Below are 70,610 nucleotides of genomic sequence, written 5' to 3'. Positions count from 1 at the left end.
TAAAAGGAACAGACAGACCTTCTCTGCTTTGTCAGTGAAATTAGACATGGGCCAGGGGACTTAATGAGCCTCAGGCAGCCAGTGACTCATTGCATTGTTTATTCATTTCCTTCACACACCTCAGCTGAGGCTTTTAGTGTTACAGTTGGTGAAGCTGGCCCAGAGAGGGGGAGCTGATTGTCTCTCTGGCTCCAGCGCCCTCGGGTGGGGCAGCTTACTCTTGTCTTAGGGTTAAGTTGTATTTGTAAGAGCCTATAGGCTCCTTGTTTTATTGCTTCACTGGTGTTTATATAAAAACAACAATTTCAAGAGAGGTCAGAGGTTGAATTAATCCTAGAATAAGGAAAAGTATTATAAACCACAGAGCGGGGTGTAGACAAGTATCCAGTCTGACAGGAAACTACACAAAGCTCTGTGTGTGTGTGTGTGTGAGAGAGAGAGAGACCATCTGGCTACTGAACTGTTTGGGCTTTGTGCTAGAGCCTTGATTACAGAGCCCAGGACCTGGCATCTGGCCTTGACTTGATGCACCTAGAGATCTTCACAACAGTGAAGTGGCTTTTTAAGCAACTCCAATGTACAAGGTTCGAGAGGACACCAGATAGTCTGTAGTTCAAAACAAACAACACTTAGTGACTAGAACACAGACATTGGCATTTTTATCCCATAGGTAGACCACCGGCATAAGAAGCCAGATCTTTGCTCAGAGATCTGTGTACTTGAATGTACAACAAAATGGCATCATGGCAATACACTCACCCTGCCTGTCGGATGCCATTCTGGAGGAGCTGGGGGTGCTCAGAATCAGGACTTCTTGTGACTGCAGGCTAAGGAGTCACAGGTGTGGCCGAAAGCTGCAGGAATTTGTCAGCTGTTCTCCCGGTTCTGAATAGATTCTTGTCGACAGCTAGTGTGGCTTTTAGAGCTGTGTCTCAGGTCCAGTGTGGCTCCTCTGCTGTGTATGACACCAGGACTTTACCTGAGCGTGTTCAAGACTGAGTAAGTGACCCTAAATCACCTTTCCCTTTCTACTGTGAAGGGCAGCGGAGGCCCCTTGGGTGTTACTTTTGGGGTCTTTCAGTGCTCCTTTGCACTGTCTAGAGCTAGTGGTTCTCAACATTCCCAGTGCTGCAACCCTTTAATAGAACAGTTTCTCATGTGGTGGTGACCCCCAACCATTACATTGTTCTCATTGCTACTTCATAACTATGATTTTGCTACTGCTACGAATTGTAACGTAAATATCTGATGTTTCCAATGGTCTTGGGTGGCCCTTAGGAAAGGGGCACGCAACCCCAGAGGGGTCACGACCCACAGGTTGAGAACCACTGGTAGGAGCCGCTGCTGCTAGGGTTAGAGACCTAAGTTCCATGTGCACAGTTATGTCGAGAGTCCTGCTTGTGGCCATTCAGGCCCTCCTTAAGTGTCTTCAGTGAGTTACCCCTGGAATTGATGTCTCACTTGAGCGTCCCCAGGACAGAGCTGTGCAACTTCTGGAGCTCCGGGGCTGTCCTGAATGCACATAGTGAGATTTCTGTTGGGCACTAGGACCAGAGAGAGCTGTGGTTCCCTGAGCAACCAGTTGGTGTTTAACTAAAGGATTCTGGGAATCACTTAACTCATGCTATCTTCCAAGCCTGTAGGAACTGCTCACGGTCAAAGTCATGGAGCATCTTTGTCCTTTGCCTAGGATTTTATGATCTATGTGCTGCATATCAATTTAGTTCTTCTTATCTTCTTCCCTTCCCACCTCTCCATTGTAGTGGTAGATTTGTTTGTTCATTTGTTTGTTTTTATTTGTTTGTTTGTTTTGATGTCAGATAATTCACCTACCACAAAATTCGCCTTTTGAAGTGTCTAGTGTAGTGAGTTTTATTATATTTGCAAGATTGCGTGACCTATTTCCACCGTCTAGCCTTATTTTCTGTCTCTATGGGTTTGCATGGTTTTGGAGTGTGTGTGTGTGTGTGTGTGTGTGTGTGTGTGTGTGTACCACAGGTTGATGTTGGGGGTATTCTTCAGCTCAGTAATTCACCACATTATTTTCTGAGGTAGAGCCTCTCAATATACCTAGGGTTTCCTATTCAGCTAGGCCGGCCAGTACATCCGTCCTCCAGGCTCTTCCTCCCCAGTGCTGGCATTACAGGTATGCATTACAGCATCCGGCCTTTCACATGCATACTGGGGATCTGAACTCAGGTCCTCATGCTTGAGGTGAAATCATTTGACTGACTGAAACATCTCCCCAGTCCCTGATCTGAGAATTTCACGTAAACGGAACCAAATAATATGCGGCTTTTAACGCCCAGTTTATCTTGCTCAGCATATGTTTTCAAGTTTCCTCCATGTTATAGCACGAATCTACAGCCCTCATTTTTTTTTTTTTTTTAACTTTTGGAAATAGGGTCTCGTGTAGCCCAGGTTGGCCTCAAACTCACTACGTAGCCAAGGATGATTTGATCTTGCTGCCCTTACTTCACAGCTGTTGAGCTTGTAGGAACGCAGCTCCACACTTGGCCTCCCTCCCTCCTCCCTCCCCCCTCCCTTCTCTGAACAAGTTCTCCCTGTGTAGCCCAGGCCGCGTTTGCAGTCACGGCTATGCTCCTGCCTTAAGTCCTCAGTGTTGTCATCAAAGGCACGTGTTTAGCTTTTCTGAGACCCTGGGCTCACTAAGTGTTCTCTCTTGTTGTACTGTGCATATCTTGATAGGCTACTGCAAAAGCCTCTTTTGGAATGAGGCAGAATATAAATAAAAATAAACCCCCAACACTCCCAAACCATCTGTTTAATAATCTGTACAAGAATCCTGCCAGGATTCTATACTGAGCCACTTGGACTACAGTTTCCAGAAATATCTTCTGTCTCTCTGTAAAAATCAGAGCATTTGCTCACCCAGTGTCCTCACCAGAGCATTTGCTTGGCTAGTGTCCTCCTGAGCTGCCTTTCCGCCTGACCTGGTCTTTCCCAAGTGTGGTGTGTGATTCATCCGAACCCAGCCCCTGGGCTCAGCTAACAGCCCCAAGCTCGCTCTCTCTCTCTCTCTCTCTCTCTCTCTCTCTCTCTCTCTCACACACACAGACACACACACACACACACACACACACACACACACACCGCCTTCTCTTCTGTCTCATAGTGTTCCTTCATTTTAACATCAACATCGTGTATGCACATGGTTAAAAATATATCAGCACAGAAGAGCTCACAAAGTCAGTCCTGCCCACCCTGCCCACCCTCTCTGTTTCCCAACTGCTCCCAGTCCTCAGGGCTTACTCTAGTCGGGACCCCTTGAGGGGCGTCAAATGACTTTTTCCCAGGGGTCGCCTAAGACCATCAGAAAACACAGATATTTACATTAATGATTTATAACAGGAGCAAAACTATAGTTATGAAGTAGAAGTGAAAATAATTTTATGGCTGGGGTCACCACAACATGAGGAACTGTATTAAAGAGTCACAGCATTAGGAAGATTAACAACCTCTGCTCTAGGGACAAAGCATGTCCATGCTGCCGTTCCCTGGATTCTCATGTTTAAGTATCCTGCTTTGATTTGTGACTATGAAAACTGAAGGTTGAGCTCACATGTATCATCCAAACAGCAGCCTCATTCCCAATGTGACTACATAGCTGTCTTTATTTAGTCCCTCTAAATAAAATTAAAACAAATCTGTTAATTATCTTTTTAAAAAGATTTATTTTTTTAGTATACAGAAGATCTCATTACAGATGGTTGTGAGCCACCATGTGGTTGCTGGGAATTGAACTCAGGACCTCTGGAAGAACAGTCAGTGCTCTTAACCACTGAGCCATTTCTCCAGCCCCAATCTGTTAATTATCTTTATCGCTTCAAGCAACACACTTGAACCTCTCTCTCTCTCTCTCTCTGAGACAGGGTCTAATAGCCCAAGCTGGCCTCAAATTCACTGTGTAGCTGAGGATGACCTTAAACTTGCGATTCTCCTGCCTCTACCCTTTAAGTTCTGGGATTACAGATGTGCACTATCACTCCTAAAGGATATATATATATATATAGAGAGAGAGAGAGAGAGAGAGAGAGAGAGAGAGAGAGAGAGAGTGTGTGTGTGTGTGTGTGTGTGTGAGAGAGAGAGAGAGAGAGAGAGAGAGAGAGAGAGAGAGAGAGAGAGAAAGGGAGAACTTTTGGGAGTTAGTTCTCAGTTTTGGGGTTCCTAGACCCCACTGAGATCTGTCCAGGCTATCAGGCATGGATGGCAAGTTCCTACACCTATGGGGCCATCTTACCTACCCAGTACTTTATTTTAAAAATAATATTTGTATTTTAATTGTCCAACCATAATCAGGTCTTCCATGCTTTGCTAATGGATTGGTTCTAGAAGATTAAATCCAGTATATGGTTTACACTTTTGTGAATATATATGTAAATATTGGGTATTGCAGAGCCACCTAATAGCCTATTATCCATTTCCTTAATGTTTCATAGTTTCAAACCGTCATTCTTTCCTGTCCCTTTCTCTTCTTTTTTAGTACGTACCTCAGCCATTTCCTCAATGTTTTAGCGTAATTTTATTTCTAATAACAGACTACTAGGCTGGTGAGTTATAAAACAGAAGCAACTGCTTTGGCTCATAGTTCTGGCTCAAGGTCAGGGCTGCATCTGTGGTCCCTATTGGCAGAGTCCTCAGGTAGCTTGGTATAGAATGTGGTAAGACAGAGCAAGCGACCAGGCTTTTATGAGGGACTTTATCTCCAGATGTCTTGTTAACCTGTTAATCCCCGTGGAGGTCTGAATGAGAACAGCCCCCATAGGCTCATATATATTTTAGTCACCAGGGAGTGGAGCTGTTGATAGAATTAGCAAGATTAGGAGGCGTGGCCTTGTTGGAGGCAGTGTGTCACTAGCGGTGGGCTTTGACTTTTCAAAAGCCCAAGCCAGTTTTGCTCTCAGCCTGCGAATCAGGATGTGGCTCTCAGCTACTGCTCCAGCATGCGCCTGCACATCGGCATGCTCCCTGCCATGATAATGGACTAACCACTGAAACCGTAAGCCAACCTCCAATCAAATGTTTTCTTTCATGAGGGTTGCCTTGCTGATGGTGTCTGTGACTAAGATAATCTCTTAATCCATTGTTCAATGATTGGATTAATCCCCCTCAAGAACTAAGCCCTAACTACTTCTGAAAGGCCCCACCTAGTCAAGCCCAACTCTGAGAGAGCCCCTCTTTCCTGACCTGTCTGTCACAACACACACACACACACACACACACACACACACACACACACACACACACTTCCGCTTGCCTTTAGGCTCAGTGCTTTTTTTTTTTTGCCCTGTGCTTTGGCTGAGACACCCCCACTCTGTGACGTCCTCTTTTCTCTGCTCTTCACCTTGTTCTTTTCTTGCCCTACCGTCTTCAGGGTAGACAGTCTGTCTCAGACTGTTGCTCTACCCTCAGATATAAGTGGTAATTTTTAAAATTTAATTTGTATTTCTGACCATCCACACCACATGGTCCCTGGCTGGCCTCAAAATCTCCATCCTCCTGGCTCAGCTGATGGCAGGTGTGTGTCGCCATACCCAGCTGGAATGGTAATTTGGACAGCTGAATGCTTTGGTCTAAAACAGCTGCTTTCATAACATGCTAACAGCATTGTTCTGGCCTTTTCTAATGAGAATCCTGAGGCCAAGTTGCTGATTTTTTTTTATGTGTCCCTGAGTATTTTGCCTGCATGTATGTCTGTACATCATGTGCATGCAATGCCTGAGGAGGCCAGAAGAGAATATAGATGCCCTGGAACTGGAGTTACAGATAGTTGTGAGTCACCATGTGGGTGCGGGGAACTGAACCTGGGTCTTCTGAAAGAGGAGTCAGTGCGCTTAACCCGAGAACCGCCCCTCCAGCCCCTCCTAAGTTACTATTTAGAAGCACAGTATTTGGCTAAGTATATTATTTTTAAACAATTTGTGTGTTAATCTACATACACTCTGAGCTCAGATAACTATTTTAATAAAGGTTGAATATGCCTTAGAGGTAATGCTCGGAACCTGAAGAGTTTCAAGTTTAAGCTTTTTTAGACTTTGGAATATCAACTCACATGTCTAAGGAGATGTCTTGTGGATGAGGTCAGAGCTTACTTATGTTTAATGTACACTTTACACACACAGTGGCTGCTGCTGCTGTTGTTTCTCCTCCTCATCTTTCTACTATCGACATTATTATTATTAATCATCATCATCATCATCATCATCATCATCATCATCATCTTTTGGATACGCTGTGTAAGCATGCGTGTGGAGGTCAGAGGTCAAGACTGCATGCCATCCTCTGTTGTTCCTAGTCTTTTTTGAGGCATGTCTCTCCTTGAACCTGTAGCTAACTGACTCAGCTAGGCTGACTTCCCAGGTATGTACCACTATGCTGGCCTTCTACATGGGTGCTAGGGGTCCAAATTCAGGCCTCCAAGGTTTTTATTTTTTATTTATTTATTTATTTTTTTATCTGAGACAGGGTTTCTCTGTGTAGCTTTGCACCTTTCCTGGAACTCACTTGGTAGCCCAGGCTGGCCTAGAACTCACAGAGATCCTCCTGCCTCTGCCTCCCGAGTGCTGGGATTAAAGGCGTGCGCCACCACTCCCGGCTCAGGCCTCCAACTTTTATGAACTGATAAATCTCTCCATTGCCCTTTATATATATATTTTAAAGTTTTATTTGTTTATTTTATGTATATATGTACCTGAGTATATGTATGCGTACCCTGTGCATGCAGTACCCCAATATTATCAGCTTTCCTGGACCTAGAGTTACAGGTGGCTGTGAGCCATCTGATGTGAGTACTGGGAACTAAATCTGTCTCCTCTGGGAGGAGGAGCAAGTGCTCTTAACCACTGAGCCATCTTTCCAGTCCCTGTACACTTGTTTTGTTTTGTTTTCAAGACAGAGTTTCTCTGTGTAGTTTTGGAGCCTGTCCTGGATCTCACTCTGTAGCCCAGGCTAACCTTGAACTCACAGAGATCTGACTGGCTCTGCCTCCCGAGTGCTGGGATTAAAGGCGTGCGCCACCACTGCCTGGCCCTGTACACTTTTGGAACTGAGAATTTCATACACACATATAATGTGTTTTGATCAAATCCACTGGTATTACCTCCCATCAATTCTTTCACTACTCCCTCACCCTTCCCTGCCAACTACTCCATGCACTCTCTCTCTCTCTCTCTCTCTCTCTCTCTCTCTCCCCTCCTCTTTCTCTTTAACCCGCTAAGTTCACTTAATGCTGTTTTTATGTACATAGGTGTAGGACCACCTACAAGAATGTTTATAAGAGAGTGTGAAAGCAAAGCACCCAAGTGTTTACTGGCAGCATTTAATTAGGGGGATTTTGCGCATGAGTAATAGCCATTTTTGTTTTCTTTGCCCGCCCCCCCACAACCGTTTTTTAGACGAAGGCTCATGTATCCCAGGTTTTTCTTGTATTTCTTATGTGAAAGATTGCTCTCCTGATCTTCATCCCTCTGCCACACCTTAAGGTGTGACCAAGGGCTGTGCCACCATGTCAACTTGTGTGACGGCGGGGGTCAAACCCAAGTCTTCATGCTCAGTAGCCGCTCACTCTTCCAGGTGAGCTGCAGGCTTCTGTTTTGCTCCATTTTTTTTTTTTAAAGGACGAACATATATTGCTTCTAACAGTCAGCAGGTAATGATAATACCCCCTCGGCCTGTCCTGCTAACAGGGCCTCTACCACGTGCAGTGGGAGCCCCTGCTTGCCTCTCTGCCCTCCCTTTCCTGTCTCCTAGGCTCTCCACAAGGGAGGTCTTACAATTCTTGGGGCCTTGGAGATTCTCCCTGGTTCTGCACAAAATGCGCTCAGCCTTAGGGTCTGGCTCAAATGTTACCACCCTCTAACAGAGTCAGTGTCTCCCTGTGACAGGGCAGCCACCTGCTTCCTGCTGGTCTGGATTCCTCTGGTGTGCGGACCAGGTAGTGTGAGTCACTGGCCTGCCAGAGGTAGGCCAGGCCCTGGCTCAGAATGAGGATGAGCGTTCCCACAGTGGGCGTGTGGCCAGGCCCCACGGCGTCCTCCGTCTCCTGGCAGATGGGTGAGTTCATCGGAGTGGAGCTAGCTCAAAAGCCCTCACATCACTCCCATGGCTCCTTTCTGCTGGTGTCTCGGGTGCAGTCCTGGTGATCTGCCCTATATGGCTGCAGTCTGCATTCACCGACCACTCTACCTAGTGGCCGAGGGGAATGAACCTAAGACCTTTTTGTATGGGAAGCATGTCCTGTACCGCGAGTTACCCCACTCCTCCCTATAAACATTGATTTAACAAAGAAAGCCTTTTCCTCTTTCTTTTCCTTCTTTCTTCCTCTCTCCAGGGTTTCTTGTAGCCTAGGCTGACCTTGAACTCCTAATCCTCATGATTCCACCTCCCAAGTACTAGGATTACACGTACTTACACCTAGCTGCCTGTCTCCCTCCCTCCCCATTTTCTCCTCCCTTCCCCTCTCCTGCCTTCTCTCCTTCTTCCACCCATCCCTCCTTCCCACCCTCTTTTTTTTCTGAGCATGAATAGCAGGTCCTTTCACACTCCACTGAGCCTCACCCAAGCCCTTCACAGCATCTTTAAGCAGACGGTATCCTCATACCTCCAGTGGGTACCACTCTTCTCCCTGTGGCCTGTGCTGAGGGGAAGGGGCTCTTGAAGAATGGCTGGCCTGCCTGAGAGCAGGGGTGTACGGCCTTCTGGAAGACTAAGTCGTGTTTGCCCCAGAGACTTCCATATACCTCCCAGGAACCTCCCCAGCCACTAACTCAGTGGGTAATAGAACAGACGAGAAGGCCTGAGTGGGGCCCCAGCCCAACAGCGCTCCTCTGAGGAGGAAGGTGACTGTTACTGTCCCCTGGACTCGGGCAGGACAGAGCTGGCCAAGAATTCCATTCCTTCTCTAGTTTCTCAGGTGCAAAGATCCAGGGATTCACAATCTGCCCAGTCTGTCCCCTTACCATGAGCCACCCTAAGCACTGGGAGCTGAGCCTAAGGAAGGAGAAGCCTGGCTTAAGAGACACTGGTGCTAATACCTGCTAAGGCAGCCTGTGCTGCCTTTTCCTGACTCTTAGTCACAGGGAGATTTACCAAGAGAAGGCTCAGCCTGAGAACTTGATTCTTAGCACTGTCACCATCACGGGCAGCCAGGGCTAACCTGAGAGGTGGGGAGGGCACAAGCAGAAACTCAAGACTATTGCCGACTCCCCTACATTCAAACTCTTTCCATTAGTAGGCAGTCACGACTAATATTTACCGATTCCATGATATGTGTCAAGCATGTCTTGAGTGCTTTGTCTGGGTTAGGAAGTGGATATATTTATTATATTTTACACACAGGAGACTGAGGTACAGAGAGGCAGACTTAAGTGGCCCAGGGTGGTCACTTAGCAAGGTGTCCAGTGAGGATATGAGCCCTATGCCCTTAACCCGTGAAGTTGTCCAGCCAGGGTTATGGTGTCTGCTTCAGAGTCCTGCAAACATAACCTGACACTTGACCCTCTGCTCCAGTGGCACCTAGGTCATGATTCTGGGACCTGACTACTCACTCCATACCCAGCTCTCAACTCCCCAACAGGATAAGGTGGGCATGAACCATATGGAGCCCACTGGGATCCCTCAGGTGGTGTTTCCTGAAACACGGGAGAAGGCCCTCTAGTTCACTCAGAGACCACTGCGCGCCTACTTTGCAGAGTGCCACAGTGATGGTGATGAGTGGCAAGCTTATCTCCTAGAGGTGTGAAGGACTGGGGCCCAGTGAGGTACAGTCATCCAAAACCTCAGAGTGTCCAAGCAGGACTCGAACACAGAGCTCTCATGTCATACGCTGGCTTTTTAATAAATCCACAGGTGCATGCTTCACTGGGGTGCTGTAGCTTTGGGGTCTATGGAGATAGTCGTTCCTCAGGACCCCAAAACTATTCCATTCCCACTTCCTGTCCTCAAGCTTCCTTTGTGTTGGGATTGTAGGGGAGAAATCTTAAAGGAGAATCACCCCCCCCATCCCCCCAGGTGGGCCCCAGGGCTGTCTATTCCTTTCACACCCTCAGACACTGTGAAGCAGGAAGCGCTTGCACACTTGGTTCTGAGGAATCTGTCCCCAGGCCCCAAAGCCCTCCCTCATGGCAGGGGTCGGTCAGTACAACAGAAGTCTCCCCACGAGCGAGCGAGCGAGCGGCCCTTTCGTCTTGATCTTTACTGTACGGGTGTCTCTCTTGGGGGTGGGGGTGTGCTGAAATGGTCAGTCCCATTTTTCTACTGAGAATGTCTGAATTAGGGGTTGTGCTGGTGTACCAAAAGCAACTCGGAGAGGAAAGGGTTTATTTCATCTTAGGTCACGCGCCAGCACTGAGGGAAGAAGTCAGGGCAGGAGCCAAGGCAGAACCCATAAGAAAACTCACTGGCTTGCTCAGTTTGCTTTCTTATACATCCCAAGACAACCTGCCCGGGCTGGATCCTCCCATGTCAATCAATCTCCTGGAAGTCCATCTGGTGTGAGGGGGGCATTTCTTCAGTTGAGATTTCCTGTTTCAAGATATGCCTAGGTTTGTGTCAAATTGACAAAACAAAAACAAAAACAAAAAACCCACTGGCCTGGAGGACCAATGGGTGCCCTCCGGACCTGGGTCACCCTCTCTAGGCGAAGGTCCTGAAGGCTAGCAGCGATCTGGGGTTCTTATGTTCTCTGACCAGGCTGTGCTTCCTGGCCGAGGTCCTAAAGCAGAGCCCCAAAGTGGTTTCTTAACCTGTGATGCAACCACTTCAGAATCATCCCTGTGAATTAAGTGCATTGCTGAGACCTCTGCCCTCACCCAGGGCAAGGGGACAGAGCCCAGAAGTCTTGCATGCTGTGGCAGCACCAAATTATGTCTTATGCACTGGAACTTTGAATAACTTTGCTTAGGACATGTACTTTGAAGTGTCATAGACTTGGGTTCTAATCCCGGCTCTGCCACAAAGTTAGTTAAGTGGTCTGAGTCAACTCTTAACCTCTGTGGGACTCTATTTCCACATCTATATGAAATACATACTTCCCAGATTTTTTGGTCTTGCTGTGAGCTAATCCTCACAGAGGGACTAATCTCTCTCTCTGTCTCTCTCTGTCTCTCTCTGTCTCTCTCTGTCTGTCTCTGTCTCTGTCTGTCTCTGTCTCTGTCTCTCTGTCTCTCTGTCTCTCTGTCTCTCTCTGTCTCTCTCTCTCTCTCTCTCTCTCTCTCTCTCTCACACACACACACACACACACACACACACACACCCTGATAAAGAGAGGCACAGACATAAATACTTTCTCTGGGGGGAACAGCTGTGAGTCAGTTAACAGCATTCATCTCCCGGCAAACACTGATCTCCAAAACAATTCTGAGTTCCCATTTCCTCTGGGATGGATTCAGTGGAGTTTTTGAAGGTGACCAGGTCCTTTCCCATCCTCAGGTGGGAGCCAGCTCGGGTTAGGGGTCAGGAACTGTGAATAAAATACAAAGCAATTCTGGCTCTCCTGATGTCCCCAGCTGTGCGTCTATCTGCCACCAACTCCCTGCCAGATCTCCTCCACTTCCCATTCCCAAGCCCCCCATGGGCTTCAGGCCCAGCCTGGGAGACCTCTTGGGCAAACCCTCAGCCTGTCAAGATCCTTGGAACCATCAACTTCGAAGCTGGCCTCCAGGGATTCCGGAGTCTCCATTGTTATCCTTCTAGACTCCTGTAGCCCAGCCAACCCAAAGAAATGGTCGAGCTTTTGAGAGCCTCAGCATTCATAATGGGCCACTCCTCTCCGGAAATGTTCCCCAACTCCGCTGAGAGCCTGCCAGGAGACTTGGTGTCGGCTGCTCTTGGCACACACAATAGACTGGGGTCAGAACGATGTCGAGGAGAGAAAACATCCGCCTGTCGCCTGCCCATAGGCTACCGTCCCCCTGGGATACCCCTCACCCTTCAGCCAACTTTGGGCTCCCAGAGGAGGGAGGGGTGCGCCTTGAGGCTAGAGGCCAGCTGTGGCAACCAGAAGGGGCAGCGCAGGCTGGATGCACAGCTAAACTTTCCCAGCTTGACAGCACTCTGAGCAGATGTGTGAGTCAGATTAGAAGTCAAAGCTGCTTAGCCTGTCTCCCCTGCCAGCCATGGGAGCACTGCTCACAGCCCCAGCACTGGACAGGATTAAAACCTAAGCCGTACACAGAACAGTCCCAAGTACATGACTGAGGCAATCAGGGCTCAGCAGGTGGGCTTGCTTAATTCACCATGTACAGGGAGCTAGTGCGCCAGATGTTTCCAGTCACCGAAAGGAGTCATTCCATCTGCCTTCTCCGCCCTTGGAAAGGTTTTGAAGCAAAACTGGGCTACTGTGCATGAAATGCATCAGTACTTAAAAGGAGTTACTTGATCCTCAAGCAGTATTACCACCCTAACCAAGGCCTCAGGGGGGAAAGGCTCTCCTGAGGAAGAGCACAGCCAAGTAGAGCGCATGCCCTCTTCAGCACAGGTAGATCAGTCCAAGAGAACACCAACAGGTGCTGAAACCCTGGGGACCCGGGCAGGCCACACTAGATATAGAATTTCGAGATCATCTGGCATCGAGGACTAGCAATGCTATTTGTCCCCTAAGTTCTGCGATGTTTAAATTGTGTGTTTTGGGGTGGCCTTTGTAACAGGGAGTGAGTCCCATGGCCCTTGGTGTCAGCATTGCTGGAGGATGTAACACCAAGGAGGGCTTCCTGGTGGAGAGGAGTTGGAGACGCGCAGGAAAGAGAGAGAGAGAGAGAGAGCTCGCGAGACACTGAAGCGCTCACTTAGGCAGCACATAGAAGGGAACGAGACAGGGAAGATTAACACGGCCCCATGCAAGGGTGACACACAGACTCATGAAGTGTTCTACGGTTTCTTCTAATTTTCTGCCTGTGCATATTTTTGTGGAAGTGAGCATAAGCAGATGTCATGAAACTAAAAGTGCCCATGAAGGGTTGGAGCGGGAGGCTTTAACATAGTTCCTCATGTGGTGGTGACCCGCCCCCAACCATGAAACTATTCCGTTGCTACTCCATAACTGTAATTTTGCTGCTACTGTTATGAATCATAAAATGTAAACATCTGTGTTTTCTGATGGCCTGAGGCGACCCCTGTGGAAGGGTCAGTCGACCCCCAAAGGGGTCGCAACCACTGGTTGAGAACCACTGTTTGAGAGAGTGTCGATATGACAACACCAGTCTCAGCAAATAATGTGACCCGCCTGGGTGCAGTGGCCCAGGTCACAGTGCCAGCTACTTGACATGCACAGGCAAAATTCAGAGCCTGGACGACATAGAGCTTGTCTCTAAAATAAATAAATGGCCCAACCCAGGTTCTTCCCCAAAGAAGAAGCCAATAGCTACACCTCTCTATCCATCCCACCTCCAATCCTAAGAAGCCCCAGATGTATCAACCCTTTCAGCACCCATGTCCACTTCCCAGTGATGTCGGCCCATGACTTAGTAGGTGTGGGCTACACAGCTAGAACCAGGCAAAGGACACCTGCCCCTGCTTCCTGCTGGACTGGAAACTCCACACACAGGCCTCCTCTTCCCCCAGCAGCTCCCTAGTCCCTGATTCTCTATCACCACTCCCCGTTGCATGCCAGGCTGTCCTTAGTACCACAGGTAAATGTCACTCTGACTTTGCCTACTCTCAAGAGCTCTGTCGCCTGTGGCTTTAGGATGTGGTTTTTGCCTCTTCTTATGAGGTTTCAGTCCTTGAGGGATGAGGAATTGCCCACTAGTCAGTGTTCTACAAGTTCCTGGCCCGTATATAGCTCATTGATAGGATCATTGGTAAGCATGTGTAGAGCCCTGGGTTCCATTCCCTCATACCACATAAGTAATACAAATAAATTGCCAAAGAGTTTCTTCTTTTGACGCAAAAGAAACTTTTGGTAATGCCTGGATGCTCCTTTGAGGAGGACCTACTAGTACCCAGCTTCTGGGGTTCAGAGTTGCAAACGTGGGGATACCACAGCTTCAGACCCCTCTCTGATCCCCAATGCTGGGTCGCTGTGGGCATGTCACGTGACCGCTCTGTGCCTTCATTTCCTTCTCTGTGAAACAGCTAATGACGGTGCTCTTCACAAAGTCTTCACAAGGGCCAGACACACAGAGACCTCCATGAAGTAGAGGCTTGTGGCCACCACTCTGCATGTCGCCACCCCTCCTTCCACCAGGAACTCCAGCTCGCTCTCTTCCCAGGGGATCCCAGCTCTGGAAATGAAACTGGAAATCATGTTCATTTTTCTTTTGTTCTTCACCCGTGACACGATCCCAGTAAGAATGTGTTAAGTAGAATCTCCTTAAAATATCTTGTGAGGCTTCAAAAGATGACTTTAGAGAAGAGCAGTAGTGACGCACACCTTTAATCCCATCGCTGAGAAGGCAGAGGTTGATGGATCTCTGTGAGTTCGAGGCCAGCCTGGTCTATAAGGCAAATTCCAGGATAGCCAGGGCTACACAGAGAAACCTTGTCTCAAAAAACCAACACCCCACCCCAAACAACAACAACAAAACTAAAAGAGAGATGACTTTATCTGAGTGTTTTAATTTAAATTTTATTTTATGTGTTTGAGTGTTTTACTACACGTATGTCTGTGCAGCACTTACATGTCAGGTGCTTGTGGAAGCCAGAAGAGGGCAATAATCCCCTGGAACTAGAGCTGCCACATAGGTACTAGGAGAGTCATAGAAGATTATGGTGTAAAAGTGGGAAGGGGGATTCTGGGGTTGCAATGGTATAAGCCGGGAGGTGGAGAGAGGAAGTGAGGGGGCATCCGAAACAAATCATGTATGAAAATGCCATGGGGCTGGGGGTGAAGAGACGGCTGGAAGAGCACTGGCTGCTCCTCCAGAGGACCTGGGTTCAATCCCCAGCACCCACATGGCCGCTCCCAGCTGTCTCTAACTCCAGTTCCAGGGGATCTGGTGCCCTCTTCTGGTCTCTGCAGGAACTGCATGCACATGTTACACAGACATCCAGGTACATGAAACAAAAGTAATCTTAAAAAGAAAGTGCTGTAGGGGCTTGAGAGGTGGCCCAGTCAGTAAGCTGCCTATGGCATAAGCCTGAAGGCCCGAGTTGGGTTCCTCCACTCAGGTAAAAAGCCAGGATCAGCACTGGGTGGGGTGCGTAGCAGGTAAGGGACACACACACCCACAGGCAGAACCTCATCCCTAGTTTATTAGCCAGCTAGTACAACCAATTATAGAGCTCCACATCCAGTGAGAGACCCTGCTTCAAAAAACAAGGTGAAAGCAATTGAGACAAAGGCGATGTTGATATCTGGTAAACACATGTGTGCCATACACAAACAAATACCTGTACATACATACACACACACACACACACACACACACACACACACACACGAAAAGAATATGTCATAAGGAAATCTGTTACTTTACATACTAATTAAAAATTAAGTTAAAAGCATTAAAGTGGGGCTGGCAATGCAGCTCAGTAGTAGAATACTTGTCTAGCATGTGCAAATCCTGGGTTCATGCCCAGTGTAGGGATAGGTCGGCAAGCTATTCAAGACAGGGGGGATATTCTAAAAGCATCTGGAGCCCATTTTCATGAACCAGGGTTGTACATTAGTGGTAGAGCACACGCTCATTATGCGTAGGACCTGGGTTCCATCCCCAGCACTTCCGGGACAATCAGGCATCTAGGGCCCATTTTCATGATAGGGATGGGTGCACTGAGTCCTAGCACATGCAAGGGGCCTGACCAAGGCTCACTGCGTCGTAACTGGGATAGAAATGCTGCAGGGGGTAGGAAGGGCATCCAGGCGAGAGGTGCAAAGGCTTGAGGAAGTACGTGGGCCATCGATTAGTGAGACTGCAGAGCGTGCAGAAGAGAGCAGGACAAGGGCGCCTGGCTGAGGAGTAGGCACAGCCCCTTACTGATGCTAACAGGCCAGCCGGCAGCATGTGCTGAAGCTCCCCAGAGCCTCTCTGTGACTAGGAACACCTGCGGGCATAGAGTGGGGAACAAGAAAACACATTGACAGTCTAAAGAGGCTGAGCTCAAGGGAGTGGGGCCCCTAGGGGCGGGGCTTGGCAGAGCAGGTGGGTTCCTGTGTGGGGCCCCAGCATGCTGCTCAGAGAGGGGGGCCTGACAGGGTAGATGGGCCTCAGGATGCTGCTTGGGGAGTGGGGCCTGGCAGGGTAGGTGGGTTCCAACAGGTTCCCGGTATAGCAGATGCTTCCTGTTTATGGCAATCCATTGAGACTTTCGGACACCTTTGAGCCTAGAGGTGCAAGTCCTACTCAGTTCAGGAGACTGGAAACACCTGCGGCGGCGGCGGCTACGGGGCACTGTTGCGGGCTCCTCCAACAGCGGCTTCCCCTGTCGACGACGTCTGCTCAAGTCTGTGAAACGCAGATGCAACGCCCACCTGGAGCCGTACTTGTCATTTCTGAAACAGTTGCCTCCTCCTTGATCGGACTAAGGAAAGATCCCTGTGCTTATTTATTTAACTTCTAGTGTTACCACGCTGGGCTCTAGAAAGACTTCCAACACTCTCGTTTTAATAAAAATGATTTTGAGCAGGTGTTGGGGCACACGCCTTTAATCCAGCACTGAGGCGGCAGAGGCAGGTGGATGTGTGTGAGCTCTGTCATTCGAGCATGTAGGAGGCGCCGGCCTGTTGCTGGCAGATCCAGACTGGCTGGGTCTCTGGCCACTGGATTCTGTCAGCAATGGCAGGTGACTGAAGGTGGCCACTTGAGGATGTCTGCCTGAGGCAGGAAGAAAGAGCAGGTCTGCCTCCCTTCTCGCTCCTCCCTGGCAGCCTCCTGCTCTCATACACGCTGGCTTCAGGGATCCCAGAACCTCAGATTAATCCGTGGTCCTCAAAGGGCAGCTGGTTGAAAGCCAACAGCTGGCTGCATCCTGAAGTCCAGAGAGGAGGAACTTTTCACAAGCAGAGAAAGCTCCCCAGTCATATTCCTTCCCAGGGTCTTACTAGAGAAATCCTAGAAACTGTCGAACTAGCCAGTTATACCTGGCTACCCTGTGTAGCAAATGGGAGAAGTTTAAGGCACAGCGTCAGGCCAGGCATGGTGGTGCACACTCTTGACCTCAGTACATCCCTCAGCCTCTTGAGCTGCGGGATGGATCTCTATGAGTTCAAGGCCAGCCAAGGCTACATGGTGAGACTCTGTCTCAAAAACAAAGTGGGGTGGGGTGGGTGGGGGACAGAATCAGACCAGAGGTGGATCTGGCTGCCTTCCTCAGGAACCTGTTGTGAGCTGTCGGAGTCAGAGGTGTCCCCCAAATTGTCCATCTCCTCACCAGTCCCCCAGTCTGCTTGAATGCTGTTAGGGATGGGCATTCCCGCCCTCAGCAGGTAGCCAGACTGCACTGAGTAGCCTGTGAGCCAATGCTTTTTGTTGTGAACTCTCTTCCTATGTTTACTTTAGACACATTTAAAGCTCTGGGAAAACAAACACCCAGGGCTGGCAATATAGTTCAGTGGTTAAGATCACTGGCTGTCCTTCCGTAGGCTCCAGGTTCCATTCCGAGATGGCAGCTCTAGTTCCAGGGGATTATTGCCCTCTTCTGGCTCTTGAGAGTAGGCAAAGTCACATTTACCCGTGGTACTGAGGACAGCCTGGCAGGCAACGGGGAGTGGTGATAGAGAATCAGGGACTAGGGAGCTGCTGGGGGAAGAGGAGGCCTGTGTGTGGAGTCAGCAAGCCGAGCAAAAGCCCTCGTCACCCTCTGCATCGTGACTGTAGTTGGATGAGATGTGACTTCTGCCATGTTGGACTGGTCCTTGAACTATGAGCTGAAATAAATCCTTTCTTCATTGGTTTTCCTTTGTTAGGGTACTTTAAACAAGTACTTATTATTATTACTACTATGTGTGAGATGGGGGTGTGTGTGCTTGTGTGTATCTTATCATGGCAATGGGAATGGACAGAAGACTGTCCCTGCTGTGAGGAGCCTGACCACGTGGTTCTTAAGCCTTTGGAACTGGTTTGTTGGAGGAGTGTGGAACAGTCTCAGAGTTTAGCTGAAAGGCCCTAGCATGGAGGAAGCAGAGCTTATGGGTCATTCTTGTCAGAGCTTGGAAGACATGAATGGCGCCAGAAACACTGGCCATGGAGTCCTGGCTCCTGTGGTTTGGTTGGGGGGCGGGGCAGGGGGGACACGACAACAAAGACTGTATCAGCGCAGCTGAGAGTCGTTCAATATTAGGACCCAGAATCTGGTGTCCTTCTTCCTGTGGCATGAAAATGTGAGCGGAATTGGATTTAAAGATAACGGACCGATCTGTTTGGCAGAGAACATCTCAAGATAGATAGAAGAGCTCTCAGGCTGGCGCTGGCGAAGCAGATGTCATCGAGGTCAGCACCACTGCAGGGCAGCCTTCTGTACTGCGCTGGGACGATGAGAGAGGTGTCAGAGGTTCCATCCTGAGCGGATGGCCGGGCTTAGTAGCATTATCCACGTGGTACAGCTTTTGCAGGCATGAAAGGTGCCAATTCCAGAGCAAACCCCAAAAGGCAGTCCATATATCCAGAAATGAGCTCAAGATGGACCATAGGACCTCTGGCAGTTAGATAAAAGCCAAAATTTCTCAGAAACTTGTGAAACCAGTTCCCATCTGCCAAAAGGAAGCATTTCTCTTACCCCTGGTGTAAGGAACATATATATGGCCACCTGTGGCACCTTTCAGAATATCAAAGCTCATGCTGACCTCCAGGCTCCCTCAGAATCACAAGTTGCGGCTACACATTTCAAAGTCGGTGCTAGCATCCCAGCGCGTCTCACCTCCTCCCCTCTCCTAACCTCCCTCCAGCCCACGGGCTTCTCTACCCCTAGCCATATAGCCTTGCTGGCCTCTGCTCTTGTTAGTCTCACTATCCCACTATCCTATCTATCTATCTATCTATCTATCTATCTATCTACCTATCTATCTATCTACCTATCTACCTATCTATCTCTTCTATCCATCTATCGATATGATCGATCTATCTATCAATCGATCTATCTATCTATCGATCTATCTAGTTCTCTATCTCTCTCACTATGCTCTAGCCTCTATCTCTTGCTACCTCACCATCTCCACTGCTCTCTCCCACTTCCCTGGCTCTGGGCCGTGTCCAGTCTGCAGGCCACGTTCAGTCTACGTCTTTCTCTGCTCTGATTTCTTCAGATGCCTCTGGACATCTTCCCTTTTTTTTTTTTTTTTTTTAATTTACAATCAAAATCTTAACCACATCATGGAATGGTCACGTCAGCAGTTTCTTCACTGTGCCCCTCACGTACAGAAGGTACAAGATTGAGGGAGCTGTGGGATCTTGCTCCATTGTTACAGAGAGCAGCCATGGCCAGGAGATATGTGGCGGAGTCAAAGTTCCTGCTAGTCAACTGTGTGAAATTGTGAAGCCTGAGTTGCTGTGGAGATCACAGGCTACTGGAAATGTGTGAAATGTGGGCTGTCTGCTGAGGAAACCTATGTGTAGAGAGAGATGGAGGAGTGAAGGGCTACCCAATCCTTTAGGAGCCCAGCTGATTTCATTAGGAGCCCCAAGTGCCAGACATGGAGCTACAGGATTTAGTGTTTGGGTTTGAGTTTGGGTAGCTGTTCCGATCATCTTGCTGTGCCCGGGTTCCTCCCTTTCTGGATAGGCATGCTGACTCTGGGCCATTAGGTATTAGAGGTATGTAACTTATTTCTTGTTTTGTAAGAACTCACATGGAAGAGATTGCTTTGAGCTTCAGATGAGACTTGAACTTTGGACTTTTAAAAAGTGTTAAAATTATTAAAGACTGGAGGGCTTTTGAAGTTGAATTAAATGGTGGAGGGTTTTTTTGTATTATAAAAGTCATGAGATTATGGAAGGTTATGATTTAAGTGGTGTGTCTGTCAGCCTGGCATGATCTAGAACTGCATGGGAGGCAGACCTCCAGGCACACATGTGATAGGTTAGTCAGCCTCTGGGCATGCCTCTGACTGATAGGTTAGTGCAGGAGAGAGAGCCATCCTAAAAGTGGGCTTGGGTGCTGGGAGGCCTAAGAAAGAGAAAGTGAGACACACACAAGCACTCATCACTCTGCTTCCTGAGTGTGGGTGCCACGTGACCAGCTGCTTCGAGCTCCATTGGCCTTGGCCTTCCTGCCATGACGGACAGTGTCGCTGAACCTGTTTTTCCCTGGAGTTAGCTCTGTCAGCATATTTTATCACAGTAACAGGAGAAGAAACTAAGTCAGGGCATGAGTGCTACAGTCACTGACTGGGTAGGACCTAGCAGCCCAGAGCGAGAAAGAAGCCCACAGTGGGGCAAGAGCAAGCATCTGATAAGGAGGGAGGTGGCTGGGGGTGTCACGTCCATCACGTGGCTGTGCTAGTGCACGCTGGCCGGTCCGTCTGAGGAGAGTCAGCACACTCATCTGGAGCGAGCCACTGACCATCAGCAGTGCCACCAGCCAGCGTTACAGCAGCTGGGACAGGAACAGGACCTGCTGCCCTTTTACGTTGATGAGGGGCAGTGGGCCCGGGAACCCGGGGAGGGATGAGTGAAGGTAGGGACACTTGATAGAGCAGGGGACAGTGACTTCTGGCCACTGGTGGGCTGGTTCCGCTTCAGCCTGTGTGTCTTGCTCAGTCTGGAGCACATGCTCTTCAGGACTTCTGCTAGACTATTCTCCCTGGCTGTCCACCCAGCTTCCCCCCTTACCGTTCCCCCCCCCCGCCCCCATCAGAGACCTTTGACCTCACCAGCATGCCAGCCCTCACATCTCCTGCTGCTGCTCCAGCTTCCCTCATTGGACTTCTGGCCAGTGCCCAGCTGGACAAAGCTCATTTCCCTGCTTGCTCAACTGCTCTATCCCCAGAGCCAAGCACACCGCCTGGCACACAGAAATCTGTCTGAAGAAAGGCCAGCTTAACCTGCAGGTCTGAGCTATCGGAATCGAGGAGGGATATCTTGCACCTGGTGCCTGTCCTGGTGCCCAGCTCAGGGCCAGGGCGTGGAAGCTGTGACCAATGCCTATACTGCATCCAGAGGGTTCAAAGGGTGTTGTGGAGTCTCATACCAGAAGCAGAGCAAGGTGTAGAAGCCCCCGCCCATCTTCCAGAACCTTCCTGTGGCGCTGCCTTTTGTGCGGCTGTGAGTACAGAGACATGAGTCTCACAGACGTGAGTCTGTGAGGAGTCATCACACCCAAGGAGCTGGTTTAGAAGGCTGACAGGGTCTAGGGATGGATTCTGAAGGAGAGGCCTGTGGTACCCGGAAGAGTGGGGCAGGGGAGAGCCAACCCTAGGTCCCATCAGTGGGAGCGGCAGCCCTGCTCTGTAGCCATCAACAAATGGGACCTACTGACAGCAGCTGTTAAGTGGGCATGGGGGAGAGAAGGTCGGATGGGGCCCTGGGCATTCCTGGCCTAGGAATGAGGACGGTAAACGTGATGCCAGAGGGGACAATGATTCACCAGGGACACCAGCAGAAAGGCTTCTGTTTAGGAGAGTTGCACATCATCAGGAAATGACTTCTGGATACCCAGGAAACAGGGCTCCAGGGTCTGGGGCTGAGCTCGGTCCCTAGGGCATTAGCCATGGCTCCTGGAGCCCACCAGCCCTGACAGCTCAGAGCTAGTCACTCAGCCTTGCCTCGCTCCTGTATGCAGCCTTCCTCTCCAGAGCCAGCATCTCTCCCGGTACATGCAAACCTGCAGTAAGCCTGACCTGCAGGATCGAGCTCCCATCCCCCAGCATTTCGGCTTTCTAGGGCGAAAGTTCCTCGACCCAGACACCCCTCCCTGTATCTCCACAACCACAGCCACAGCACAGGGACAGATGCATAGGACGGCTCGGGAAGACGCAGGGGCTTCTGCTCATGGCGGGCCCACAGGGCGATAAATGTTGGCCTCCACAGCGCGATAAATGTTGGCCTCCACAGCGCTGCTGCTCCAGGAAGCTGCATCTTCCTAGGTCCTTCCTTGTACTGCTTCCTGCTCCTAGGTCTCTCTGTTTACATGATCCCTTTCTCTCTCCTCTCCCCTCCTTAAAGACCAAGGAGGGTTGGCCTGCGCACAGACCTGGAGTTCTGGAATTCGAGTTTTGCTGATTTTGTTTTTCCTGGTGCTGAGGATGGAACTTGGGGCCCCTAGAACGCAGGGACCTTGTACATGGTAGGCAGAGCCTCTACCACAGAGCCACACCCCTAGGTCCTAACAGACTTGGGATTCTAATTTATGTGACCTGAGGCCAGTCACTTCATCCCTGGAACTCCAGTGTTTGCATGTGCGATCAGGGAGGAAGGATGTGGTGGAGATTCGGTGAGATGGACCCAAGCATTGGAGGTGGGCACAGGGAAGGCAGCTTTTCTGGGCATCTTCTCCCTGGATCTCAGCCTGTGTATTGTCTGGCCTTTCCCTTTAGGAAGCGCTAATTATTGCCCGAGAAGTTCTGCACTTGGATGCTTTGATGGGGACTAGTGATGGTGTGGGGCCAAGGACCAAGTCCTGGCCTACCCCAACTTCCATGGCTTTGGCGAGGAAGTGGGAGCCCCCTCAAGTTCAAAGACACAGAAAGATCAGGAGGCCTGCCTTAGGGCTTGGCATCCTGCATGGTCTTGGAGCAGATTTGAGCAGTGGATTAGAAAACAGCTGGGTTCTCAGCACTTAAGATCTGTGTGACAGGAAGGAGGGCCAGATCTGAGGGAGGCATTTGAGAGCAGCAGGAAGCGGGTTCAAGAACTAGCAAGGTCTGAGCTTGCCACTGCCCTGGCCGTGGCTACCTCAGTACCAACTCACCACACACATTCTCTCTCTCTCTCTCTCTCTCTCTCTCTCTCTCTCTCTCTCTCTCTCTCTCACACACACACACACACACACACACACACACGAGAGAGAGAGAGAGAGAGAGAGAGAGAGAGAGAGAGAGAGAGAGAGAGAGAGAGAGCCACCTGTCTCTGCTCCCTCGGTGCTGGGGTTAAAGGTGTCCATCACTACCCCTGGCCCAATTCTCTTTTTATCTTTTTAAATCTTTGTACCCTTCTATCTCAAGAAGCCAAGGAGCCACGAGGTGTTGGCAAAGCACAGTGATCCATGGAAGCCAGACCCCATGTCCCTCCTCAGGGTTCTCTCTGGGCTATCCTCACTGGTCCCACCTCATAGACACACCGTGGGCCAAGGTCAGGACACAGAACACCAATGCCCAGACCTATGCATTTTCTGCTTCACCCATGACCTTTGGGGTGCTTTACCAGAGTTGAAATGGCCTCAAATGTAGCAGGGAAGGTAATCCTGCTACAAAATCCTCCTTCCCCCCAGCCCAGGGCAGGTTCAGAGATGTACACAGACCAGACTCTCTTCACTGGTTTGTATGTATGTACAGGCAAGCCCAGACACTTGAGTCTTTAGCTCCTCTATCTTTGGTATGGTTCTATTATTTGCCTTTTCTGAACGAGACTGCTCACTGCTTTCTGTACAACATGAATTAAATATATTCTCTGTCTTTGCTCTGTGTCACAGGACATTCACAGTCAGTGGGGAAGGGGGTTTGGGGGGAACCCAGGCTCCAAGGGGCTGGGATGGGTGTGGGGCCTGTGGAGAAAACACGGGCTCGACCTCCCCTTGGCCTTGGCCCTTCAAGTTCAGCCAAGTGTTGGGGAGACCCTGGAACGTGAGATGGGTGCTGAGGAAGGGTGCCTTCTCCAGGTTAGGCTGTAATGCCAGCAGCACCCCTTCCTCTCTGGAGGCTGGTGCCAGGGTCAGGCAGACAGCGCTAAGAAGGAGGTGGGGGGTGGGGGAGAGGCGGCACCAGCCTCAAAGAGCCAAGGCCACCTTGGTACCAGTGTCAGGGTAACCCTTCGTATCTGGGTGCCAGCCTAAGGACCCTGAGACGGGGTCGACTTATCATCCCTCAGGGCTGATAACACCCGTGTGGGGGAGTGGCTTAGGAAGGAAAGGACAGAGGTGCTACGTCAGGGCTCCAAGAACTGTGTACACGCTACCACCTGCCTGCTTAAGGCAACCCTTTCCAGACTGAGGGATGGGCAGGGGAATGGCTGAGGTGGCAGGAGTACAGCCAGGAGTCAGTCCCAGATCCCCCCCAGATGCAGCTGGACGTGGGCAGCATGCTGGGGCTTTTTAGCCTTGGTTCAAGCCAGAGGGTACAAGGGCTTCTGGCAAGGAGGGGGCCATAGCATGTTGGGGATGGTGACAAGAGGGGATACTGGTTTGTTTTTGATGCTCCAGGGAGGTCCGCCTTTGGGTGGGGTTTGCACTCACATTGGCACAATTCCAGGGTCCCAGTGCCTCGTTCCTGGACTATTCCTTGTTCTCAGAGGAGAAGAAGGTAAAGCGAGTGTCCAGAGGATCAGAAAGGGGTCTGTGGAGCCGATGAGCCAGGCAAGCCCAGGGTCCCCAGATTCCCCCTGCACCTCCGCCGGGAAGGGGTCCCAGGTCCCTCCTCACTCCTCCCTTCCTCTCAGGGAAGTAGCTCATGCCCCATCCCAGAGTGGACGACAAAGGGGTTGGTGTCCAGGTAGAGGCCATCCCAGAGGTGTGTGGCAAGCAAGGAAAGGAAGCGACTGCTATCACCAGGGCTGCCAAATGGTCCTCCAGACTGGCCACAGGCGTTCATTGCTCAGCCCTCGATGGCCACACAGGCCCCATACTTCCTGAATCCATGTTCCGTGTGGCCTCTCGCCCCTTGAGTTGCAGCAGGGTGGACGTAGCTCAGAAGATGCTCTGCCGCCGGCTCTTCCCTCGCCCTGGAGAACGAAGGAAGAGGGGAAGAGGATGGGGATCAAAGGGGTACTTGCCCTTCACAAGCTCCGATCCAGTGAGCAAGGGCAGGCCCTGGGATTCAGGTCTCGTCTCTGTTGCTCGTGAGCTGTGTGGAACTGTGCCTTAACTTCCAGGGGCCTCGGTTTACTGCCGTGGAGAACATTTGGAGTGCCAGCCCCACAGGGTGTTTTAAAGATTGTATGAGACAATGCATGGGAACCACTGTCAGTCCAAAGCCATGGGCTGCGCTAAGGACAAAGTTCAGACTGGCCAGGAGCTCAGGGTCTTCACAGAGAACACACCAGGCACAGGGCGCACCCTTGCCAGGGCTACTGTAAAAGGCAGGATTCCATCTGGGTGGGGGTGGGTGAGGGAGGAACCTCCCATAAGGTATGTGTATGAGGGTGTTGACTCCCCATCCCAAGGGTAGACTGCTGAGCCCATCTCTTTCTTAAAGGAGCATCCCACCCTCTGGGAAAAGGTGGCCTACTTGGCTACTTCTAACAAAGGGATAGGGAGAGCATGTGACCCTACCTGGGTGCTGGAAGGCCAGGCCACGATAGCCTGGGTCCTTTTGGAGCTGGATCTCTTTCAGGGAGAAGATGGAGGCGGCTGGACAAGAGAAGAGGGTGGGGAAGGGCTGGGTGGAGCCACTCTGCTTGCTCCTGTACCCCACTTCCACTAAATCCACAGAGCCGAGGCATCCTCTAGTCCAGACTCAGTTCTCCAAATGAGAACTGCGAAGGGGAAGCCATGTGTCCAACACCACTCACCTGGACCCAAGGATCCAGCCTCTGCTATAGCCCCACCCGTGTCCACTGCCCCCTGCCCTTGTCCTGGCTGGCCCTGAGCCCTCGGACACTCACTGTCATCAAGCTGGTGTACACGTTCTCCCAGAGACAAGAAATAGGGATGATTCAGGGCCGCCTCTGCTGACATGCGACTCTTGGATTCGTACTGAAAGGCACAGGGTAGGCTCTTGGGTCCTGCAGGAGAACCTTCTAGAAAATGGGACTCCCATGCTAAGTTAGAGAAGCTCCCATCTGACCCAAACCAGGCAGCCTCAGTTAGGATACCAGGGTTCAGACACCAGAGAAAACCTGACATGGTGCTTCATCAGGGAGTGACTGCTTCTTGGGATGGGCATACTTGAGAAGGCCATGACAACCATCACCTGAGTGAGTATCGGCGCTATTATTCCCAATCAACTATCCTTTATCCTGGGCTTGCTCCCAGGTAGGCGCTGCGCCATCCCCGTAATCTCAGTGTATCCCCAGCATCTTCTAAAGGATGAACTGATATCTGTCATGCAGTTGAGAAAACTGAGCCTCCCATCCTCAGGAAATGCCCAAGCAGGCCTTGGGGGCCAAGCACAGAGACTAGTGTCGGACTTTGGAGTCACAGGTGGTATCTGAGCTACCAACCTGGCTGTCTTTGGTTGTCTGTCCCTGGGTAGGATGGGCGGAAACTCACCAGGAGGAGGCTGGTCAGGAGGTTGATGCCGTCAGTATCCAACCTGCAAGGAGGAGGCGCTGGCACAAGCGCAGCCAGGGGCAGGCTGGGGACCTGAACCTCTGGGAGGGAGATCACAATGGGGAGCCGGGGCCTGGCAAGGGACTACCTGGGAGCGTGGCTGAGCAGCGGCTGCGGCAGGTACCGGGGGAAGTTATAGGCTCGAAACTCGGAGAGGGACGTCACACCCGGCCACGTCTCTTCTGTAGGAGTCCCTGGAGACATAGGACCGGTAGGAAGTATGAGTGGAGGGCTGAGGCCAATATGGTGAGGGTGCAACATTGAAGGAGACACCAAAGGAGTAGCCAATGCTAGCTGGTCCCCACCCTGCCCAGTCCTCCGTGCTCCTGGGTGGACAGAGTTCTGGCGCCCCCTGGTGGCCAGGTGGAGGGTAAGACGGAAACTAACCCAGGAGACGGAAGATGAGGTGTAACTCCTCCTTGACGGTGGAGCCTGGGAAGAGGGGCTTCCCGGTGGCCATCTCATAGAGAATGCAGCCCACGCCCCTGGGGAGGCAAGGGCAACGGTGAGGCCAGGAAGCACAACCACCCCTCCTAAGGCTTCTGTGTGAGGGATCCAATGACACCCTAACACAAGCCTGAGAGGTAACATTTGGGACTTGAAAGGCTCCTAGGACCAACCAGACTCCCACTATGGTTCCTCTCTGTGAGCCCTGGGTCCCTTTAATTTTGCCAGGCAGAAAGACAGATGCATATTCTCACACTCCGGGGAGCCTTGGGCTCGGCCAGAAACCTCTGCTGCTTTCAAGTAGAGTTGGTTTTCCTTGGACACCAAACCACACATTTGTCCATTTTAACAATAAAATAGTATGTCTCTTCCAAGATGTTCTGGGGGAAGACTCATCTACTCTGGCGATTCCCACCTTTACTCCTGGGGAGGCATTTCAGGACTACAGCATTAGAGGGTCTATAAGCTCAGAGACCCTGATGTATTTCAGACTTAATTTTCTAACAGCAGGGCAGCAGAGAGAAGTGGAGCTCTGAGCAAGGTCAGGGTCTTCCCGGGCAGAGTCTAAAGGTGTGGACAGTCTACACCCCTCTGCTGCTCACTCACCACATGTCAATGGGGGTGGAGTACTCTGTGGATCCCAGCAGCACATCTGGGGGCCTGTACCAGAGGGTTACCACCTCATTGGAATACGTCTTTGTAGGCACTGATTTGGCCCGGGCCAGGCCTAGGAACAGACAAGTCACTGAACCTCTGCTAAAGGGTCCTGAAGAACCAGGTGTACAGGCATCCCTCAGAATCCCTACATCCTGAGGAGGCTGTGTACCCCAGGGGTAAGACCCACTTGCCAGCCCTGACCCCTGACCCAGGCGTCAGCCTCACCGAAGTCGGCCAGCTTCAGCTCGCCCCTGTCATTGATGAGCAGGTTCTGGGGCTTCAGGTCCCGGTGCAGGATCTTACGGTGGTGGCAGTAGGCTAGACCCCGGAGCAGCTGGAACATGAAAATCTGGAGGAGAGAGAGAGGAGGAAGGAGAAGTGTGGCAGGATCGGGTCCCACGTGGGAGACCCTGCACCTCTGTCTCAGGCAGGAGAGGAATGGAGGATCAGCACAAGTCTCTAGGAAAGGCTCCCTGGTTCTGTTGCCCACCCTGCAGGCCACCTGGGACCTGCACACACCAGGGAATCACATATGGAGGCAGAGGCCAGGTATGCAGAGGAGGCAGGGAGTGTGAGGGGGCTGGTGAGGTCTCTAGATGTGAAGTACGAAAGTGCAGTGAGTAGGGGTCCCACAGGCGGGGATGTATGTGCTTGGTTATTAATCACCAGCGCTGGTCATTTATCCTAGCTTCTCAGAAGCCTCCCTACACCCTCATGCTTGACACTCAGAGTTAAGAGACGGATCTGTATCAGTAGCTAGTCAGAAGTGGAGGGTAAGTCTGTTCTTGGCTGGGACTCTCAGGATGGCTTCTAGATGAGCCGAGTGGCCTGTCCCTCCCTTCCAGTATTTGAGGCTCCGAGCAACCTCAGCAGCGGGTGCCAAGAGGAGCATCCCACACTGGGCCTGATGACAGATGATGCCATGGGCTGGCCATGCTGAGGTCCCTACCTTAGAGGCCCTCACCTTGACATTGTGCATGTTCATGAGGTTTCCACAGTGGTCTAGATACTGTTTCAGGTCACTGTCCTGGAACAGACAGTCAGGGTCAGTCCTGCCCCCTACCTGGCCAGTGGTCTGGACCCAGGCTGAAAGGAAGCCCTCTTCAGTCTGGGCCCATGCCTGCTGGTGGCCCAAGGCCCAGGCTCTGAAGCCTTGACCCACTTCCACATGGGAATTTAATTGGCAAACAAAGGCTTGGGTCCTTCCCTCACCCCATCCCTCCCAGCCCCTCTCTCCCTCTTCTTCCCTACCCCATTTCACCCACCACAGGGGAAGAGGCTGCCAGCCCCAGGCCAGCTCACCAGGTACTCAAACACCAGGGTGAGGGACCGATCTGTGTGAATGAGGTCATGCAGGGTCACAATATTGGCGTGTTTCAGGTCCTTCAGCAGAGACACTGGGGAGACAGGCCCACCTGGGTCCCCAGGCCCACCAATACCTCCCACTATCCCTCCCTGGGGCCAGCAATGGCCCCAGGCTCCCACCCAGGCTCCCACCAGGTGTGGGTTGTTGAGCCCCTCCTCCCAGAGGCCCAGGGTGCAGATCCGGGCATTGTACCCTCTCGAATGGCAGTACAGGGTGCCCCTTCCTCATGCTCCAGCCGGATCTCCTTCAGGGCCACGAGATTCTCTGTCAGCTTGCTGCGCCCCTTGAAGACGGTGGCATAGGTACCCTGGGACAGAGCACCCCTCATCAGCCCCAAGAGTAGCCTGCTCCTGCTCTCTTCCCAGCTCCACCCCTTACATTTCTGCGTGAGTTAGGATTCAAGCCCTACTCCCTCTGTCCAGAATCTGTTTGCTCCAAAGTCTGCTTCTCCTTAACATTTCCCTATCAACAACCTGGCTGGAACGGACCACCCATTGCTCTGTTTCCATGCTGGCTGCCCTTCTGTTGTTACAGCACGGCCTTGCTCTTGAAGGTCACGGTCATATGGCTCTTGAAAGACAGGGCCTTCTTCCTCTTCACAAACCTATACCCACTCCAGGCCCCAAAGCCTGACACGGTGATGCACAAGCAGTTTAGCCACAAGGCACTTGCTGTGTGCCAGGCACCAGGAACTTGTACACAAGCTTCCTCTGGGACTGTACAATCCCAACAGTAAAATAATTACTTTCATCCTTCAACAGAGAATAAGGCAAGAAGAGAGGTCCTGGGACATGCCACAGTCATGGAGCTAGACAATGGTGGAATTGGGGTTCGAATCCAGGCCATAGCTACTTGAAAGAGAAAAGAAGTCTAGGTCCGGTCCACAGACCTCTGTTCTCTAGGCCTCAGTCAAGATCAGGGGGCACTCCAACAGCTGCTGAAGGCTAGGCCAGGCTGCTTGGCCAAGACAGTGTGACTCTGTCCAGAGCCATGAGGGGCAAAGGAGAGTCAAAATCATCCTACCTGCTGCCCAGACGGAACCACACCGGCCTTACCTCCCCCAGCTTGTCCAGTTTCACGTATGTTTCCAGTTTCCCAAAGCCAATATCTGACTGGGAAGAGACAGGGAGACTGTGAGTCAATGCCCCAGGAGAACTTTCTAGCCCACGTTTCCTCCTCGTCCTCGGGAGGGAGAAGCGATATATCCACTGTACAGAGAGGATCCAAGGAGGACAGCTTCATCCCTCCTCCCCTTCATCCTCATGAGAGGTGAGGGACCCCTTCAATGGAAGGCTCCTTCCTCCGGGAGTCACACATGGACACACTGCGCTGCACCGCCTTCCCAAGGTCCCCCTCACCGCCTGCCTGGCTCTCTTGCTCAATAGGTTACTGACTCCTCCGGGGCGGGCCTGTCATTCTCCCTTATGTGGAGTTAACTTCAGACCCAGACCTCACCCCGGTCTCTCCTCAGTTCATCTCTTCTGGCTCAGGACAGGACGTGTCTTAAAAAGTCAGAGTTCTGAGACCCACTCACCAGAGAAGCTCCTAGGAGTGCCTCACAGGAAGCTGGGACCTGACAGCATGTGATGATGGGTGATCTAATGGTTTGGTCTTTCTGCTTGTTTTTTTTGTTTTTGTTTTTTTTAATTGGGAAGGTCTTTTATTCCTATTAAGCATCACATAACATATGTGTGCTATATAAAGACTGCATGGCCTTCCAGCAGGAATAGACGACCATGGCTGAGATTTTTGTTTTTCTCACCAGCCAGGAAAAGGCTTCCCTAATCAATGTTCTCCAAGCCCCTGAACACACGATGGTGACTGACTCCAGAGACGTGCCCATCTCTTTCCATCAAAGACCACTGATGAGCAAGTGGCAACCCTCTAGTCTTGGTTCCCATTAGTGCATTAGTGAACTTGTGGGTGTACACAGCAGCTCTTCGGGGATGACTAAATACATGCCCACAACAGTGAGGCCAGGCGGAGTCTCGAACCATGTCTCTACACAGTGAAACACAACCTGAACCCTATCTGGTTCTTCCGGGTTTTAGTTCCTTTGAGACACGGTTTTACAGTGTACCTGTGGCTGGCTTGGAGCTATGTAGCCCAGGCTGGCCTTGAATTCTTGAATTAACTCCTTCTGCATCAGCCTCCCAAGGAATGCTGGGAATACAGACGTGAGTCCCAACACTGGTTTATTGGTCTTAACCTGGGAGACCCTGGGGCCTGCTTGGCTCCCCAGACCCAGGTGAGTCATTGACTCAAGGAGACTATTTACTGGAATCTGCAGAGGCCAGCAGGTGGCGCCAAAGGCACAGGAAACTTTCTGGAAATCACTCCAGGCTCCCGCTGGGATGGACAAGGCCAGTAGTGCTCTCTACCCACACTGGTGTCTCTGGCTCAGCAAACTCTGACCCTCCTTGGACTCACCAGGGAGGCACGACGAGACATCCGGGTGAGTGGCTTGGGCAGCCCTGGGTTCTCCAGCTGTAGCTTCTGCAGGAATTCCTGGGGCAGGCGGATATCCATGGGCAGAGAGAGCCTCTTGTTGAGGTCCTGAGGTGGCAGAGAGGAGGGGAACACCCTTGTTGGTCCCAGGAAACCCTTGCCTCTCACCCTGGTTTTACCTGTCCCTGTAAAGCAGGCCTCAGGCTCACAGATCCCTGAAGGGTATACATATGTGAACCTACAAGGATTACTGTGTGACCTTTAGGAAGTTCCTTCCCCTCTCTGGGCCACAGTAGAACATACATCTCACACCCTCACAACGTAATTCTGTAAGCATATTTCTCCTACACTTGGCATAGGTAACTGGGTCATAAGAACAGTCAATGTCTAGCCAGGAATGTTCTAGCACTTGACATATATTCTCACAGAATCCCCACAATCTACTCCAATTTGGGCCCTCAGTGACGGACGGACTCTACAGGAACCGCCCTGCTATGTGTACTGCTGAGGATGCGCCTGACCTTGGAGCCTGAGGGGCACCCTCACCTCCACAGAGAAGCGGCGCTGGCTCTGCCGTTGTTGATACTGCACGCCAGGGGACAGCTGCCCAGGCTCGTCCCCTCCATCTGTGGGGGAGAGCATGCTTGGTTTCAGCGCACAGGACTGAGCAGCATGTCTGAGCAGGACAGGTGTCGGCTCCTCCCTCCCACTCCACGGTCTGTCCACAGCCCAGGGCACCCCACCCCACCACCCCGTCATGTACTGGGAGTCTGGGTGGGAAAGAGCGAGGTGGCCTGACCCTCACCCTCCTTCCTCTGGGTGTGGAGCTGGTTGAACTGCTCAGTGAACTCAGCCAGGGACTCCTCAATGGTCTCTGGGCGGGGCACGGACAGGGAAAGTCTTCGCTTGAAGTTCTTCATCTTGTTCATGGTCAGCAGGGGCCCGTTGTGAGTCCTAGGACAGAGAGGAGAAGACGAGGCAATGTGGCCACTCTAGAGACCCATGGGAGCCAGGCACACTTTAGGTCACCCTGACCAGAGTTCTATGATGGCAGGGTCTAACCCTGTCCCTTCCTCCAGTGTCTCTTCTGTCCATGAATATTCCCTCCCCAGGCATCACAGCATCAATGAGCATAGCTACAGGTTTGCAAGACGCCACTCCAGACACTCAGCCTTCAGCTTGGGTGTCTGGAGATGGCTGAGACAGGACACCAGAACTGGATGGCCCTCAGGCCATTGGCTCTTTCTGAAAGAGCCTAACTGGTTGGTGCCCACTTGTCAATAGGTTTCAAACTCCATAATACCTGATACGGATACCAGAATGTCCGCCTCTCTCATCCTGGATCCTCAGGAAGGAGATCAAGGGAGAGCATGTCCTAGCCTAACCTCGGCTCCAGCTTCAGTATGCAAGGCAGGAGCAGCGTGGGAAACGCAGGAAAAGGGAAGCCAGAGTTGTTGGCCCCTCCCTTGCCTCAGTCCTCTGAGCAGGCTTGGGTGCCCTGGGCTGAGGACACAGTGGAGCAGGAGCTGCCCTGTTCTACTGCCCTCTAAGTTCTGACCTCCAGATGGCACCACAAATGTCACTGCTGCTTCCCATAGACAGATGCTCCGTTCTCTCTTTCCCTCTCTCCCTCCCTCCCTGCCTCCTTCATTGCTATTTTGAGACAGAGTCTCAATGTATATTTCTGCCTGGCATGGAGCTTGTTATATAGACCAGGCTGGCCTCAAACTCACAGAGATCCATCTGCCTCAGCCTCCTGAGAGCTGGGATTAAAGGCGTGTAAAATGATGCTTTTCCCGAAGGCCCACCCTCCGCAGGCTTCAAAAGCACCCATGCACACCCACATTCCCATCCTACCAGGTCCCACTGCTTTCAGCTACAATGGGGCTGCAGGCACCAGAGGCACACAACCCCGTTAGCTCCCCACCCTGGCCAGGAAGGCATCAGGAGGACCAACCCAGTTTGGGAGGGGGCATCTGCACTCTTCCCTAGGCCTACTTATAACCCACTTCTGGAGGATGCTCAGGCCTGTGGCAGGCCAGCACCCAGTTGCCAAGGCAACCAGGCCCCTCCTGAATCCTCCTGGTTTAAAGGATTATGGGTCAGTAACATGTTTGCTTTGCTTAACAATCATATCCTCTGTGAGCCTGGAAAAGGTCCTCTCCCTGGCACTCCATGCTCCTGGCTGGCCCTACCACTACGGAGCTGGGCCCTCAGGCTCTCTGACCCAGGCCTGTGCCTTTCCAAGCAGAAGGCTCTGGCCTGCACCTGCCAGTTGAGACCTCCTCTGCTGAGAAGCTTGTAGACCATGTCAGTTCAGGACGGCCTTGCCCACCTGGGTCCACCCTGGATTCCCACATGGCCTCAGCCTGTATGACGTCACAGGCCTGCCTTCTGCAGAACTCTGAAAGCTCCCAGAGGATAGCCACCCTGCTACATGCCCTTGTGTGTGGCATCCAGCTGAAAGGACCCAACAGAGGCTCTGTGATGGTGACAGGACAGATGGGCTCCAGTGACAAAAAGGCTCAGACATGCCACACACCCTGCCTGGTAACTCATACCCAGCAAGACTAGAGGGCAGCGATCACTCTGTGTACACGTCCATTGCTGTCCAGCTGAATGCTAGGGTGACCAGGGACATTAGACGCATTCTAACTACCAGCTTCTGGAACTAGGGCCTGGGAACTAGGCCTTGGGATTGAACCCAGGGCCTTGCAAGTGGTAGGCAAGGAAAACGCCTTCAGGATTTTTAAAAATTGTGTGTGTGTGTGTGCGTGTGTGTGTGCGTGTGTTGTATGTATACACCACATGTATGCAGGTGCCCCTAAAGAGGGCAGAAGAGGGAGTTGGGTCCTCTGGAGTTGAAATTTCAGACATCTGCCTGAAGTGCACTCTAAGAACTGAACTCAGGTCCTCTGGAAGAGCAGCAAGCCCTCTTAACCACTGAACCATCGTCCTGGCCCGTTCTTCTTTGGCAATGGGTATTTCGATGTGGCCCTGGCTAGCTTTGGATGTCCAACCTTCTTGCTTCAGTCTCTCAAGGGCTAGGATTACAGGCCTGTCTTTCCAAGACAGGCAGAGAAGATATGTATTTAAAACAGGGTCTCCAATAGTCAGCATGGGAAGATAAGGTTGGCAGTATCGGGGTTCAGGTGAGGGCAGACTGTCACCCCACCCTTCCAATCTACCACCTGGGCTAGGAGAAGAACCCTTGGAGCTGGAGCTTGAACCCTTGGAGGACACAGGAGGTAGACAGACACAGCTTCAGGAGCCCCACAGGGGTGCTGCCGTGACTGGGGAACACACATAGAGACTTCCTAAGCTCTAGGAGCAAGCCAAGGGGACTGGTGTGTGTGTTCCTGAGGGGACATGGCCAAGGCTCTCAAGGGATTCAGAGGACACATACACTTGGCTATTCATGATTTCAGCTCTATCAAGACTGACTAGCCCTATGGGATGGTGTGATGGGTTACTGGCTCAGGATCTCCCAGGAGCCGCTGTGATTTACACCCTGGCTTTTGTTCAGGGCAGATAATTTCTTCAAGACAAGGATCAAGTCAAGATCCCATCTGCTCTTTCTAGGTTCAGTGGGGAGTAAAGAGCCAATAGCTGGCCTAGACGGAGTGGAGGGCAGAGCAGGGGAGAAAGGCTGGAAATGCAGAATGGAACGGAGGCTCTAGGCTCAAGGCTTGACCTGAGCAGTGTGTCAGACTACTGCATAGTAACAGCAACCAGCTGTTCTCTCTACTGGAGAAGAGGCCAAGAGGAAATGGCTGTCACTACAGCATGAGGAATCGAGGTCAGACGTGAGGATGGACTTCCTGATGGTGACATGGAGCAGGCAGCAGGAATGGTGACCACAGCAGAGAGTGGCTACTTCTCTCTGCTAGGGACAATTAGGGCATTGAACCCAATAGGGTCTTGGGTGTGACAGGGCAGTCGGGGCAGTGAATGGTTTGTTGTTCCCTGATTCGAGACATAAGACGCTCTGTCACTCTTGCCTTGGGAGAATCAGCTCCTCATATTTGGGGGCTGAGGGGGAAGGGAGACAGGAAAAGGGCCTGTCACCTTGGTGCTGTCTGCTCCTCGTCCCCAACGGGGGACAGAAAGGCCCAGTGTGACCCAGCCTTAGGCCCGCCCAGGGCCAGGCACAGTGTGGCCTTTGTCCCCAGGCCAAAGAGCCATCTGGGTCTGTCCCGTGCAACTGGTGCCAGGGGAAGAGAAGTGTGGTGTAGGGGGTGCCACCCAGCAGGGTGGCATGGGGGAGGTCGCAACAGAGGCCCCTCTGGAGCTGTAGGCTGGGTAGGCAGACCCTGGCCAGCCTGCCTCCCACCTCCTGCCCAGGTAAGCCTCTGTCGCCTAGGCACACACCAGCTGCCAGCACTTCCTGTTGGTGCCAGAGACAAGGGTGTCACAGGGGAAGGGAGGAGGAGCCGGGCCTGGAGGAAAGGAAGGCTTAGAAAGGCTAGACTCCATGGCCTGCCGGGAGCCAGCAAGGAAGGGGCAGGTGCCCATGGATGCTGCAGTCAGCATCCCCAGACTGCAAGAAGGGACTGACTGCCCTGCTCGAATGGAGGCAGCGATTTCCTGGTTGTCAAGCACATGACAGTGACCACATCCTCCCTTCTAGCTGAGCGCCCCCCCCCCCAGTCTTGTCCCCTCCCTGAGACCTAGGTTGTTCCTTCCCAGCTCAGTCAACAGTCAGGCAAGCCTTGCCACACTCCAGCCTGGCCTTGTGCCTTCTGATGGGGGAAAGAGATAAACAGCCAGGAAAATGGGAGGAGTTGTAGAGGACAACAAGTGAGCCGAGGAAAATCTCCCTGCGCCCGGAGAGATGATGGCTCAGTGGTTAAGCGCACTGGCTGCTCTTCCTGAGGTCCCAGGTTTGATTCCCGGCACCTCACAACATGGCAGCTCACAACTGTCTGTCACTCCAATTCCAGGGGATCCGACACCCTCACACAGACATACATGCAGGCAAAACACCAGTGCACAGGAAATAAAAACAATAAATTATTAAAACGGAGGGCTTCTTTAGAAGCCGCAGAAGCAGTTCAGAGTAGAATGTAAGGGGAGCAGGTTGGGGGGGGGGAATGGCAGGTGCAAAGGTCCTGAGGCAGACCTGAGTGCTAGCCTTTTCAGCTGTACTAGGGAGTGGGTGGAGGATGCAGAGCAGCCTCTGTGCTGAGAATCTCAGTGTGAGTGGCAAGACCCCACTGATGTCTGAATGGACTCCCTCTGGCTGCTATGCTAATAACATAGACTGTCCATAGGCAGGCAGGCAGTCCTGTCAGACGGCTCCAGGAGAAACCCAGGTGAGAGACAGTGGCCTGGACCTGACCCGGCAGCAGTGGAGGAGGGAAGTAGTGGCTGGGGGGGAAAGAAAGCAGTCAAGGACATGTGGCTGAGCCGTTAGAGTGGGGAGCCGTCCCTGGGGTGGTGGGAATCCTGGGAACTTATGTGGGAAGAGCAGGAGTTGGATCGAGCTGGTAAGTTTTTGATATCAGATGACCTCTGAGTGGAGAGCTGGGTGAGCGGGCATCACTTGGGTAACATCAGCCCCACAGTGGCTCCCCGTGGGGCTTCAACCTAACCACACGCCCCGCCCACTGTCTCCCCACCGGCCCAGACGCCATCAGGGAAGAGCACAGGCACTAGGGACAAGCAGTTCGGGTACCCTGAGGAGTGGATGTTTAAGGAGGCAGGGCCCCTCCTCAGGCCACTCTGCAGGTCACACAGGGCCATGCAAAGCAGGGGACAGGGTCTTACACCCCTCTTAGGAGGAAGCAAGCACCACGCAGTAGCTCAGACTAGCTGTAGAGGCCCATGGTCCAGATGTAGGGTACACTTAACCTGTTGTCCCCCGGCCCAGGACAATCTCAGATACCTTCTACCCCTGTCCTGAGCTTGGGACTCGGGCCAGGAGAACATGGAGGATGAGGAGGTTGGCAGAACACAGGGCAGTAGGAAGGAGCCAAGGGTGGGGTGAGCATCTCTTCTTAACTTCAAAGGCCAGCCCTGAGAATCCGCTTAACGAACACCTTCCAGGCACTCCGGGGCCTCCCTCCTAGACAGGACTGCAGTTACCCAGCCTGCACTGAGCCTTGTCAGGACCTGGGCCTTCCTGACTCTGGCTTCCCACCTCAGCAGCCCTGCTCCACAGGGCTCTGCCTCCAGCGGGCTTTACACATGTGCTTTGGGTCAGTTTTGTCAACCCCAACCCAGGACAGCTGGGTGCCCTGCCTCCAGTGGGGCCCTGACTCACTACTTGTCCCCACACCAGGGCACTGTGGTTCCTGGACTTTGCTGGCACCAGATAGCAGGCACGTGAGGACACCTACTCCGTGTGTGGCGTTTGGGGGTGAGGCTTTGTTTTGGCGTCCGTCTCTGGGCCTACAGCCAGAGGCTGAAAGATATAATTAGGGGCTGCCCACTTTCTGAAGCCCCAGAGGGTCTCTGACCCTCAGTCCCCAAGGCAGACTAACATCTGGGGACGCCCTGACATTCTCTGCTTCCCCTGACCTGTCCATATCTCAGGCACTTAGCCACTGAACTAGAACTATAGGCCAACAGCGGAACAGCTTTGCAGACGTCACAAGCAGGGCCTCAAACACATTCACCTTCAGGGAGAGCTGTACTTCAGGGAGCTGGCAGATCCCATCATCCTCTGCCCGCCACCTGACCCTGCTGGAGGATGAGGCACAGGGAAGCTGGCTGCCCTTGCTGCCTGGGGCAACAGCAGCAGCCAGAACTCGCCTCACTGACACCCTATCCCAGCTGGATGAGAAAGGCTGTGGGCCTGGGTCCTTCAGGGTGGTCAGAGCTGAGGAGAACAGACTGGCCTGCAGTCACTGTGCCAAGGAACAGATGCTGTGGACAGTGACTGAACTCAGAGAACATTCCTGCAGATTCTGGAATGCAGGAAGCAGGAGAAGGCCTTCTGTGACCAAGCTGGGCAAAACCTACAGGAAGCTAAGTCAGGAGGGTAAGTGTTGGGCTCTGGGCCCTGAAGCATCTTTTGTCTGGCTTCGGTGCTGAGATGTAGCTCAGTGGTTAAATGTGTTACAGTGTCTCATTCTGACCTGAAAGGTCCTATGGTGACAGCCACATGCTGTGAGCCCTACTTGCCAAAGATCCCCATCTGTGTCAAAGCATGTACACATCCTGACAGTGTGAGCTGGAAGGTACCCCATGTCGTAGCCTTGCCTGTAAGCAGAAGTAATGCCTAGCCTCAAATCCAACTGTGATGGATACCTATGCTCCACCTCGGCATGCTTCCTTCCAATATGATGCCCTGACACACTGAAAATCCCTCAAGGTGAGCACAGCCTTCACAGGAAGCCCCAACTCCAGGGTCCAGCACACAGGACTCTGGTGTCTGGATCCCTTGCTGCCTCCTCCTCTTCCTCCTCCTCCTCCTCCTTTTTTCCTTTTGGTGGTGTTTTTGAGACAGAGTCAATCTATGTAGTCCTGGAGCTTACAATGTGGACCAGGCTGGCATTGAACTCACAGAGACCCTCCTGCCTCTGCCTCCAGAGTACTGAGATCAAAGATGTGCACCGCCACACCCAGCCCTCTTATCTTCTTGAGGGTCAGCTCTTAGCCCTTCCAGGAGGGTTCCATTCGGTTGACCACTCCTGCCATACTCACGCCCCACTGCTCTGCACACAGCACCCTTCTGGAATGCTCTTCCTCACTTCCCCCCTTGGTGCCGCCACCTGGGGAAGCTGTACACAAGCACACCACCTGCCTCCAGGTGAAATGAGAGGCTTTCTCCTGCAGTCATCTGTGCGGCCTGCATGTACTCAGAACCGGGCCTGATGTCCTTCCAGACAAGGAGAGGGCCCTCCTTACTCACTGAGTGGCCCTATTGCCTTACACACAGCGGTGCCTCGACTCAGCAGCTCCTCAGAAGGAATAAACAAGTGACTAAGGAGCCGCTGGGCCCCCAGGTCACAGCAGCTTCCGGCTACTTTCTTAGATAGATACAAGCGTTAGACTCCTCAAGGACAAAGATGGCACCTTGGCCAACTGGGAGCTCCGGGACCCACTGCCACGTGTAGTTAGGGACTGGCGTCCTTCCTTCCTCTTTCAGGCAGACAGAGACCTGTGGCTAGGTTTATCTTCCCTTTGGTAGGGCCATAGGAGGGCACATCTGGTTCTGCTCTCTCCCTAGAACAAGCTGCACAGCCCCCCAACACTGGATTCTCTCCTTTGGCTCTCTTTGGCTTCAGAGGGAACTGGCTTGTAGTGATGGGTGGGCCAGGGACCAGGGGAGAGCCAGCTACTCACCCTCCAGACGCACGCCAAGTATGACCTCTCCTCACCATGTCTCTGACATCTCCTCCAGCCTGGGACTTGGGGGTCCCCAGCCATATCATTTTAGCACACCGGGCAGGACACCTGAACCCGCTCACTTCCCTTGCTTGCCCGTGCATAGACAAGGGCTGGGGCTGACTCATCACACCACCCATGATCATGATCTGCCCAGAGCCATCGGTGAACACGCAAAGGCTGGGCTCAAGGCTCCCGTTATGCCCTAGCTCTCCTCATCTGCATCTGTGGCAGTGGGGATGGGAAGATGGGGCAGAAGGGACAGCTTCCTGGCCAGTAGAAAGTCTCACAGGAAGTCACACAGCGTCGAAGTTGGAGGCATTCCAGTGTGGGCGGACAGTGAAAAGAACCAAATGCATCTGGCTGCTTCCAGAACTGTGCGATGGGCTGGTGCTGTTCTGGGGCCTCTTTTTAGACTCCCGTCACTTACAGAGTATACCAGAGGCTCACAGGGCAGGTGCTCCACGAGGCACAGACCTGGCTACAACCTCACTCTTAGCTAGCCCTCCTTGTGGACACCATATCAGCCCTCCTGATATCCACCCTCTCTGTACCTCTTGGCTTCCCAGAGCTCAGGGACCTCTGCACATATGGAATCTAATAGCTTTTGCTTTTGAGAGAGGGATGGGCCAGGTACTTGGTTAGGGTCTACCTGTAATTTTCAAGGAGGTTCTGGGTTTCCCGGTAATGAGTTAGGACAAACTGCCTCCTCTCCTCCGTCAACTCTGGGCCTGCTCGACAGAACAAACCATCTATCTGGGCTGACAGGGCCTTCCTCAATCTTTCCCTTGGCAAAACCACTTCCAAACTCCACTAAAGTGCCACTTCCCTGAGAAGCAGTCGGCACATGACCACACCGCAGCCAGGAGCAGGGGCAGGGCGGCCCAACCTCCATCTCCCATCCATCTCCTCTGCTCCCACTCAGAGCCATCTTCTTTCTCTCCTGCCCCTCTTGGCCCTCCACCTTAAATTAGGTCCTCACTCAGACGCCTCCCCAGATCTGTGACCTGGCAATCCTGCTGGGAGGGTATATACCCACAGGAAGGGAACTCTGCCTGAAGAACCTCTTCTTCTCTGACACATTGCTCTCAGTGCCCACGAAATGCGGCATACGAAATACGACAGCCAAGAAAGTCCAGGGCACACGCATGGATTTTAAAATCGGGACTACTCTGAAACCGTTAAGAAGGAAGCCTTGCTGTTTATGCCTTGATGAACCAAGTGGACATGATCCTTTTCAGGGCAACAAGACAAGACACAGACACAGAGAGCTGCTCCTGTAGAAGTGGAGAGCAGAATGATGGGTACCAGGGGCTGGGGCAGACAGACGGTAGGAAAAGGGAGAGCCAGCGGGACAGAGCTGGAACAGGGTACGTAAATCCTGCTGCCGTGCACAGGGTGGAGACTAGAACTAGCTAGAAAGGGCTGGGGAGCCTTCAAACCGCAAAGTAATGATGATACCCAGATTTGATCACTATGTGATGGACACATGTAACAAAACATCACCCCGTCCTCAAACTATGAGTAATTCTTACTAGACAACTAAAACGAAATCTGTGGTTTTTTTGTTTTTTGTTTTTGTTTTTTTTGTTTTGTTTTGTTTTGTTTTTCAAATCCAAATTCTGCAACCTTATCTGGGGTTTTCTTTAAATCCTAAAGGAGCATCTGTTTCCCCTCCTTGTACATCTGCAGACACTACCACCACCACCATCACAACAAACAGCAGAAATGTAGGATGTCAAGTTCAGGCCCCTTTGATTTTCCTTGCTGGCCCATCACAGCTCACGTTTTGTCTCTGTGCCCAAGTTTAGTACAGTACTGCAGGGGCCTTTAAACACTCGTGTCTCGGGGGACTTCCTTGTCCCACGAGCAGGGAGTGTGTGTAGATGGGAATTTCCTGGTTTCTTTCAAGCACAGCCCTATTTAGTCTCCACCCCCCACCCGCCGGCCTGGCCCAGGCTAACCCCTACCCACATTCGGAAGGGTCCCTCTCTTCTAACTCCCTTGTCCCCATCAAGAGTGGTTGCTCTCAGCGACTGTGTCACTTCCACAAACACCACCAGGCTCAACTGCCTAGCCCAGGCTTTGGGTAATTACACCAACCCTCCTTCTTGAACTCCACAAGCTTCCCCTTGGGGACTGGCCCAGGTGACCACCCTGACCTGGGCCCATTTCCCGCTCCTCCATAGAGAGAGCCTCTGGGTTGCCCTGGCTGTTCCACTGTTCTCTAAATATCCCTGTCGGTATCACTCACCATCCAGGGCACATGACCCTCGAGGGCTCCCTTCCACTTCCTGGGCTCACAAGCACATGGTCAGCTCCAGGCCCTCTCCCAAGCCCTCAACTCCTGGGCCTCCTCCATTTCTTCCCTTCCCCCCCCCCCCCATGTCTAGTGAACTCACTTCCTCACCTGTCCCTGAGTGGCAGCATACTTCAAGTTCCCTCTTTGGCTCTTTGCTCTTCCTCTACAATAGATTTCCTGGGTGATCTCATCCTCTCCTGGGGTGGAAACCACAACCCCCGTGCTGGTGACTCTCAGGCCCACAGCTCCAGAACCCCCAAGCCCTGGGCCTCAGCATGCAAGGGCCCGCTGTCTGTCTACCAGGAACCTCTGGCTGAATGTCTCCCATGAGTCCAGGATGGGAGCCATTTTCAAGTAAAAAGGGCAGCTGTGTACAACCTGGGAAGCTGCAGGTCAGGATACAGATGCGCCACCCCGACATGTACATATAAACACCACTGCAACAGACGTAAAGCAGGCAATTGGTCAAAATGCCATCAGCGGTCACCCGGGTTCTAGAGCTGTGTGTGGGTGGTTTTCACTTCTCATCTGCATCTTGTAACATTTCCACACTGAACACTTAACGCTTACCTAGTAAGAAAACAGCAATACCTCTTTGTAAATAAGAAGTATTTTTAGCGTGAGATTCCAGAATGATTTAGTGCAAGGCCAAGAGAACAGTATGATTACTTTGAGCAAGGGTCAGCAAGGTTTCCTGTAAAAAGTCAGCCAGCCACTATTCCCAGGCTTGTGGCTTACATTCTCTGCTGCAGCCCTGCAATGCCAACCGTGTGCAGGATGAGTGTCTTGCGTTTTAGGAAACGTTTACTTAAAGACACTAAGATCTCAATTTTACAATTTAAATGCCATAAAATATTATTCTCTTCTTTTGAGTTTTTCCCAACCAGATGAAAAATATAAAAACCACTCTTCGGCCTGGAGCGGTAGTGCATGCCTCATGAATGAGCGGCAGGATTGCCGCAAGTTCAAGGCCAACCTGGTCTACACAGCAAGTTCCAGGTCAGCCAGGGCTACATAGCAAGACACTGTCTTGAAAAGTCAAAACAGGCCTACAGATATAGTTCAGTGAGCAAAGTTCTTGCCTAGCATGCACAAGGCCCCGGGTTCAATCCCAGTACTACATAAACTATAAATGGTAACACAGGCCAAGAGAAAGGAGGACTGGAACTTCAGGTTGCCCCCGGCTAGCTAGTGAGTTCCAGGATAGCATGGGCATACGTAAGACTCCAACTCAAAAGATAAATAAATAAAACAAAACTATTCTTAGTTCATAGCGTTTGAAAGCAGGCGAGATTTGAAAGGGGCCGTAGCTCACAGCCCCGCCCTTGAGTACCCAGAATCTACGCAGCATTTGAATCCTGCATCTACTTGTTAGTAATACTTTTCTCCTCCTACCTGACTGGAGGGTGAGTCTCCTCGAGTTTCCTTGTCTCTCTGAGCCACGGCAAGGACTGGGTACCCAGACTTCAGTGGAGAGAAGTTTCTGGGCTGTGAAGTTTGGAGGGTCGCAAGGCTAAGACCCTCCTGGGGCCTCACAACACAGCTCACCCGCAAAAGATGGCGGCATGAGACGGGGGGCTTGACGGGGTGTAGAAATCCCTGGTCTAGGCTTCTATGTCTCAAACAAGACAGTTATTTGTCCAAGGCTCTTCAGAGTGACAGAGCAGAGCTGAGACCAGAAGTGAGCTTGTGACATAGATTTCAATGTCCTTTCTGCTCCCCACAGCAACTGGGTACCATTGTCAAGGAAGCCAGCAGCCCTCTCGTCTGCCTTGCTTGGCGATGAAGCTTTATGAGAGAATCAGCTCAGAGCGTGGTACCCGGCTTAAATGCAGCAGTTAGATCAGTTAGATCAGCTCTGTGGCTGGCTGTACCTAGTCTGGGGACCCTGCCCTCCAGCCACACAACCCCTTCCAGGCAGAGCATCCCACCAGTACATAGAAAGGGTAGCTAAATCCCCTAGGTCTGTTCACCCTGCAAGAATCCCCTTTTCTGGGTGGCTGGCACCAGGGGGAAGAAGGTTTGGCTTCTGAGGGGACTCCACAGTCAGAAGAGGGAGTGATGTAAAGTGTGTAGGCAGAAATCCCCGAGCTCTCTCAGGATTTCCTGTGATAACAAGACAGAGCAGGTGTTCAAATCGAGGGAAGAATACTGTCAGAGATTCCTCTTCCTACTCTGGGGACTGAGCCTTTTGTCCCTACCAGGAAAGACTCAGGTGCAGGCCCAGCAACTCCATGCCCCATCACCTCTCCATGATGACATCAGGTAAGGCAAGAAGGTGAGGTACACACAAGACATGACGTCACTGCAATCCTCCCAACCACACAAACCACAGTAAATCAGGAGGGCTGAAGCTTGCAGGGAGCAGACTGCTTGCCCAAAGGCAACCAGACATTGAGCGGTAGGGGTGGATTTTATACCAAGCCTCAGCCTGCACCAGCGGCCAGCGGAAGACATGCACATGTAAACAGTGAATGAACAAGTCAGTCGCCTCTTCTGGACCATTCTTTCTACTTCAGCTGTCTTCCAGGGAAGACTTCAGCTAATGGCAGGGAGAGGGAGGACATGAGTTCAAATCTCCAGCATCTATGGAGAAGCCAGACTTAGCAATGAGGCTTATAACCCTAGTATCAGGCAGCAGAAACAGGTGAGTCAAAGGACAGGTGGCTGGCCTGTCAGCCTGAGACTCCAGGCTCAGCAAGAGACTCTGTCTCAAGAATGAAAAGATTAAAAAAAAAAAAAAAAAAAAAGTGGGGCAGACACCTGACAGCAGTCTCTGGCCTAAACACACATACCGCTGTTTTTTTGTTTTGTTTTGTTTTTTAAAGAAGAAGGGTCAGCTTGGTGTGGTGGCGCACGCCTTTAGTCCCAGCATTTGGGAGGGCAGAGGCAGGCTGATCTCTGTGAGTTTAAAGCCAGCCTGGTCTACATTGTGAGTCTGAGGACAGCCAGGGCTATGTAGAGAGACCCTGTCTCAATAGGGGGATTCAGTATATCCAGGGTGTGTATCACCACGGTCCCTTCCAAAGTTTGGGACAACATCTTCCATGGCAGTCTCCTGACTTATCAGGGTGCTGCTGGCTGTCCAGGCAGCTTTGCGCCCTTTTTCAGTTCAAAGCCAAACTTCAGACTGCCTCATCTCCTCAGCTGACAGGGCCTTGGGAACATCAGGAGTAGATCTTCCTGCAGGCAGTAGGTTAGGCAGAAATGCACCCGCATCTTCCCCCCTTCTCCTGCTGCTGTGCCGCAGGCTAGTTCTGCCAGGCCTGGCCACCAGCCCTTAAGTGATCCTGGACCTCTGGCCACCTGAGAGCTACATTTTTTTTTTTTTCCGTGTGTGTGTGTGTGTGTGTGTGTGTGTGTGTGTGTGTGTGTGTGTACATGTGTGTGCATGCGCGTTGAGAGCAGGCTTGGGGTTGGCTAGAAGTAGACTGATCACACACACCTCTACATCGCCTTGGGAACATGCGCACAGGTGCAGGAGTGATTACCCATAAGCACACGCCACTGTAGGAGCCAGGGCTAACCTTGGTGTGTTCCTACCCTCTGAGATGGGAAAGTGCCGGCTCAGCAGCAAGTGTCTAGAGAGCGAAGGTGAAGGGTCCAGGGAAGGAGAGAAAAGGGTTACCGGGGACACAGAGCCCAGGGAAAGAAACGTGACTTATTCCCAAAGGAGTGGAGCTAAGCAGGGAGGTCTGGAACTCAGCCAGCCAGTCCCTCGTGGGCAGCAAAGCACGGGGACTCTTCAGGTTATGCAAATAATGAAGAGCCAGCGAAGGGTCCTCTCTCTCCAGGAGCAGGGCCCTGCTAGAGGGCTGCAGTCTGGCAGTTCCATGCCTACCTCACCCACCGGTCCAAGCACAGAGTGCTGGCCCGTTTCCATTCAGCTCCCCCAGAGGGAACCTTCCTCTCCAACCAAAAGGGATAAAACTTCTGGCTAAGGCCTTGGCTTGATGTGGCTTCATGGTCTTTGACCCCAGAGTCAGCCCAAGGCATCCCTGAGAGATTCCCAATCCTTACCGCCCCCCCCCCCCACACACGATCTCCTCTGTTTCCATGTGTAATCTCACACAGTTCACACAATAGCCCTCCCTATCAGAAGCCCCTCTTCACACAGGAGTTTGCTGGGAGCCACAGCATCAACAGGAGCAGGACATGGGTTCCAATAATGGCTTAGGTTTGGCCATCCTTCTTCCCCGCTTCAGGTCCCCAACTCAGTTAGGGAAGGAAAGAAGAAGCCAGAGGAGGGAAGGGAAGAGAGGCAAAAGGAGGTAGGGTCAGAAGACACGAGCCAGGCGCTGGGAGCAGGCTGGATTAACCAGCAGAGAACATCTAGTCTGTAGAGAAACATAGCCCCATCCCCTCTGGATCCCAGGGCAGGGATCCCCTCCCTGCACAACCCCAGACTAGGAATCTACTTGCTTCTCAGATCTTGCCCCTCTGGTAAAGCCTGGTTCTATCTGCCTGGCACAGCACTGGGAAGCCTGATTACTTAGAGAACTCGCCCGGTCATTCCTTCCTGAGGATTCCAGCACAGGCTAGGCCCTGCCCAGGTGGAGCCGGGGTTGAGAGCAGGCTTGGGGTCAGCTAGAAGTACACTGATCGCAGCTCTACATCGCCTTGGGAGCATTCATCCCAGGGTCTGTTCCCTGGCTAGTGAAATGGTGATAACGACGCTCAGGAAATAGCATGAGATTATTGTGATACCTTGCTTGGCACACAGCAGGGACTGGGGACCGGAGCTTGGCTGTGGCAAAATAAACCTCTCTCTGGGTCTTTCAGGATGCAGCCCAAACTCACAGCCACAGCTGCTTGTTGGCCACACCCCAGAAGATATCCCAGGCCCAAGGCATGATAAAGACAAGAGTTCTCTAGGATGCAAGGATTTGGCTCCCCAGCGCCCCCACCCCCCACCTCACTGTGTGCTTGGTGTCTACGCTGAATCTCACATCTGATGTGGTGGAGGCCAGCTGGTAGTGTTTGTGAACCACAGGGCCCAGGCCACAGACCACAGCTGGGTAGGCTGGGAAAGGTTGTTGAGCGCTGAGCTGGGATAGGATAGCTGGGAAAGCGGAGCTGACAGAGGCAGTCAGAGCGCAGAAGGTCCTGAGGACTGCCTCTATCCCACAATCCTACCTAACCCTGCTCCCCTGAAAGGCTTAGAGAGAAATAAATGAGGCCATTGGGGCCTAGAGGGGTGCTGACCCCTCCCTCGGCACAGAAAAACAACCGTCAGGCCTGCAGAAGCCAGGGGCCCTGTCCCCCCTCAACAGGGTGGTACAGGGCCTCTGACACACCCCGTTTTCAGAGTCCTGTGTGTCCTCCGAACGCAGCAGTCAAGCTATGACTTCGGAGCTCAGGTCTTCAGGTCCTCCCAGGCCAAGCCATCCACCCGCCTTTTCCACGCTCTATCAGCTGCTGTCCATAGCTGATGAAGTAGGAGGGTCATTGCCTCTCTGGACTTGCCCAAGAGATAAGAGACACGTTCCCTCGAGACCCTATTCACCACGCAGCCAAGCTGCTAGCTGCAGGCTTCACCTGTCCTCGGCTCTCCCCAGGGCTCTGGCCTACCACCCACGGCCTGTGGAGCTGGAAAGTTCACTAAAGCCCAGAAAGCCCTTCAAGGAGGCAATCAGGCCCTACGCTCCAGGGTCCCTTCGTTATCCCGGGACTCCTGACCCTTGTCCTTCCCATAAGGAAGGCACTTAGCGTCGGGCTTGTGCCTGGGTGGGAACTTGTGCTTTGGTAGAGTTCCGACGGAGCCCAGGGCCAAAGGGAGTCCCCGATCAGGAGTCCCCGCGGGGCACGCGTTCTGCTTCAGCACCTGGAACTTGGGAGTGGCTTTCCCAGGGCATCGTTCACCCCCCCCAAAACACAAGCGCGCCCGGCTATCGCCCATCGCCCACAACAGCTAGGGCATTTTGCTGGAATCTCTCGCTCCCGAGCCAAAGGCGGACGGCCCCTTTAAGGGCCGCCCGGCTTACCTTTGCTCAGCTTGCCCGGCGCGGTGCCCCTCTCCTGCCGCCCCGCAGTCCGCGCGTGTCCCGGTCGCGGCGAGCCGGCTCCCGCCCGCCGCGGCCGCGCTGCCAAGGCTGGGTGCCCTGCCCCGCGCCCCAAGCCCGGCCGGGGTCCCTACTCGGGACCCTGGCTCTTCCCGGCTCTGGAAAGGTGAGCAGCTCCCCGCCAAAGAAGCTGCCACCTGAACTGCGGGAGGAGGGAGAAGGGAGGGGTGCAGGAAGGTGGGGAAGAGGAGGAGGAGGAAGGCAAAAGCCGGGCCCCAGCCAGAGTTTTTCACGTGTACAAGTTGACTCCGCCCTTGTCCGGACCGGCCCTGCCCACAGCCGCTGCCAATCCCCTGCTCTCCCTCTGTCCTTGTGGTCACCCCTTTCTCGTACTCTGAGAACTGGGGCCGGTACTTCTTCCTGTTCTCTTCAAAGCTGTCCCCAGTACAGGGTGAGGCCCTCTGGCCTGGACCACACTGGGACAGGTCTCCAAATGCCCCTACCCAACCTGCTGAGTGCCACCTTGCCCACTACACACACACACACACACACACACACACACACACACACACGCCTAGCACCTAAGAGCTAATGTGCAAGCACAGGGCATAGGGCTGTTGGTCATTCTCCTATCTTCTCCAGCGAAGTATAAGATGGTCAGTTATCTGCTAATGGCTCTCTGAACTCCCCTCCCCTGTCCCCAGCTCTGCCTCTCCATGGCCTGGAGGAAGAATTCCTTCCACACAGCATTCTACTTCCATTGTGAAGAGGAGCGCTGTCCTTTTGGCCAATGGAGTCATCTAAGATGTTTGCAGACAGCAACGCTAATTGGGTTCTCATTTTACACAAGAGGAAACTGAGGCTCAGAAAGGAGACTGAAGAGGTCCAAAGTCTTGCAAGGTGTTCATAGGGAGTCAGGATTAGAACCAGGTCAATGATGATTCTATCCACACCATCTAACTTTAGGGAGTCAAAAGAACCACTTCCTGCCCCCCCCCAGGTGGTGGTGGGTGCTGGAGAGATGGTTCAACAGTTAAGAGCACTGGCTCCTCTTGCAGAGGACCCAGGTTCAGTTCCCAGTACCTATATGAGAGCTCACAATGATCTGTAGCTCCTATTCTGAGGAATCTGACACCTTCTTCTGGTCTCCATAGCACCGAGAACAGATGTGGTACACATACACATGAGCTAAAAACAATATTTTTAAAAACACACACAACAACAAAAAGCTGGGGTGCTTGAAGGACGGTGTTCTCATGCAGGGCCTCTTATTTCCTGTGCTCTGAGGGGACTCTGTCAAGGAGGCCTATGTCCTCAGTCACAGGTCTATGTCCTAGTAGATAGGGCTTCCGCAATCTGGTGCCCTTGAGAATCAAACTCTTGACTGAGGAGAATGGAATGTTGGGAACGGGACAGTTTTCTAAAAGACGTGGGCCTGAGGTCAGGAGAAAGAAGTCACAGGGTCTGGGCATGAGAGTGACCCACTGGTGGGTGACTTCCCACAAGGGACCTCCCCACTCTTTGCCTGTCTTCTCTACCAGGGCATATAGAGGTTTTCTGGGCATGAGCACTTTAGAAAACTGTGGCTGCTCCAAGATGGAGGGCTGCAGAGAATGGTTGCAGTCAGGTTGGGGCAGAGGCTACAACCTGTCCTGCTCCATGAGTAAAAAAAGAACGGGGGTGGGTTGGGGATGGGGGTGGGTAGGTGTAGGGGCACAGGCCTATGAACCCAGCACACAGGAGGAAAAAAACAGATCAACTTGATCTCCAGAGTGAGTTCCAGGCTGGCCAAGGCTACACAGTGAGACCCGGTCTCAAGAAGACAAGAAGATGAGATGAGGAGGAAGAGGAGGAGGAGGAGGAGGAGGGGGGGGGAGGAGGAGGAGGGGAGGAGAGGAGGAGGAGGAGGAGGGGAGGAGAAGGAGGAGAGGAGGACAGTAACAGGGAGCCGGAAGGCAATGTCAAGTCCAGGGAGGGTTGGAGGGCTGGACTATGGCTAAGCATCTAGGGGATTAGAGATGATGGGACCAAAGGGTAGAGTTTCAGAGAGCCAGGGGGTAAGGTCAAAAGGGCTCACAAACAGTTTCTGAATATCTTCTGCATGTCAAGCAGTAGCCAGGCCTCTGAGCACAGAGGATAAATAAAACCCAGACCCTACTCTCCAGGCATTTGTGGGGTAGGGAAGCAAATGGGGTGGTCAAGTCCACTTTCCGTTGCTGTATCAAATACCTGAGATAGCCAGCTTATAAAGAGAACATGGGAGGGAAGGAGAGAGAGAAAGAGAGAGAGAGGAGAGGAGAGAGGAGAGAGAGGAGGGAGAGGGAGAGAGAGAACATGGTTTTGGAGAAATCAACTCTGGTGCTTCCAGAACTATGGCAGCATAGTGCGTCATGGTTGGGAGCAGGTGGAAGATGTGAGCCACTCATCTTGGGGCTTGAAAGCCAAAGAGAGGAAAGAATCGGGGTCCCACTGTCCCCTCGGGGGCTCAGGTTCGGTGACCACCAAGCTCTGCAGTGTGGCCACAGGATGGCAACTGAGCCTTCAGAACATGGCCCATTGTGACACTACCACAGCACAGAGGTCAGCGCCCGGTGGCCCAGGGACAGACAGTCCCTGTGCTCCGTCCGAGCTGAGGGTCACCAGGAGAGAAGTGGGGAGGGCAGAAGGGCCTTTCTGTGATCCCAGCCTGGCTGATGCTGAAGCCAGGATGACATGGAGCCGCGTAGAGCATCTCAGGGAAGAGATCTCACCAGGTCACCTTAGGACACGCCAGCCACCGAGTGGAGGCATGCTGGAGGGCAAAGCCAGAGATGGCAATCCCAGCCAGGGGCCAATGCTAGTGAAGAGTGATGGAGGCTGAGACTGTGGCAGCCCCGGCCATGGAGAGGGGACCTGATTTGAGAGATGGTTAGGACAGTCACAGGACTGTGTGTCTGTTTGTGTCATATGATCAAAGAGTGTTAAGAGAGTCAAGGTTGGGAGTCGCAGTGTGATAAGCTGGACAGGGCCTTGAGGCTTCTTAAGGGTGCCTTCCTACTCAGCACGTCCTTGTATCACTGTGTGATCTTGGGCAAGTGACCTAACCTTTCTGAGCCTAATTTTGCAGTCTCTAGGACAAAGACACTGAAGTCAATCTCATGTGGTTGTGGTGCGTATCAGGGATAATGTATGCTAAAGGCCTTGCCCAGGGCTTGGCTCACAAGCACTCAATAAGCAGCAGAGATAATTACCATCATTTTTCCACCCAACAAACATTTATGAAGCGCTTGCTGTATGCCAAAGATACTGGGTCCTTGGGCTCAGCCCCTGTTCTCATGGAGCTCACTGTCCATGGGGGGTGGGGGGTGGGGGGTGGGGGAATGGTGTGCCCAGGAACTGTCACCATCAAGACAACGTTGCCTGGGGCAGAGGACAGAAGCCTTATTCTGCCCCAGCGCAACTTGACAAAGGACAGATGACAGTGTAAACAGTATAAGGTCACCTACCTGGCACAAGACTGTCAAATCATCTCATCTCCATTTGGGAGTTGCATTCAGAATTTTGAAGCCACCCCCTTTAAAGACATTGTCTTAGATTATGGCTGTAGCTCCTGCTCCTCAGGAGGCAGAGGCATAAGGATGGGAAGTTCAAGGGCTGTCTGGTCTACATATGGAGTCCAATCCAGTCTGGGTATCTAAATAATGCAAAGGGCTAGGGGTATAACTCAGTGGCAGAATGCTTGCAGAGTAGGCGTACAGCCCTAGTACCAATAATAAAAAAATATATTTTTTTAATAAAACAGAGACATTGTCTTGGCTGGGTATGGTGTCACCTGTGATCCCAACCCTGGGGAGCAGAGGCAAGAGGATAATGAGCTGGAGGTTAGCCTGAACTACTTAGTGAGATCTCGTCTCACTCTCTCTCTCTCTCTCACACACACACACACACACACACACACACACACAAACAAAAAACAAAAAAAAAAAAACAAAAAAAAACCAACAAACAAACAAACAAAAACCAATAAAGGCATCAGTGGCTGCAGATGGGTATCTATCTATATGAAACCCAGCGAATGGCGTACAGTGCATCAAGATTGCCAGAAAAAGACACGTGAAGAAGGGTTAGCCAGGTAAGAGTGGAGGTCTGATGTGGGCAGGGCTCCAGCTAGGTCGTGAGTATGAAGTGGGCACTTCATACCCCTCCAGGCATATGAACTGATATGTAAAGCTTGAGCCATCCCCATCTGCTCCCCACCTGTATCCTTCCAAGACTTCCTTCCAAACCTTTTGGTAGCCCCCACTCAACCATGCCTATTTTCTTACACACATCTCTCCAGATAGTTTGGTCATTGCGATACTACCTGGGGCCTCCCACTAAGGTGGGACATCCATTCTGCGAGACTCTGATCAAGACCTCAGGCTGTAAAGCCCCTCTAGTCTGTGTGACCTTGGCCTGTTCTCGCTCTGGCTTGTTTTCTCTCTGGACAGGGGATGGTAACAGTCCCTGTCTCATGGAGCTGCTGTGAGTCCATCGAGATGTAAAGTTGGCACCCCACATGCCATCAATATCCCTTCTCTTCTCTGCAGCCCATCTGCCCCCACCTTTGCAGAGGCTCGGACAAGAGGTTCTCAACTCAGAGTGTTCCTAGCATCCCTGCTCCTGGGGTCTTTCTTTCAGCATCCCCTTCCTTCTCTCTGGGGGAACTTGGGAGTATTCCTGGGAGGCCAGGATAGTCTGGGCAGTGGCGTGATTCTGGCAGACCCGGGCAGCACAGGGTGGGGGTGAGGAGCAACCCAACTTCTCCTTCTCTGTTCCCAGCAACCTGCCACTGCTCTGCAGATAGGATGGCATCCTGAGGCGCCTGAGGGATATGTGGGGAATCTGGAAACTGCTCTCTCTCACAGACTGTGTGGGCAGCACATTTGAATAATTTCTGTAAACCTAAAGTTCAAGCTTGTTCCACTTCTTTCTGCAAAGGCTCACAGCATCCAACAGGGAGAGCTTGGCCAGCTGTGAGGCTCTTCTGGTGTATACACACACACACACACACACACACACACACACACACACACACACACACACACACACAGGTAGGTGGTCTCCAGAAGCACTTCAGGGGCCCTTGGAAGACCGGAGACCTGAGTCTTCCATGAAAATGCAGGCGGTGCTCTAGCTATCCAGGCCCCAGTCTCAATGTTTCTCTTCAGCAGAAAGGCACAGTCTGAATGGCCATGTCTTGGGGCATCAGGATTTAAAGGGGCACGACTCCCATAGGCTGAGTGAGCTGCAAAGCCATCTGCTTGAGGCTTGAGAGTCCAGTGAAGGTTTCCAAAGTAAGAAGTGGCAATCAGAGCAGCTTACCCTAAGAACAGGTATGTCCTTAAAAGGAAGGACAGAGATGGACTGCAGAGACCTGAGGCTAGACCAACCTGCCTCAGCCCAAGTGGCCTCAGGTCTAATAATTGGTAGGGACAACAGGACCTGGCTGGACAGAGCCCCTTTTAATCCCCACTCATTGTTTTCCAATGATGTATAGAGATTGGGAATAATTTGCAGAAAAACGTCATTCCAGTGTGGTTTCAGCTGAGTTCAGGATTTTTGGTTTTATCACTGTACCAGGTGTCTTATCCTGTCTTCCCCAGTGTGCTAAATGCCCAGGCATGTGTGTGCTCTCACACACACACACACACACACACACACACACACACACACACACCCCTTGCATAACCACTCTAGACTTCATTGGAATGACAGCTTTGATCCCAGAGGGCTTTAAGACAGGGTAGACACACCTGTCTTGTTGACCCTGGCAATCATCAAATTAGAACCCCACCCCTGCATTCAGCGGTAGTCCCAACACTTACCACACACAAGAGTATGTTCTCTCTCTCCCTCTCCCTCTCCCTCTCCAGATTGATGCATTGCCATGGCAACAAAGCCATCCCACAGAGCCTGAGTAAATGGGAAGGTGTCCCTTAGCAACAAGACTGGAGCAGAGGTTGGTGAGGATGCTGGTGAGGCTGGCAGGGCAGGCAGGCCACTGAGACTGTCCTGGCAGGGTCCAAAGGAACAGTTCTTGGAGCTGGGTCTGGGGCTTACTCATTCCTGGGATGGGGTTGAAGACTTGTCCCTCTATTACAGCACGTACTCCAAGCATATGGTCACTTTCTAACTCATCGATGGGGATGGGAGCAATAGACCTCCTTCTCGGAAAACCTTAAAAAAGTTGAAACCTTTGGGTACAACAGTTGATTGACTGCTAGAAAGACCTACGCCAGACCCTAAAACTCATCATGTAAGTTTATCGTAGAGCGGCCTCAAGTCCAGGTGAGAAACGTCTGCCCAGTTGTGACCCTGTGAAGAAGCAGGGTATAGGTTTCAGAAGCGGTCAGGCAGACTGTGAGACCATGCTGGTGGAAACCTGTGGGCATGTCCAGGAGAGCATTGGATGGGCCGGGAGCTGGGAGCTGGAGATGGCTGGCTGCCCTGGGGAGGCTGACCCCAGTGGCTGCGCTTGGAAACTGACCCTCATTTTGACCTCTTACGACTCCTGCTTTGGTTGGCCACCAGAGACTGTGACTAAAAATAGAGGTCTGACAGTGAGTGTTCCTCTGCCCAGTAGCTTCCAGTGGTGGCTGGGAGTCACCAAGCTTGTCTTTGGAACCTGATGACCCCCCCTTACTAAAATCAAACCCACATATGCACTACAGCCTTCTCATGTTTAGGGCCTGTGGGCCTCTTCAAGCTCAAGCAAGGGGCTTTGTCATAGAGGCGTGACACTCCAGGCCCTTTGTGACCTGGCCATGCCCTCCTCACACTCACCTTGACTTTCTCCCTCTCAGGCTGTATGCCCAGTTGCATCGAATTATGTCCATTTCTCTTTTATTCAACTCTGCTTATCACTCTCAAGCTTCCCACGTGTTCTTACCCGCTAGAGAGGCTTTCTCCTTCACCTCTGGCCTAGTAAACTCCTATTCGTCCTTCAAAACCCAGCTCAGTTACTGTGTCCGTGACACACATGGTCCCTCCCTGTGTAGACAGGCTTGGTCACTCCTCATCCTGAAGCACTTGTATTCTATATAGAGTTATCGTTGTATATCTTCCAAGCACGGGGTCTCCATGTCTATTTTACTAGCTTGTGAGCTGCTCAAGACCAGAGACTCTGTTTTTCCCCAGTATCCAGCACAGAACAAACAGGGATTCTCCAGGGTCTAGGAAACCAAGATGGTGGAACTGAAGAACAGGAGCTAACTGGAGAAGAGGGGGAAGAGCCGAGAGGAGGGGAAGCAGGGAGGGAGTCTGGAGGCACTGAAGGTCCAGGCTGTCAAGACCACAAGGCAGCATTGAACTTGACAACCTGGAAGCCTTGAGGAGATGGCCTGCTGTCTTGGTTTGCCCAGGACTTGCCCAGTCCTGGCATGAGATGGGCCTGGTCACCTGACTGGTGACCTCTTCCAGGGCAGGTCTGGAGTCAGGAGCAGGCCAGAAGCCTGAGTGATAATCCAAGAGGGGAATGGAGGGCAGGGAAGGAAGGCTGAGGATACTGTGGATGCTAAGTCACTTGTACCTAAAGGAGGAGGAGCCTGACATTGTGCCAGCCTCCCAGGCCATCTCCTTCCTGCCTTCTACCCTGCCGAGAAAGCAAACAAAGTGACTAGCAGGACATCCTGTTCACACTTCATGGCTTCTTCCTTAAAGCCAGGCCCCAAGCCCACTACCTGGGTCACTTAACTTGTCCTACCACTGCCCTAGTCCCCAAAGGACTAGCAGTCCTGTGTCTCCTGACATGCTGGGCAGGCATCTGGGGGTTCTGTTTAGTTTGCACCATGGTTCCTGTTTGGATTAAGGCAGCTCTTCTCTGTAGAAGTCTTGTCTAAAATCTCATTTGGGGGCTGGAGTGTGGCTCAGCAGTAGAGCACTTACCTGCCATGCTGAAGGCTTTGAGCTCCATCTGTCCCTTTGCAAGCACACACACACACACACACACACACACACACACACACACACACACACACACACACACACACACACACATGTTGCATTGTATAGATGACCCAGCGTGAAGACAGGGATGGGCCTCTGTGCTTCTGTCTCCCTCACCTCCTGTTCTCTTCTCTTGTTGGCACTAAATGCTGCTTGTTTTAGTGATCAGCACTTCTGGGGACCCAGCCTCCTGACCTCCTAAGGGTAGGGGATGTTACACCCCTGAGCTGCAGGAGGGCTCCAGATGTGACTTCAGCAAACAGTTTACAAACCCATCCTGTAGACTATGAGAGGGACATATGAAATACAGGGACAGGGGACTTGTTCATCTGAAGAGAGCATCTCTGCATGTTAGCATGCTCGAGCAGTCCTTCTGCTGGGTTCCAGTCTATCTGTGCGATGAATCGCTACTTTATGCCTCAGTCTCTTAGTCTGTAGAATGGGGGAGAATAGTACCATTCTTATAGAGTCATATGATAGTGAATAGGACGTGACTCAGTATGGTTCTTGGAGTATGTAAGGCCCTGTCCTCAGAGCTGAACTCCATCATTCATTGCCCTGAGATCCGCTGTACCCTGTGGACCAGGTGGGGAGGGTCATAACCACTCCTCTCAGCCAATCATGTGCAGCCTTGGGGTCTCAGGTAGGGACTCGAGTACTTAGGCTGGAAAGATTGGGGGCCTAGGGTTCATCTACGCAGCTATGGGGAAACATCATCCATGCTGGGGGCAGACCTTCTAGTCCAGCTGCTTCAGGGCCTGTGCTCCTGACAGGAAGCCGTCACCCGTGCTCTCTACAAGTAAACCCCATAAACTCATTGGATGAACTGGGGTGGAATCGAACTTTGGTTTGTCATTAGTACAATAAGAGGAGGGAACAGGTGTTGTTTACACTTTCCCCCAGGGAGGGAATTTTAGCTTTTAGTGACAGCCTAATGAGCTGAATCATTAGCTATTGTCAGTTTGCAGAGAGAAAGTTTTTGTGGAGGTCTCAGAAGGTTCTAAGATCCCCCCTGTAGGTGACAGACAACGCCACATACAATGTGGCAGCTTCTGAGGCAGGTGCTGAGGAGGACTTGCCGGAGGTGCAGTCAGGGACCTTGAAGTTCCTTTCTGCATCATCCTGTGCCGAAGTATCAAACAGGACACTGCTCTGAACAGCCGCTCAGAATTAAAGGCCACTGGAACTCACCCCCAGTGCCACTGAGAAGCGTGCCATGTTGCAACACGTTGGAGAAAGACCAGAACTCAACCCCCTACCCCTAAGTTGAGTCAGAAAAAGCCAGAGAGGCTTTTGCTCTGATGAAGTTAAAGGCATTCACCACCACTGTAATCAGGTCCCTAAATTACAGAGCCCACCTGCCAGCTGCCTGGTACCATCTCATTAGCCGGGTGCTGGGAGAAGGTGCCATATGCCCTAAGGGAGCACCTGACCGCCAAGTTCCTGCTCCATAATTAAACTCAAAACCCCCTACCTCACCCACACCTAACCCCTTCTCAGTAAACAACAAAGTTGATTTTCCCTTCCCCTGCTCCAGGGAAGAGAAACTCAAGGTGTGAATTAGGAGCTTCCAGCCTGGCCCTCCCCCATGACTATGGGATTGAGGGAGACTTGGGGAGGTCATGTAGAACAGGAGTGAACCCTACATCTTGCCACACGGATACTCAGAACCCAGCAAAAGGCAGCAGGACACACTGGCATCTGGGGGGATTCTGAGGATGACCTTAAGGAAGTGAAGTCCCAGAGAGGCGTGGTGGGTCATTGAGATCACTCAGCAGGTAAAAAATCCTCTATATAAACAATCACCTGAATTCCATCCCCATGGAAAGGGAGAATCAGTCCTCTGAATTCCACACGCGTGTCATTGCATGTACCACCCCCACCATCATACAGAGCATGCATACATGTGTGCACGCACATACACTCATATACACATTACATAAAAATACAAGTTCAATTGCATGTATCCCCCATCATACACAGAGCGCGCGCGCGCACGCACACACACACACACACACACACACACACACACGTAAATTTTAAAGGAAAAGAGCAGGGCCAGGATTACTCCTGGCTCCAGGTTTGTCCTAGAACACACAAACTTCACCCTGCGCCCCCCCCACTCCAGTGAAGGATGCGTGGATGCCAGGTGACTGACAGTTGGGATACTCTCAGGGTCTTCTAGCCAGAGCTGTGTGAGCTGTGTCTGGCTGACAGACCCCCAGAGCATCTCGGCACGGGGGTAGAAGTGTGGGAGGAGAAATGGATTCGCAGGCAAGTGTCCCTCACTGAAGAGGCTTCCCTAGAGCCAGAGTGCTGGGCTGACCAGACAGTGGGGAGGTACCAAGTGATCAGCTTGCCATAAATGCCCTCATCGCTCCAGCCAGCCTTGACCACCAGCCAGAGAAGAGAGGAATGGTCAACCCCAGCATCTACATCTTCTGCAGACACTGCTGCCCAGAGAGAGGGTAGGGGCTGGAGGACAAGAGGAAGGTCATTGGCCTGGGTCCGGAGAGGAAGCACCTTTTCCCCATCCTTACCCCAGGATTCTCTGGTCCCCTGTCTGAGCGTCCTGGGTTTGCACGATGCCAAGTCGCATGGGCTAGCTCGGGATTTGGTCAGAAGAACAGAGCTATAAAGAAAACTGTCCAGCCTAAGGGAGAAGGTGAGTTTACTGGGTCAGACAGGATCAGGGCTTCCAGGCCTCTGCAGCAGAGATAAGAGATGTGGCTTCGGCTGGCGTTTTTATATTAAAGCCAAATGCTTGATTGCACTCAGCTCCCAGACAGAGCCCAAGAACTTGCCTCTGCTGTTAACAGCCAGGAAATGTCCAGAACCTTCTCCAGCCCTGTCACTCCCCAAGGTGAGTCTGGCTCTGATTGGCACTGTGCCGATGCTGATTTTGGCCTCCATCCCTCTCCCCGCAATGTGGGGATGCAGAGGTGAAGACAGCCTTGTGGTCATGAGTCCTGGCCTCTGAGGGTTAGCACAGCCCAGAGAAATGCCTAGGCAGGCTATGCCCCCTTACCACTTGCTCAAAGTCCCAGCTCTTGGACAGGACTGGGCCGGGCCAGACATATACCGAGGGCCAGGCGGAACGCTACTGACTGAGGCCCAGCACTAGACCTGGAGACAGCAGGGTGCCCCTTTGCAGTCACATCAGGTGAACCCAGCCCTGGGAAGATTAGTCTGGAGTTGTTTGCTGATCTCCCTAATTTCCTCTCTGGCCAGCTTCCCCTTTTCCTGCAGCCTGGGAGCCCCTGGGGCCCCAGTGCAGCCAGGTGTGGCTTGAGTGATCCTGGAGCCTGGTAGAACAGGGAAGGGCAAGCAGGGGTCAGCCTCAGGAGTGACTGTGGACACTGAAGAGTGAGGAAGAGAAAGGGGCTTAGCTTTATATCCAATTTCTTCCCGGACAAGCCCCGTGACCCGAGTACTATGAGGCCTTAGAGTCTCCCAGGAACACAACCTGACTATATGGTATGACAGACCGGCTCACCAGACCCATCTGAGTGATCAGCTTGGTCCAGGGGACCTTATACCTGAATGATTCAGGCATGTCTGAATGTGCGGTCACTGACAGGTGAACGCTCAGGTGACCAAACAGTGGTGGCGTGACCAGGTACAATACCTAAAATACCAGGCCGTCCTGAATCGGACAGGTGCCAAATGGACTGGCAAGAAACTACCCCCTCCAGAGGCCTGCATTCCAAGTGCCCAGCCCAGCCTCACAAGTTGGTGGCACCAGACAGTGGCCAGGAGAAGGAAGGAATTTGGGCCTTGCACTTCCCCAGAGCTGCTGTTGGCCCCAGGGAGCCTGCCAACAGTCCCATGGACACTGCTATCTCGGGGTGTTTGTTGCCAGGATCCCTACCACTCATGAGCCATGACTGACTGCTCTTAATTAAACAACTGGTAAATGAATTTAATCTAATATTTACTCCTGGAAAGAGAGAAGTAACAAGCGTCATCCAGGCAGCCTGGAGGTCAGTGGGCCAGGCTTCTCCCTGGAGTACCAGGAGGTTCTCAGACCTGAGGTTTCCTTGGTCTTCTCTTCCCTGCAGGGTAGGGAGGGCCTGGAGGGGATCTTTGTCCTTGAGAAGAAAGAAAGCTGAGTAGATGAGGGATATCAAGGCAGAGCTCAGCAGAAATACAAACTGCCCTTGAGACCAAAGGCACCCGGAACTGTCCTGACCAGGTACCAGATGGAAGCTTCCAGAAAGGGAGGCACCCCACAGGAAAGGGCTGGACTCTTTTCCCTGAGAGGAGGCAAGGGGAAAAACAGGGACCTGGGTGAGGCCTTTGTTGTGTGGTGGAATAAACGAGGGCCTTCAATGAGCACAAGCTGGCAGCTGCCTTCTCAGAAAGGAGGACTATGGTAAGAATCCAGCAATGGCTGATTCCCCCACAGTTGACATTGTCTTTTATTTCCCCCTGGTGTGAGGGCAGTAACCCTGGAAATCCAAGAGACACTGGTAGCTGTTTAAGGGGTGGCAGGTGAGAACCCCCTGGCCTGGAGGAGAAGCCGGGCAGATAGGGAACAGATCTGTGTAGCTTCAGAGAAGGTCAGGACAGCCCAGACTCAAAGACATGCACATGGTAGCTATGTAGAGTGTCACATTTAACCCGAGGGTTAAACAAAGGCTATGATTTCATTTTAGGGATGTGAAGACCAGAGCTAGCAGAGGTGAGCGACTTTCTCAGGCACTCATTTCATGCAGATGTGTCTATCCAGAGAAGGTGTGCATTTCGCCTATGGCTGAAGCTAGGTAGGTCAAGCTCCAGGATGTGTGTGGTGGATCTCTGCCACACACCAGCGTGCAGCTCCATCCCCATTGAGACTCTGTGAGTCATAGACATAGAGCCACTGGAGAAAGAAATGGTCTCTGAGCACAGGAGAGTCTGGCCTAGATACTGTCAGGATTGCCTGTGGCCTTGGGCACTGAGTTGACTTCCTAAGTTTTGCTTTCCATAAAGAAAATGTGGTCTGACTACTTTGAGGGTCATTTGAAAGTTAAGTGAAATATTGTTTATAAAACGTCTAGCATGGGCTGGGGGCAGGTTCATTGCTGTGCAACCTTGAGAACCTAAGTTTGAAACCCTGCCATCACATTAAAAGCCCACTGTGGCTGTGCACACACATGCCTCTGACCCTAGTTGTGGGGGTGTGGTGGGGCAGAGACAAGGGGATCCTTGTGGTATTCTCTAGCTAGAGCTAGAGACCCTGTCTCAAAGGAATAAGGTGGAGGGTAATAGAGGAGGATACTCAACATCCTCCTTTGGCCTTGTGCACACACTACAACACACACACACACACACACACACACACACACACACACACACACCACAGCACATTGTAGATTGCTTAAGAAATGGTAATTCTTACCAGGAGGTGGTGGTACACACCTTTTAATCCAGCCTTCAGGAGGCAGAGGCAGGAGATCTCTGGGTTCAAGGCCAGCCTGGTCTACATCGAGAGTTCCAGGACAACCAGGCCTACACAGAGAAATCCTGTCTCAAAAAAACCAAAAACAAAAATACGACAAAAAAAAAGAAGTAATTCTCAGAGCAGGAGAGATGGCTCAGTAGGCAAGAACACTTGAATTTCTTGAAGAGGACCCAGGTTCAGTTCCCAGTACCTTCATGGCAGCTCACAACTTTTTCAACCTCAATTCCAGGGGATTCAATACCCTCTTCTGGCTTCTTCAGATACTAGACACACATGTGATGCATGTACAAACATATAGGCAAACATTCATATGCATACAAGAAAAATAAATAAAATCTTTAAAGAGAAAAGAGTCCTCAGCTTCAGAGTATGTGACTCATCCTGCAGTCACCTGGACCCTGAATCAGCAGGGTCCCTCAGAGGTCCCATGACTGGCTGAGTGGCCTATTGCTGACTTTGAGAGTCTCTACAGTGCCCAGGCTGGCCTTGAACTTTTAATCTTCCTTGCCTCAGCTTCTGGAGTTATGAAATTGCAGGGATGTAACCACCACACCTGGCTAAATTATTTTTTGTTGTTTCTGAGACAGGGTCTCTTTGTGCAGCCCTGGCTGGCCTAGAACTTGTTATGTAGACTCAGCTGGCATGAAACTCATAGAGATCTGATGACCTCTACCTCCTGAGTGTGGGGATTAAAAACTAAAGGTGTGATCACCACCACCAGCTTTCTGATTAAATTCTCCCCCTGCTCCCCCAGAGGCAGGGTTTCTCTGTGTAACAGTTTTGGCTGTCCCAGAACTTGATTTGTAGACCAGGCTGGCCTCGAACTCACAGAGATCTGCCTGCCTCTGCCTCCCAAGTGCTGGGATCAAAGGCGTGCACCACCACTGCTCAGGCTGATTAAATTCTTAATACCACTGAACAAAAGACCCTGCATTTTTCATTCTCCTGAGGGTCCCCCAAATTATCTAGCTCATCCTGGATCTCACTTTGGGTTCAGCTTCCTGAACCCAGAAGGATTATGGTACCCAGGTCAAAACCAAGGTGCCATCTCTCCCTCCCATGATGCCCCAGGTGCAGGCAGTATCCCTCTGCTCCTCCCCAGTGCACCCTGTCACTTATGTGAAATCGAAGCTCGGCAGAATCGCACCTCTCCTTGGCCTTCTGGACCCTGCAGAAGGATGCTTCGGAGGAGAGGGACTTCACCCAGAGCTTGAGTCCTGGTACCTGGCCATCAAGGGACATTCCCCAAGTGCCACCAGCTCAATTAAGGATCAAGTGCCTTTCAGAGTGAGGAGTCCACTGTTCCCAGGGTGTAGTGGCCCACTTGGCACCAGCTGGGGCAAGGGCTTTAGGAACTGCAGACAGAGATAAAGCACAAGGTCAGGAGCCAGTCTGCAGGCCTGCGGGAGGCTAGCCTACTGCCTTTCTCAGCTTACACTGCTCCAGGCCTCTGACCTCCTGTGTTGCCCCTTAGTTGTTTTTAGATTTCTGCTCCCAGGGGTCCTTGCAGTTGCTAATTCGGCAGTCTGGGCCTCCTGATTTCTGAGAAGCAATACTGCCTGGGGGAGGGAAGAAGGGAGGTGTACTGAGAGGCTGGGGATGGGGCTACTCTCCTTTTTTAATCCATTTCCAGCTCTGGGGACACTGGAGTACCAGCTTTCACTTTTCACAGTGCTCCCCACTGTGAGGGCTGAGAGAGGAGACTCCCAGGCCTAGGGGCGGGAATCTCAGTACTTCCACATAGGAAATTCTCCAGCAGGAAGTCACTGCTCTTGGATCTAAATCCTGACCTCCTCCAGCCAACTCTGTGTGATGCTATGCACTTGGAAAGCAAGCCATGCATGGTTCAGGAGATTCACAGAACAGGAAGGAGCCTGGGCAAAGAACATCTCTAAGCGCCCCAAACAGATAGTGATGCTGGGAGAGGATGCTGGTGAGGGGAGAGCTAGTCCCCAGACTAGTAGCTGGCTCTGCCCACCATGCCGTCCAAATCCCGAGGCTCCTGAGGCATTACGGCGATGCTGCTTCGGCTGGTGGCTTAGGTGAGTCCCAGCCAGGCTGAGATGGGGGAGGGGGGGTCCCTCTTGGAAAGGAGGGACCTGAGGGCTCCCTTTCAGGAATGATCTTGAAGATAATCATCATATGGTGGACCTGATGGTAAGAGCCTGTAACCCCAGCAACTCAGGATGGATGCTAAGGCAGGAAGATTACAAGATTCAAGGCCTGCCTGGGCTACAGAATGAGTTCCAATTCAGTTTGGGTAGTAACTGAGTGAGACTTTCTCAAAAGTCTCAAAATAAAAGTGAAAAAAAGGTAAATAACCATAGTAATTGTTATTAAATGTTCTAAATGTTACTAAACATTCTCCAAGTGCCAGACACTTCCACGTACATCCAGCACTCACCCAGTTCCATGAAATAATGCCATCAGTATTGTCCATACATGTACTCAATCACTGCCTAGATATCATATATCCATACGTATTTTAAAGTTTTATTTCTTTATTTGGGACAAGGTCTCAATATGTAGTCCAAACTGGCCTATAAACTCAAAATCCTCCTGCCTCAACCTCATGCTCCACTATGTCTGGATCTTTGTCTCAAGAGGAGACTGAAACATGGACACAAGGCCACACAGCTTGTAGCCCATCCAGCTGGGATTTGGGCGCAGGCAATGGGTAGCCCACTCTCCCCAGCTCTGCTCCGGTGATGGCGGCTTTGAGTTCCTCTTGTCCATGCATGTGTTGCGCCTATCCAGTAGGTTTTTAGTTGAAAAGCACCAGGAGAACCACTTCCCTCAGATCCAGGGTCCTGCTTTGCTGTCTTGTGGATTACAACACAGGAGGTAAATCTAACAACATCCATTCCCTGTCTCCAAGAACCCTCCTCGGTGACCTCTGCTGCCACCTGCTGGCCTACCGGTCTTGGGGTGTAGAGAGTTTTTCTCTAAGTGACATCATCCTTTCCCCATAGCTGTGGGACCATTTCCGGTGTCTATGGGCCTATTGACACTTTGACTCCCAAGCCGCCTTCTCTTCTGAGATCCAGGTTGGTATATCCCCGTGCAAAAGGCTCTAACCCTCCAGCACCCCATAATTTCCCACCAAGTAACACGCCCCTGAGTGTAAAGCAGGCCGACCTACTGCGTAGTCACTGCACCAGGAGTCCCCAGAGGGAAAAGACACAGACCTTGTGCGGCCTGGCGGCGAGGCAGGGTTTACAGCCACATCGGAGAGGTGATAAAGAGGTTGCTTTCTCTAGCACGCTGTGTGACCCACGGACCCCTGAACCACACAGCGATGGAAATGTGAGCCCAAGCTTTCTGCAGTGGTTGCAGGCTTTCTTTTGGTGGGGGCATGTCCTGAAGGGGTGCATGCGGGGATCCCAATCAGTGGAAACTGGAAACGAATGGGTCCCATGAAGAGAGGACAGAGTGTGAGCAGGACCGTGGAGGGGTTCTGGTGAGGGGGGTGGAAAAAGAAATGGAACAATGGGAAAGGCCTAAGAAGGAGCTGTCAGACCAGAGCGGAACCAGAATGAATATGGCGGAGACTCCCACATCTTAGAGCAAAAGTTGGGGGTTACAGCTGGCTGCCTGTTTTTGTACACCTGCAAGCTAAGAGCGGTCGCTCTTTTTCTTTGGATGCTAAGGATTGCACCCAAGACCTTAGGCAAGACTTTTCATTTTTAAAATGCTTGGAAAAGATAACAAGAGATAATTTTTTTTTTGTAATGAGTGAAAGTAGTATGAGGCTCCAAGTTTCAATGTTATAAAGTTGTATTGACACACAGCCATGCTGTTAGTTAGCCTTTGTCCTTGACTGCTTCCTGTGGGCAGAGGTGGGTAGTTGCAATGCAGGCCTCCTCACAGTCTTAGAGCATTTATTATTTGGTCCTTTACCAAAAAGCTTGCAGTACTATACCCTAGACGAAAAGGGTGGTGGGCCTTGTAGAAGAGCCATGGGAAAGAAGGGGGACCTTAGGCTTCTGAGGGAGGTGGAGGGCACAGGAGCAGTGCATAGGCTGGGTTCCCCAAGGGCCTTTCTAGATTCTGCCACAATAAAAATTTTCCCGTAATCATGAACCTGTGTCTTCCCAGCCCTGTCTCCCACAGCTTGCTCCACACTATGAAGGCAGTTTTAGACCTCTAAGCCTGAAGATCCCTGTCCTTACTACGGGGGCTACAGTGCCGACCTTGAAGGTTTGTTGCAACTTCTGTTAAGATGACAACTCTCTTACAGCCTTGATGGTGTTACCATCAACTGACAAGGTTGTGAGGTGTATTCACTTCCCAACTCATCCACTAGAGGGCAGGAAGGCCCTGCTGGCTGCTCCGAGGTCTGCAAGGTACCCAGCCTGGGGAGAAATGCCCTCCCCTGCTGTTTACAATCGTGCCCTTTGATCCTCTCCTGCTCTCCTCACAGCCTGCCAAGGACCAGGCTAATGCAGAGCTTCCCGCTGGGGCCGGCTAGGCTTCATTCTTGCCCTTTCTCTGTTTCTACCTCGCAGAACAGACTGAGGTGAGGCCTCCAGGTAAATGCTGCCTGCACAGGTCTGTTTGCAGTTTGCAAAGCCTTTTCTTTCTTCACCATGCAGGAGCCTCCAGTGGCTCTGTGATTCGGCAGGGCAGGTGACATAATACTCTTTCACTGGGGCAAGGGAAATGGAGTTCAGAGAGACTGAGTGACTTGCTCACACCTGTGAGCTGGAGAGCAGGGAGTGGGGGCTCAGAGCTGGGATAGTGATGCCATGCAGAAGGCTGTGCTTACTGACCACAGTTTCCAAGGAGACTGACTCCATCTTCCATAGCTTCTCTTTGTACCCCTGCTCCCACATTGGGAGGAAAGCTGGTAAAACTTCCCAACGTCCCCTTCTACACCCACCCACAGGCGCTTCAGACATGAGTTCATTTCCACAGACTTGGGCTCTCCTGGGGTTAGTGAATAGGGGTGGTTCTCCAGAAGTCGAGAACACACACATTCACACACTCATATATTCTCATACACACACACACATACACACAAACACGTGTATTCTCAAAGTCACAAACACACACTCATCCACAGTCACACATGCCCACATACTCATACATATACACGTTTACACCCACACCAGCACATATGCACATGCATACTTCCGTATGCAAATGGACACATACTCTCACACATACACACACTTGCAAATGCACACAGTTACACACACTCTTACATTTGCACACACACACACAGAAAGCGTGTGTGTGTGTGTGTGTGTGTGAGAGAGAGAGAGTGTGTGTGTGTGTGTGTGTGTGTGTGTGTGTGAGAGAGAGAGAGAGAGAGAGACAGAGACAGAGACAGAGAGAGAGAGAGAGAGAGAGTCAAAGGTCAGACAGAAACAAAGAAGCTGTGGGGCTGAAGTGGTCAGGGAAGGTGGCCTGGGCAGGGAGTTGTCTATCTCAGACAGAAGGATGTGTCATATTTACAAGTGTCTTCAGGCACAAAGGACACGTTCCTCTTTGCTCACACCAAACACTGGGACAGTTCTGCATCTGTCTACCTCTATTCCCTTCTGCAGAGAATGACCTGCCTCCCCAGCACCGGGCAGCCATGTAGGGCAGCTGAAGACTTGCTGGATTAAGGAGATTGGCAGCTCTGCAGTTCCAGAGGCGGTGGGCACTCTGCCCTCCACATGGCACACAAGCTGCTCCAAGGAACGAGATCTAGGCAGGTCGACATTTCAGTCTAGAGACTATGGCTGCGGAGAACTCTCCTGCATCGAGGGGCTTCCCCACATGCGGACGCCTGCCCTGGCATGATCTGACAGGTAAGGAAAGTAGACAGAATAGCTCCAGGAACCAACTGCTTTAGCTTAAAGTATTCCGGAAACGTCTCACTGAGCCCTCCACCAAGGGTGCCCCTGCAGAACTGTGCTCCAGGACCCATGGGCTCCCGACCCTATGGGATTGTGAGCCAGGCTGGGTCAGGAGCGTCTAGGCTATTTGTTCTCAGGGAAAGTCACACAGACATGGGAGTGCCCTCTGTGACTTCTCAGTGGGTCACCTTGCAATTGCTGGTGCAGATTGCCACAGAGTCTCCTTCCGTTTGGTACAGGTTCACTTCTGGGGTTAGAGTCACACACCATGACCTTGTCACGTGGAAGGAAGTCACATCCCAGTGTCAGGAGAAACCTTGGGACACTCCATCCCATCCTCTGAAGAGCTCGAGGGCTGGCAGGAGCTGGTGGAAGGCCTATCCTGCCCCTCCAGAGGAGTCTCATACTGTAGGAGGAGGGACCCTGGATGAGCAAAGGGTCTGGGGGATCTAGGCTTCTTTAAGAAACAGTGGCTCTGCTGTGAGGGAACAGGGGGCCCGGGGGAAATGAGACAGGGAGGGAGGGACAGGGGACCATGAGGCTGCATCTCCACCTGGGTGTCCCAAGGGTACCTCCCAGGGAAGCGTGTCCCAGCCTGAACCCAGTGACCTCCTGAAGGCCTTTCTCTGTTCCTGCAGCCTGGCTGGCTGGTGGCACGCACACCCTCCCCTGAAGCACCCTGCCAGAAACAGGCAAATCCCCCTCACACCTCCCTCTTCCCAGCTTTGTGCTCCTGCCAGCTCCACCATTTGCCAAGTTTACCTCTCAGCTTTCTCAAACCTACCCCTCTCTCCTCCAGCAGCTCCCTTTGCCTTCTTCCTGCCTGCAATGGCCTCCCGCCTCCCTCCCCAACTGCTCCTGACCCTGGGGGAAGGCAGGAGGCTCCTCAGCACTGCTGAAGGGGTTCTGGACTTCACCTTCTGCCAGCCTCGGTAGCACAGTGTGAGGTTAGAGGCTAACGCCAGATACCTTAGGTTCAAATCCATCCTGCAGATTTGCGGCTGGGCAAGCCGACTTTATATCTAGAGAAAGTGAGCGCCTCGCTGTCACCATCCCTCATCAGTGAAATCAGAACTTAACAAAATAGGTCTCAGACCTGCCCTGAGGTGTAATGGGCTTCTCTGCGTGAGTTCCTAGCTCCGTCCATTTCCTCTCCTGCTCCCTGCCCCCCTGTCTGCTTAGTGCTCAGCCCTCTTCTTCCTCCTCCCCCTCCTCTGCACCCCCTATCATACCCACCTCAGTGGACCTGCATGTTCTGTCTCCTCTTCTCCTGCTCATTGTATACTGCTCTCCCTACCATGCTCGCCCCCTGCTTTCCTGGCCAGTGGCCACCCCATTCTTCTTGGTCTCCCCTGCAAGACTGAGGGCTGCTGTGGGCAGACCTGGGTCCTCAGAGCTCTCTTCCGGTCTGCGCTGTAGCCATGATGCTTGCAAGTGCTAGGAGAATTTGTGAGCTACAGTCCAGGTATGCTTGCAACATCTGTGCATACCCAGGCTCCATTCCTGCTCTGTTGCTTGGGGCACTGAGGATGCCATGAGGACCAAGCAGGAAGGGAATACATCATGGCCTCGGGGATCCATTGGGGACTTCTGAGCAGAGTGGCCAGCAGTGGGATGGGACAAAAGGAAAGGAGAGTGTGGCCAGAGGCTGCTGGCTCTGACTTTCCTAGGGCCAGGAGGGGTTCCTGGGATCACTGGACTGGTCCTACTGTGATGCAAAAGCATTTTCTGGGCTGGAGTCAGAGCCAGGATCTAGTCCAAGGTTCAGCCAGACTGGTGTGGAGCCCAGAGATAGGTGATGGCTTCAAGACTGGCTTCTAGACTGGCTTCCTGTGGGGCTAGGATTCGTCCATTCACGCTTCTTCACCCATCCAATCCATCCTGCAGAGCTTTGTGTATATGTGAACGTATGTGCACGCGTGTGTACAGGCATGCCATGGGCGTGTAGGTGTCAGACATCAACTTTGAGTGTCTTTTTCTCCACCCTGGTAGCGAGACCCCAGGATCCGCCTCTCTTTCTCCCACATGGCTATGCCCTCTGAGTGCTAGGAACCGCAACTCAGGTCCTCACACTTGACCATGAACACCTCAGTAATGTTTATGTTATCCCTGTCACCATCGCCAGTTGCTTCTGGCAACAGAACCCACAGCCTCTTGCTCGCTGGGCAAGCACTCTCTGCTGAGGTTCACTCCAGGTTCACTCACCAACTTTACTGCATCATCGGTTGGGGAGCTGGGCATGGCACTAGATACAAGACACTTGATAAGACACATTCAGAGCCTGGCAGTGGTGACCCACCACACCTTTGATCCCAGCACTTGGGAAGCAGAGGCAGGCGGATCTCTGTGAGTTTGAGGCCAGCCTGGTCTACAGAGCGAGATCCAGGACAGCTAAAGCTATAGAGAAACTCTGTCTCAAAAAAATCAAAATAAATAAATAAATGATAAATTCAGCACTAGCACTCGGCAAGTGTGATGTCCTGAGAGACAAGCATCAGGGAAGGAAGCTACAGTGTGCCCACTACCATCGACACGGTGTGGAGCATGGTGCCTTAATGGGACAGGCTGTCTGCCACTCAGTGGTGATGCCCAAGACAGTCTCTGTAGTCAGTGCTGTAGCAACATGCCTTCCTGACCCACAGCACTACAACAGACCCCTCCAGCTCTAGGTGTCCAGAGCCAGGTTTAAGCTGATCAAAGTGTCTGAAAAGTGATGCCCAAGTTCCAGCCATCCCCCAGCTGCCCCTCCACCCTGTCCCCGCCCCGGACAGCTGTGACACCTGTCTCCATGCTCTTCCCCGTGCTCATCTAGAACAGATCAAACTTGTTTAAAATCTTGACCCTGCAGCGGGACAGCCTGGGTTCAATCCCATTTCAACACTGTGCTGGCTGTGTGACCTTGGACAAGCCTCCTACCCTCTCTGAGCTGTGTTTGCAACAATGCCCAGTAGTGCCTGGGTGTGGCTAGCTCTCTGTTTTATGAGGCTTCCCTTGCTTTTGCTACATTGTGCACTGTGGGACTTGCCTTCCTAGCTTAAGGTTCTGGAAAGGAAGGGTAGTTTGACTTCTTTAATCGTCTTGGTACCCCCAGGGAGTGGCAGGGAGCTTCACTCAGAGCAGGCAAGCTGAAATACTTGTTGAATGACTTCAAATAGTCAGAATGGGGGCTGGGAGAGGACAGAGCACCCTGGCTGCCCAGGAGTGGACAGTGGTCCTCGGCAAATCACAGGGTGCTGGCAGGGGTGGTGCCTGGCCGAGTCTTATTGTTCCTGCTCACGGATCCTAGGACATAGTGGCCATCCGGCTGTGAAAGGCAGGCTAGGTGCATCCTCTGAAGCAGGTACCCAGGGAAGAACTGACTGGTCCACCACCGAGCTTCTAGACCAGGGATGGCTAAAGGGACAATCCACATGGCCCTGTTCAGAGGAGAGGCAGTCTGCCGGTTAGGTACAGAAAAAGGGTACCCTAGGGATTTTGAGGT

General features: G+C 52.1%; 1 protein-coding gene across 2 annotated transcripts; it reads right to left on the bottom strand.

Moving 5' to 3' along the window:
- Positions 1–23,468: 23,468 nt before the first annotated feature.
- Cdk18 (cyclin dependent kinase 18) lies at positions 23,469–48,165 on the bottom strand. Of its 2 annotated transcripts, none has more exons than XM_036202549.1 (16): positions 47,852–48,165; positions 32,037–32,185; positions 31,778–31,857; positions 31,214–31,339; positions 29,839–29,895; positions 28,976–29,090; positions 28,720–28,814; positions 28,382–28,444; positions 27,643–27,766; positions 27,367–27,487; positions 26,701–26,798; positions 26,402–26,507; positions 26,254–26,296; positions 25,647–25,737; positions 25,315–25,392; positions 23,469–24,764 (listed from the first exon to the last, which is right to left on the bottom strand). In XM_036202549.1, the coding sequence occupies exons 2-16, from the start codon at positions 32,158–32,160 to the stop codon at positions 24,730–24,732; spliced, it is 1,356 nt and encodes a 451-aa protein (XP_036058442.1). In that variant the 5' UTR covers positions 32,161–32,185; positions 47,852–48,165; the 3' UTR covers positions 23,469–24,729. The 2 variants fall into 2 exon arrangements, with proteins under 2 accessions (XP_036058442.1, XP_036058441.1); XM_036202548.1 differs by lacking the exon at positions 47,852–48,165 and adding an exon at positions 39,524–39,800.
- Positions 48,166–70,610: the final 22,445 nt, after the last annotated feature.

The sequence above is a fragment of the Onychomys torridus genome, chromosome 11, assembly GCF_903995425.1.
Source record: "Onychomys torridus chromosome 11, mOncTor1.1, whole genome shotgun sequence".
Lineage (NCBI taxonomy): Eukaryota > Metazoa > Chordata > Mammalia > Rodentia > Cricetidae > Onychomys > Onychomys torridus.
Note: the sequence above shows the minus strand (reverse complement) of the source record. Positions and strands in the feature narration are given on the sequence as shown.

Bases quoted from the DNA above. Each gene is read 5' to 3' on its own strand.
- Cdk18 (XM_036202548.1), bottom strand. From the start codon at position 39,711: ATGATCATGGGTGGTGTGATGAGTCAGCCCCAGCCCTTGTCTATGCAC. The intron at 31,858-32,036 runs GTGAGGGTCAGG...TCTCCCCCACAG, and splicing joins CCACACCCAGAGGAAGGAGG to ATGGAGGGGACGAGCCTGGG. The intron at 25,393-25,646 runs GTGAGTGTCCGA...TCTCTTGTCCAG, and splicing joins TGTACACCAGCTTGATGACA to CCGCCTCCATCTTCTCCCTG.